The 72,089-nt window shown below is 38.0% G+C and overlaps 2 protein-coding genes across 2 annotated transcripts in view; one reads left to right on the forward strand and one right to left on the reverse strand.

Moving 5' to 3' along the window:
- The first annotated feature begins 11,430 nt into the window (after positions 1–11,430).
- dnajb14 (DnaJ heat shock protein family (Hsp40) member B14) lies at positions 11,431–53,708 on the forward strand. The gene is given in 9 exon segments (XM_051115897.1): positions 11,431–11,634; positions 29,446–29,626; positions 43,378–43,444; positions 43,446–43,524; positions 43,621–43,809; positions 45,842–45,927; positions 47,602–47,711; positions 49,651–49,823; positions 50,185–53,708. Coding segments are annotated over 9 exon segments (1,146 nt in total). The 5' UTR covers positions 11,431–11,498; the 3' UTR covers positions 50,310–53,708.
- An 18,102-nt stretch (positions 53,709–71,810) lies between these two features.
- pspc1 (paraspeckle component 1) overlaps positions 71,811–72,089 on the reverse strand; it is an 84,183-nt gene continuing 83,904 nt past the window's right edge. Inside the window, exon 11 of the mRNA XM_051115867.1 lies at positions 71,811–72,089. This exon is cut by the window's right edge and continues 464 nt beyond it. The gene's annotated coding sequence lies outside the window, so the exon portion shown is untranslated.

Consider the following 72,089-nt stretch of genomic DNA (forward strand, 5'->3'; position numbering starts at 1 on the left):
AGTCTGCTCCAGAGGCCTCGTCTGTCCACAAGTCTGCTCCAGAGGCCTCATCCGCCCACAAGTATGCTCCAGAGGCCTCGTCTGTCCACGAATCTGCTCCAGAGGCCTCGTCTATCCACGAGTCTGCTCCAAAGGCCTCGCCTGACTGCGAGTCTGCCCCAGAGGCCTCATCTGACCACAAGTCTGCTCCTGAGGCTTCATCTGTCCACGAGTTCGCGCCCATACCTCCTGAGGTGTCAGCTCACGCTGTAGAACCTCCTAAGGAGGTGGCGTCCATTTATGAACTCACTGCCACATCTGCCCAAGAATCTGTGCCCATGCCTCCAGAGGTGTCAACATATGCTGTGGATCCTCCAATGGGGGCGGCGTCCTCCCATGAACACTCTGCCTGTCATGTCACAGCCACGAAGGCCTCCCATGAACTCTCTGCCCGCCATGTCACGATCAAGAAGGTCTATCATGAACTCTCTGCCTGTCATACCACGGCCAAGGAAATTTTCCGTGAACACACTGCTCTGCTATGGATGTCACTAGCTCCACTGTGGATATCTCTGCTCCTGTCTGTTCTGCCTGCTCTGCCTGCCTCGCCATGGCTTCCTGTTCTGCCTGCTCTGCCTGCCTCGCCATGGCTCCCTGCTCTACCAGCTCTGCCTACTCCACCATGGCTTCCTGCTCTGCCATTGCTCCACGGCCCAGGCCCTCCAGTGTTTCACGGTCTGCTACTGCTCCATGGCCCAGGTCCTCCAAGGTTCCACTGTCTGCCATTGCTCCACAGCCCAGGTCTTCCAAGATCTCACTGTCTGCCACAGCTCCACGGTCCAGGTCCTCCAGTGCTTCACGGTCTGCCACTGCTCCATGGTCCAGGTCCTCCAGTGCTTCACTGTCTGCCACTGCTCCATGGTCCAGGTCCTCCAGTGCTTCACTGTCTGTCCCTGCTCCACGATCCAGGCCCACCTCCTCTACATGGACCTGGCCCTCCGTCCCACCCCCTGTTTTGCCTCTGTTCCCCCACCCTCCTGGACTGTTGTTGTTTGAGCGCCAGGAGTCGCTCCTGGGGGGGGGGATTCTGTAACACCACGCCAGCAGAGGGAGCCCTCACCCACTGACTGACTGTTGCTGCTCCCTCTGCTGCTTCGTTTGTTACTTCCTGTTTGGTGGCCATAAAAGGAGGCCATTTTCAAACAGGAAGCTGCAAAGTATTGTTTTGCTCTTGCGGACTCTACCAAGTGTTTTTCCCTGTTTTCATTGCCCTGTTTTTGTCATTGCCACGGTTTTGTTTTATTGTTATAGTTTTGCTTTTTTTTTTTTCGCCATAGTTCTGTCTAGTTTTTGCCATCGTTCCTTGCCTTGTTTGTTTGTTTCTTTTGGACTGCTATCTCTGGTTTTTGGACTGTGCCTGTTTTGTGGACTACGATATTGTTTTGTCTTCGACACCACTGTCTGTTTGGATATCGACCCTGCCTGTATTGACCACGATCTGTTTGAATAAAGCCTGCACTTGGATCTTACACGCTTCCTACGAGTCCCGCCTGATTACACACGATTATGACAATCTCAGATCGTGTTCAATTTTTCCCCACCCCAAACAACTCTATAATATAAAAATTATTATTTAAAAAAAAAAAAAAAAAAAAAGAATTAAACATACCTATTCATCTTTTTCTTTCTGTAAGAGTGGGCACGGCCATTTGTACATTTTAAGGATCTGGCTTCCGGTCTCATCAGTGTCCAGCTATTTTTAGCTGTACAGAACAGCTTGTTTTGCTGCTTGATATTGCAAATTGGAGTGTCCTACCATATTACTGTAATGTATTATCTTAATTATGAGCACACTGGTTTGTAGTGCCAACAGTTTTACCGTTTACTGCACGTTGTTATTCTTCTCGTTATTTCCCTTTAGCGGTTTATGAACTTGAAGCCTCACCCATAGGATTACTTCCGCACTGAAGAAAAAGGTGGATATACATATAGAATGTTGTGTCAAACAAATTTGTAAAGGAAAATATGTAAACAATAAACCAACTCCATAATGGATTCTAAATAGAGGTCTGCTACCCGAGCCCAATGGGTCCCGAAATATGGTTTGGGTTAATGCTTAATGAATAGGTCTGGGTTCATGCCAGGCTTGGGTTTGTAGCTAAAGTAAAAACTACATGCAGTAGGCTTACTGCTTTCATTGACGCACACACTCTCGCACACAGAGATCAGAGACATTACACTGCAAACACAGAAACACTGGCGCACAAACATTTTTACTAATAAAATAGCTTCAATACTGACTCGTTACATTATATTTCTCAGCAACGAGGAGGCAAAATTGCTTTTTTTGAAGTAACTAAGCTTTATTGCTTGTAGAGAGAGATGAGCCAATGAAGGTAATTCACACACTCTTTAAAATAAAGGTGCTTTAAAAGGTTCTTCACAGCGATGCCATAGAAAAACCATTTTTGGTTCCACAAGGAAACATTCAGTCAAAGGTTCTTTAAAAAAACATCTCTTTCTTACCTTTTTATAATCTGAAGAACCTTCTTTTGCCACAAAGAACCTTTTGTGAAAGAGAAAGGTTCTTCAGATGTTAAAGGTTCTTAATGGAACCATTTAGACAAGAAAGGTTCTTTTATGGCATCGTGTAGCACCTTTATTTTTAAGAGTGTATGCTTTCACTCCTCTCTCTCTCACACACACACACACACACACACACACACACTCACTTACCCTCTTGCTAATTAATTCAAATATAAGATACAATTTATTTATTCAAATAAATGTGATCTTACCACACTTCTTCATCTCTTTGCCTGATTTAAAGCAGACAGAATGCTAACGAGCCATAACTGATGAAAATGACAGTAATTTTTAACCCTTGCTTAAGTCCTACAACATTAAAATCTTTTAAGGCACATCCCTGATAGGACACATACATCACAGAGACGCCTATTTGACGTCTGCATTAACATCTGGAAGACATATTTTTTTAGAGTGTTTGCTTATCTGCAATTAAAAATAGGAGCTTTTCTATGAGATGTCAAATAGGCATCTATTATATGTCTTTAAGATGTTTATGATTTAGAATGTATGTAAAACTGACATCTTACAGATGTCTATCAGATATTTGTACACAGTAGATGCTTTCCAGATTAAGTTATCTTTAACAGACATCTTGCAGATGTACATGTGCTATCTGGGATGCTAGCTGTGGATTATCTATCGCAAAACTTGTGCGTGGCAATATAACATTGTTTCAATATTTAAAACAAAACTTGTTTTGCTTATTTGCCTGCTGTAGCAGTCTCTTCACAAAATGGCACGCGCACAAGGAAAACTGCACAGTGGAAGAATTATGATTTTGTCATTACAACCATTAAAAAAACTTATGTGACCTGTTGTTTATAAAGTTTCATAACTGGAAAGGGTCTTTTTTTTTTTTTGACCTTGTGTGCTGAACTGGCCATGAGCCTTGATGATTCTTTTCTTTACATGTTTTTGTTTACTGACTGTTGCATGCAATTGTAAAATACAGCATATTTAAAAAGTTTGGCTATTTGTTGTGAAAAAAAAAAAACTTTGGGTTTGGGTCGGGTTCAGGCTCTAAATTTAACAGTGCCACTCGGGTCGGGTTGGACTTCCGTTTAAAGCCTGTGCAGACCTCTAATTCTAAGTGATCAATGGCTTATAGTTTCCAGTTCAGCCCATTGCAAGGGTTCCCCCAGTAGTGGGCCCTTATGCAAAGGGAAATTAGCGAGTAAAGGGCATAAAAAAGGGTAAGTGTATTCCATCATGCATGATGTTCTGGAAATAAATCATGAGACTTTTTGCCAAGATCTTGCTATATGTCACAGAAACCTTTCCAAAAGTACTGGTAAGTTATTACCAGTGTGCTGCACAAGTCTTGAAAAGTGAACCCAAAATGTTTTGATCACCCCCAGATGGCTGGTCCCAAACCCCGCCCTCTCCATGTAATCTAATGGGATGTGAGACAAACTAAATACTCAAGTGTTCGTTTTTTAAATAAGCTTGGTTTTAGTTGGTTATGTGATGCTACTTGACAGCTTCTCTGAGCAAACTGAGGCACCAGACTTTTTCGGGATCTTCGCTCACTACTGCACAGACTCAGGTCCCAAGTTCCTCCCTTCCGCGGTGTTGTGTGCTTTGTGTCTGTCCTTAGACTCTTATGTTGAAGTGTTTTTCTGCCCTGTTGTTTCTGTCTTCACTTCCTGAGTTTAGTCTCTGTTTCCTTAGTCTGCTTGTTTGTTTCTATAGTTACGCCTGTAGGTGTTTCCATGACAATTGCCCACGCCCCCGTGTTATCTCGTTTAGCTTGTCTGTGTGTGTATTTAAACAGCATGGTTTTCACTTGTGTTTGCTGGTTGTTGTTTCATTGTATTGCTCTCTGGATGTTCCTGCCTTTTATGTGCAGTTTATGAGAGTCTTTTTGAGTTTTTGTTATTTCTGAATTAAAGTTGTGCATGCAAGTGGATTCTCTTTCTGCCTCATCCCTACGTCACCCGCGGCTTATTGGGACATTGGCGGCTTCGCTTATCTTCAGTGGAAAAGGGTGAAGGTGCATCGTCCATCTCATTTTATGGTCTATGTTTGTTATGTTCAAGTAGTTGTGCCTCCATGTTTTCTCTTTTTCCTCCTTCTCACTTTACCACTCTCTTAGGCATGTAATAATTAATCCAACTGTAGGCGAGCGTAGTGAACCCAAGCGCAGTTTATTAAAATCCAACATAAACACATACAAAGCAAATACTTGACTTAACTTGACTTGAACACTCACCAACAGCAGGGTTACATACATTCAATACACGACAAGAGACAATAGGTGTATTCGACGTCATCTTCGGCTACAGATGGCAGTCAAAAGGTGTGTTCGACTTTATCTACGGCTACAGACGGCGGTCAGCGAAAGTAGCCAAGAGCAGTCGGGGGCGGAGTTGGAGCTGCCAAGTCGGATACTTTCTGCTCCCATTAGAGACGCTTTCGTGGTGTTTGCTTACTCTATCACAGATGAAGTGAATTAAATGCAATATTTGTCAAATACACAGATATTTCAAAAACATTTCTTGAGCAACAGAAACGCACTTCATATACTACTTAATACAGCAACATCTGAACAAGAATAAAGTTCAACATAAACATATACTGTTTAAATACTAAAAAAGTGGGGTTATATATGCTTTTATCAGTGTTTTATGACAAACGTAACTTAACATAACATTGCGACTACATTAAAAAAAACTTTTACTGTTCTAAAAATATAGATTTGTGAGCAGCCGGCGCTGGCTGACTCTCAAATTGCTATTGCGGTACTTTGATGCCACACGTCACGAGGCATCTGCGCCGTTTTAAGTCAAACAAAATTTCTAACCGGCTTGCACTGCTTCAGGTCAGAATTTGACTGAGCTGCTCAGTCGAACACACCTATTGAAAACATGACACGTGATCTATGGAACCAATAGCAGGAATACATGTGTCACGGGCAAAAAGGAGGTCTGGGTCCAAATGCAGGGAAGGGATTTTAATTAAACAAAACACAAATGAACATAAACCAAAGGCCAACACGGCACAACACAACTGGAATCTAAGATCAAAAAATAAACAGAACAGAAACACACTCGAAGACAATGCAGCCAGAATGAGTAGTGGGAAATGAGAGTTCTTATAGACCAGGTAATTGTGAACAGGTGAGAGCTTAGATGAGTGCTAATGACAAGACAGGTGTACAATCAGGGAAGTGCAGTGCAGGGAAACCAGCGACCTCAGGTGGCTGAGGGAAGCCCCACAGCCCAGATCATGACAGTACCCCCTCTCAAGGGAACGGCTTCCAGACGTTCCCAAAAAAAAAAGTCTGGAGGGAGGAGGAACGGTGGAAGGTGCATCAGGGGAGGGATGGCGGGCCAGGCCCGTGCAGCGGAGGAACGTCAGTGGACACTGCCGCCAGGGGAACGTGAGCTGGCCTCGCCACCAGTGGAACGTCCGCGGTCACCGTCGCGTCAGGAACAGAGAGCGCGGTCACCGCCGCTTCCAGAACAACAAGCGCGGTCGCCGCCGCGTCAGGAACAGAGATAGCGGTCACCGCCGCGTCCGGAACGGGGATAGCGGTCACCGCCGCGTCCGGAACGGGATAGCGGTCACCGCCGCGTCCGGAACGGAGAGGGATCGCCGCCGCATCAGGAACAGCGGTCGCCGCGTCCGGAACAGAGATAGCGGTCACCGCCGCGTCAGGAACAGAGAGCGGTCGCCGCCGCGTCCGGACAGGAGATAGCGGTCGCCGCCGCGTCAGGAACAGAGAGAGCGGTCGCCGCCGCGTCCGGACAGGAGATAGCGGTCGCCGCCGCGTCAGGAACAGAGAGAGCGGTCACCGCCGCGTCAGGAACGGAGAGAGCGGTCGCCGCCGCATCAGGAACAGAGAGAGCGGTCACCGCCGTCCGGAACGGGATAGCGGTCACCGCCGCGTCCGGAACAGGGATAGCGGTCACCGCCGCGTCCGGAACGGGATAGCGGTCACCGCCGCGTCCGGAACGGGATAGCGGTCACCGCCGCGTCCGGACAGGAGATAGCGGTCGCCGCCGCGTCAGGAACAGAGAGCGCGGTCACCGCCGCTTCCAGAACAACAAGCGCGGTCACCGGCGCGTCCGGACAGGAGATAGCGGTCGCCGCCGCGTCAGGAACAGAGAGAGCGGTCGCCGCCGCGTCCGGACAGGAGATAGCGGTCGCCGCCGCGTCAGGAACAGAGAGAGCGGTCGCCGCCGCGTCAGGAACGGAGATAGCGGTCGCCGCCGCATCAGGAACAGAGAGAGCGGTCGCCGCCGCGTCAGGAACGGAGATAGCGGTCGCCGCCGCATCAGGAACGGAGATAGCGGTCGCCGCCGCGTCAGGACGGAGATAGCGGCCGCCGCCGCCTGCCCGCGGAAGAGCGCCCCCGCCAGAAAGCAGGGCCGCATCTGCGCAGCCTCTGCCCTACAGGTGTCCATCCCCGCCAGACAGGCATAGATGAACTCGAAACGAGCGGCCGACGCCGCCTCGAAGGACATCCCCGCCGTTTCGGGAACAGAGCGGGTGGTCGCCGCCTCCCTAAAAAAAAAATTCCTCCCCGCTGGGCCCATCGGTGCTGGCTGCATTCTGTCACGGGCAAAAAGGAGGTCTGGGTCCAAATGCAGGGAAGGGATTTTAATTAAACAAAACACAAATGAACATAAACCAAAGGCCAACACGGCACAACACAACTGGAATCTAAGATCAAAAAATAAACAGAACAGAAACACACTCGAAGACAATGCAGCCAGAATGAGTAGTGGGAAATGAGAGTTCTTATAGACCAGGTAATTGTGAACAGGTGAGAGCTTAGATGAGTGCTAATGACAAGACAGGTGTACAATCAGGGAAGTGCAGTGCAGGGAAACCAGCGACCTCAGGTGGCTGAGGGAAGCCCCACAGCCCAGATCATGACAACATGAGGGTCAAAGGAATCACATGACTAAACAGGGACCATGACTAAACTCCAAAATAGAAGACATGAAACATGAACATGAAACAAAACCCACGTTACACATCCCCCCATCCTTGTGGGGGAATGTGTAACAAAACCCAAAACCAGGAAAAACAAGTCCAGGAGGGTCGTGGATCAGAGGCGGAAAAGGGGAGGGATGGAGGGCCAGACCCGTGAAGAGGAACAGGACCTGGATCATGGCATGGAGTGTGGAACACTAGGCATGGATCATGGAACAGTGGTGGACCTGTACCCTGGGGCAAGGGCAGGTCTAAACCATTGAACAGAGTAGGGCCTGGATAATGGAACAATAGTGACCAACCATGAAACCCTGAAAACCTGGGCCGTGGGGCAGTGGCAGACAGTAAAATACTGGAGAACCTGGGCTGGGGAGCAGTGGCAGACAGTGGAACAGTGGAGGTCCTGAGCCATGGATCAGAGGCAGACTGTGGAACAGTGAAGCAAAAGTCCACAAGGTCAGATCCATAGGAGCATGAAGCCTGGGTGGAGCCGGCAGAGCAGGAAGCCCTTGGGGAGCAGGAAGCCATGGCATAGCCAGCAGAGCAGGATGGCAGGGTGGTGCTGGCAGAGCAGGAATCCATAGCAGAGATATGGACAGACCACTTGACTATGACAGAACAGGCAGAGAGTTTATGAACAGCCTCCATAGTTGCAACATGACAGGCAGAATGTTCATAAACAGCCTCTTTGGTCGTGACAGGGCAGGCTATGAGTTCATGATTGGCCTCCTTGGCAGTGAAAGGACAGTCTGTGAGTTTGTGAATGGTTTCCATGGCTGTGACAGCGCAGACAAAGAGTTCATGCATAGCCTCCTTGGCTGTGACAAAACAGTCTGTGAGTTCGTGAATGGCCTCCATGGCTGTGAGAGGGCCGACAGTGAGTTCATGAACGACTTCCATGGCCGTGACAGGACAGGATGTGAGTTCAGAAGAGGGTGCCACCACCTCATTAGAGGCCCCTGGGGCAGACCCTGGGACTGGAGAGACTTCTGCGACGGGCTCATGGATAGGAGAGGCCTCAGGGGTGCAGTGTGCAGCCCACACACTCAAAATGGCTACCACCATCACGCGCAGCACAGTAGACAGTGGGATGCCTACTGGGCTTGAGTGTGTTAAGGGTTTGAGGCTTGAGAGCATTGAGACAGCATGGCTTGAGAGCACAGAATCTGCGTAGCTTGAGAGCCATTTCGTCCGGGGGCCCAGGCGTGGTGGCCATTTGGCCGGGCACTTGCGCGTAGCCAGCATGACGTGAACAGGCCCTGGCTTGGCAGGCGTGGCGGTAACAGGCTCTAGCTTGGCAGACGTGACGTGTGCACAACAAGAGACAATGGCGACAAGAGGGCTACTTATAGCAAACAATAGGGAACGCATGACATAAACCAACAAATGAGCAAACAGAACTGAGAACCACATGACAAGACATTAGGTGTGTTCAACTTGAAGCACGGCCACAGACGGCAGTCAACATAATTAGTCGAGAGCAGTCAGGAGCAGAGTTGAAAATACACCCGTCAAGTCGGACACTTTCTGTTCTCGTTAATTATGCTCTCGCTGTGTTTGCGTACTCTATCAAAGATTAAGTGAATTAAATGCAATATTTGTCAAATACACAGATGTTTCAAAAGCATTTTCATGAGCAACAGAAACACTTTTCATATACTGCTTAATACTGTGCCATCTGAACAAGAATAATATTCATCATAAACCTATACTATTCAAATGCTAATAATGGAGTTATATATGCTTTTTTCAGTGTTTTATGATAAAAGTGACTTAACATAATATTGCAACTACAGTAAAAAAGCTTTTACTGTTCTAAAAACACAGATTTGTGAGCATTATTGGACTTAAGGATGTTAGAATAAACCCTAAACACATGCGATCGTTGTCATGCAGTGAATTTGGCCAATCGTGAAACAGCTGTGTCGTCAACAGAGCTCTTGCAGCCGCTCTGGAGAAACTGCGGTGGCTGAGTTATTCCAGCTGGTCTCGAATCAGTATCGTGGTATTTTGATTCCACACGTGACAGTCATGTGGAACCAAAATTTCTAACCAGCATGTACTGCTTCAAGTCAGAATTTGATCGAGCACACAAAGTCAAACACACCTAATGAACCAATGAAAACATGACACATTAACTAAGGAACCAAAAGCAGGAATACATGAGGATCAAGGGAATCACATGACTAAACAGGGACCATGACTAAACTCCAAAAAACAAAACAAAACAAAAAAAAAAATCAATAAAAATAAATAAATAAAAAAAAGACATGAAAACATGAACATGAAACAAAACCCAAAACCCTTGCCAAAGCTCAACCCCTTGGAACTGCTATTTATTTGGGAAGCTGTCTGTCAGTGTTAACTTGAATGACGTCACTACCTCCACAGCAAATCCGTTTCCTGCCAGCGTTTAAAAGGAGAACAGGATGAATTTGAAGCATACTTGGCTTTCCTGCTCTTGTATAAAAAAAACAAGTTGTATGCTAATCTGCCCTTTTGCTATGTGTCATTCTAGCGATGGCGAAGTAAGGCGCTCTGAACAAGCAAAGCTTTCAACACAGCTGTATCAGAAAATTGTTCATTACTCAAAGCTTTTCAAAACGGTTTATGATGTGGCCATCTAGTGGTCATAAAAACGAGTAACACCTTCCAAAGTGCAATGTTCTATTACAGCCACTGGTTCACACCTGGTTCTACAACTGATTCTTTGGTTTAGAATCAGAATCAGAATCAGAATTAGCTTTATTCGTCAGACTGAGAAAAATTACAGAAATGAATTGCAGAACACAGGTAATGATTCATGTTTTAGATGTTTAAGCTGGAGATGGCATAGGGGAAAAACTGTTTTTATGCCTAGATGTTCTAGTGCTCAGAGATCTGTTTATTATATTTTGTATAAATAATGGTCATTGTCATTCATTCATTTGTGTCAGTGTACTGGCACTAAAATAAGTAAAATAAATAAATGACAAAAACATAAATTCATTTAAAAAAAACAACAACTAATTCATAAATTACCATATGGACAAAGAAATGCAGAAATAAATAAATGTGAAAATAAAGTAGAAATACAAAAATGCAGAAATATACAAATGTATAAATAAATGTTGGTGACATAAATGCATAAAGAAACGTAAATAGAGAAATGACAAAAAGAAAAAAAAATGTAAATAAATACTAATTTATTTTATTATCATTATTATTTTTACATTTAATTGTAGATTTATTTGTGCGTTTATTTATTTACTTTTACTATTTTATATATTTTTTATATATTTATTTATAGTATATGTTTATGTATTTATTATTTCGACAGCTTTGGCACTACATATAGCCTATTATATTGTACAGGCAATACTTCACATGCAAAATAATTAATAAAAACTTTGAATAAAGTGTAAAGGAGCCAGTTTTCAGTCACTACTGTATTAAAAAAGAACAACAGCCGTCTGAGCCAGTTTACCTCATTTATGCATTCTGGGGTTATGCATTCAGGTCTACATTCAAAATTTTATGTTGAATATTGAATACTCTTGTGATTTTTGTAACAAATCATTCAGTTAACTTGTTAGTGTATTTATGGCTTTTTTGGCTTACTTGTAGTTGTACAGTTGTACTTGTACAGTTGGGATGAAATGACATATTCATATATTTTGTTTTAATGGAGTAATAAAATTGAATGGAGTATTTTTTTTTTATTCTTTTGACTTATATAACCTATTGAGTGTAATATTAATAAATAAAAGGCAACTTTAAAAAATGACATTTTGATTTGTACTCTTATGCTAATATAGTCACAACAACCTGCACACAACAACAGCAACAACAACAACAACAACAACAACAATAATATAAAGCAAGAGGCAACCCGTGTTTACCTTATACTTCGAAACATTATAAGCCAAAGAATCATATTTTATTTATTTCTTGGAAAGCGAAAGTGTTGGTCTGAATCGGCAATTTGGTGTTAGTCAGCTGGTAAAATGATGGAAGGAAACAGAGACGAAGCTGAAAAATGTTTGAATATCGCTACCAAAGCCCTCAAGGATGGCAATAAAGACAAGGCTTTGAAATTCCTCAACAAAGCAGAAAAACTCTATCCAACCGAAAAAGCAAAAGGTATGTTTCTCATTTCTTATTTACAAATGGCACACGGGCTAACACAGAAGCTAGCTGAAGATGTGTTTATCTGTTTTAATGGTTATTTTAAAAAGCAGGAAAAATATTTAAACGCTATTTAGCATACAAAAGCCAATAAACACATACGTTATAAACAGACTAGTAATTAACGCACTAATATACTATAACGGACTAATAAACGGACATAGGCTAGCAGAGAGTATGAACATTAATACCTCTTTCATCAAAGTGGTATTCAACAATAACATGTTTAAATGATTAAATACATATGTTTGCAAAAAGGTATATTGTGTTGATCTGGTGTGCGTTTCCCGAAAGCATCTTTAGCATTATTAGCCTGTGCGGTGAAGTTGGCTTTATGCTGGACATTTCTTTAGACATTCGCAAATTAAGTGACTGTCTCAAAAGTGCATAAAAACAATAAAAAAAGACATTTCAAGATTCGAAAACATGCAAAGCATCATACAAATAAAATGTAAAAATGTGAAAAGTGGAACACCATTAATACATAATTTTAATCTGTAAATGGGATAGTCACTACGAATTTATACATTGTTACATTTTACTCCAACGTTTTCTTTTAACTGATAGAAACAGGTGTTATTATGGCACCTGCAATATATTTAGTATCACATCATACACGACTTGGATTTTGGAAATGTATTTTTAATGAATTTTTTAAATATATACAGTATACTTCCTTGTCACATGACCTGCTGATGTCACACCAGTTGTGATGTTGGAAATGTCATTTCCTGCATCCAAATTCGCCTACTTATACTCTGCCCTAAAAGTACTTTTTTTTTTTTTTTTTAAGAAAAAGTACATATTTTGAGTATGTAGCAGATCAGCAGGCAAGCTTTGGACATACTACTTTGTTATAACTGTGTCTTTAACAGAAGCTCTGTAGCTTAGTTATGTGCGTTCTGTCACTGTTTAAACTGCCCTGTCAATCATCTTGTCACAGTTAACATCATCCACATTTAGTTTAATTTGATTTCCTACCGTATTGGAGAGAAATGAAAAAGCAAGTTGATTGCCAGTTGCGGGTCTTTCATGCCGATAACTCTGCTCAAATGTATTATTATAAAAGTTCACAATGACACTGCAAATGAAAAATAACACAGATAATACTAGAGTCATTCAATGTCAACTCAACCAGAGGTCCCTGGCTCAAATTTTTGGTTTTGCTAATATATTTATTAAATGTATAGTGATATAATGTATATGTATAGTGTATAGTGTATAGTGAATGTTGTGGATGACTATTTACTATTTACTGAGTAATCCACTATTTCGTAGAGGGGGGACAAAATGGAATTTTTCACCCGAGATTCACAGTCAAATTACAGGGGGGTTAAAATAACTTCAGAAAGATGGCATCATCATAATGTTATTTTTACACAGAGATTGGTATGTCTGTCAAGTTTGCATGCCTGTAACTCAAGAAGTATTAAAGATATTTTAATGCTTTTTTAGATTTTGCCTCTTAACAAACTTTCTTTTTGGCATCTTTATTTTTAAGGTCCTATATGGATCAGTTCCAGAGATATTGGAATTTTATTATGGTTCCAAGAGTAAATCATTAAAATGTACACATTTTCAGCAGTCAAAAACCAAATGTGGGTCAATTTGAAAAAATATGATACTACTTTTCTTTGTAAAGAGGAATGTCTGAAGAACAAATAATTTTGAAACTAGAGATGTATTTTGTTACCTTCTGTCAAGTAAACTGCATTGAACATACCTGTCTGAGTGCCATAAATATTATTTTTCCAAAGTTTGCGTGCCTATAACTCAAGAAGTATTAAAGATATCCATTGTGCAACCGATTCTTCAATTGTCAAATTTTAGACCTATATATAAACTCCCCTTTTGTATTGAAAGTCTTGGAGAGAGTTTTTTTTTAACCAACTTTAATCATTATAGATTAATGTAGTATTTTTTTAAGAAATTCAGTCTTGTTTTTAAGCCCTGTCACATTACGGAAACTGCTCTTTTAAAAGTTTCTAATGATCTTCTTCTAGCTGTGGGCTCTGGTAACTCTGCTGTTTTAGTCCTTTTATATTTGACTGCAGCCTTTGATATGGTCAACCACTTAATTCTTTTATCTAGACTTGAATAGTGTGTTGTTGGCATAGCCCTCAAATGGTTTTAATCGTATTTGACACAAGTTTTTCTTTTCACCTTGGTGAATTTTCTTCATCTGCTGCCCCTCTTTCTTGTGCTGTCTGTCAGTGGGGTCCTTCATATTAGGACCTATGTTGTTTTCTTTTTATATGTTGCCCTTTTGGTATATTTGTATAAAACACAATATCTCTTTCCACTATTATGTGGATGACAAAACAAATGACAAAGCTTCATTTCTTTCATTACTTAATTAAAGAGATTTAAAAATATGGCTGGATCAGAACTTGACTTGAACTGGATCAGTCTTAATGAAAATAAGACTTAGATTGTTGTGTTTGGTTGTCCTGGGGATTTAAGTGCTTGTGTGGATGCACTTGGTAATTTAGGATTGTATGTTCGTCCTTTTACTATGAATCTTGGTGTGATTTTTTTTTTTGGATGGTGCTTTTAAATTTGAAAAACAGATTAGTTCTGTTGTAAAAGCCATTTTTTTTTTCAACTGAGACTTTTGGCTAAAGTCAAGCCCTACCTACCGCGTTAGGAGTTTAAAAAGTGTAATTCATGCTTTTCTAACCTTTAGGTTGGACTTGTCGCACCCCTTTGGACTGCTTATGTTGGTTTCTCCCTCTTGTGCCCGTATTTGATTCTTCCTGCCCTCATTGTGTCCTGATTAGTTAACTCGTTTCACCTGTGTCCTAATGAGTTCTTTGTAATCACCTGTCTTTATAAGTTGGTCTCAGTTCAGTGTTTGTCATCCGGTCTAGTCTATGTGCACGTCTTTCGCTGCCTTCCTGTGATTTCATTGTGGATAAGTCTTTGGATTTCACCTTCATCCTTGTGCGAGTACGTTCTTCCTACACGTTTGTGAAGAAGACCGGACCTTTAAAAAAGTAAGCGGCGTACTCTCCTGTTTTTGTTTTGCATTTTTTGTCAGTTTTTGTTTTATTTGTTTTGTCATGGATGACCCGGCCATCCTCATCCTCCTGCTGGAGCAGGGGGACCGCTCTCTTGAGGACCACACCACAGACTTTGTGTTTCTAGCCAACCTAACACACTATCCGGACAGCTGCCTCTACACGTTCTATCACGCTGGACTTAACACCTCCACATGAGCGCAGCTGTCTGGAGAGGGTCCTCGAGAGAGCCTCGCTGCCTTCATCGAGTGGGTGCTGGTTTTGCAAGTCAGATCTAGCTGTGGACATCAGGGACGACACCAGCCCCACTCGGGATCCAGTGCCCAGCCCACCATCACCCCGTGTCGCGGAGCATGAGGCAAAGCTCAGCGCGACCGACGAGCCATCGCGGAGTGGAGCGACAGAGCTGAGGATCGCCCTGGAGCCAGAGCCCATCACGTCCGACCAGGTGCAAGAGCTGGCCACAACCTACTCGACAGTGGATGTTACAGTGGAGCATGAGGGGGCCAAGGATAGCCCCACCCACTGCACCTCCACTGAGGGAGAGCTGAAACCAGAACTGGGACTGCAAGAAGGTGAACTGGACTTAATAGACTTCCATACTGAGATGTATGCTGACATGCCCCTCTTCTAGTGCCATCACCTGAACTCTCGATCTGCCCTGAGCCCTCAACCTGGGGACTTTTCCCACCCACCCCCACTCTCCTGCCTTCTCCTGTCTTCCATGCCTCAGCACTGCCACCGCTGTCTCATGGCAGCCCTTTGCTCACCCTCAGCCCACCATCAGTGCTGTGGGCTCGCTGCGGGTCTGCCATTCTCCCTTGGCATTGTGGCTGGAGGATCCCTCGTCTCTGTCTCCAGCCTCCGAGGCCTGGACTCTGGCTTGGCCCTCCGACCCAGTGGCTCCACCACCCAGCTCCTGGCTCCCTCGTCTCCACCGTCTCGTGTTGGCCCACCAGCTCCGTTGGGCTCCTCCCTCCAGCTCCGCCTCAGTCCTCTGTCGCTCTGGCACGGACCTCCGGATCTCCGTCTCCGCCTCGGTCGCCTGAGCCTTGGACTCCACCTTGGCCCTCTGGATCCTCTGTGTCGCCTGGACTTGTCAGCTCTCCGTCTCTGCCTCAGGCTTCACCTCCAATTGCTCCGCTGCCGTCGGTCGCCCCTCCTGGAGTCATCAGCCCATTCTCCACCATGGTTTCTCCCTCATTCTCGCCATCATGGTTGCGGATTATGGATTATATTAAAGACTTTGGGTTTCACCTTCATCCTTGTGCGAGTATGTTCTTCCTACATGTTTGTGACAGGACTACTGTAACTCTTTATATATTGGTTTGGATCAGTCGTCGCTTACAGTTAGTCCAGAATTCAGCAGCTTGTCTTCTAAATGGGACTAAAAATTATGAGCATATTTCCCTAGTCTTAGCTTCACTTCACTGGCTTCCTGTCCGCTTCAGGATTGATTTTATTGTTTGTTTTTAAGATTTTAAATGGGTTGGCGCCTGCTTATTTATCAAAGCTTTTACTTGTCCAAACTCCTGTTAAAGCACTGAGGTCATCCAGTCAGGTGCTCCTCGATGTTCCGGGAGCCAGGTTAAAAAAATAAAGATAACCGGTACACATAAGAACTGCTTAGACTCTTGAAATATTGAAGTCGTTGCTTAAGACACACCTGTATTCCTTAGCTTTTATTTTGAGTTGAGCTGAGACATTGTGACTTTTCTACTATATTTATCTTGTTTGTGGACATTGTTAGACACTTTGGTCAACCATTGTTGTTTTTAAATGTGCTGTATAAAATTGAACTAAACTGCATTATAGCCTATTGATCTATCCGGCGTGACATAAGCTAACATAAACTTGCTGCACGTAGGGCTGGGCAATATGGGCAAAAAAATTATCATGATAAATCATGATAAACACAGTTAAAACCCACTGATCTAGTTTTAGGATATGTGCATATAAATGAATTTTTATTTAAGATGTTATCTGGGATGTTTATGGTCTTTCGGGCAGGATAAGCGATATATTGAAATCGTTTAGGTGGGTGTGTCAGCTGCGCACTTACAGACACAGGTAACTGATCCAACACAAAATATATTTCTTTATGTACCTAATTATGCAGGCAGTGCCGGTCCAACAGGCGATACAGGTGGTCATCTAGGGCCCCGCCATAAGGGGAGCTTGTGAATTGGATTTTTAGGTGCGTTCGACTTGAAGTGGCTCTGCGCAGAAAGATCCGTTTTTAAAATCAAAGTACCGCAAAAGCTATAGAGTGCAGACAGCTCTGCATGCTTTAAAATCACTCTTGCGGTACTTGAATGTCATACACCGGTCGGTGTGCACAGCGCAACTTCAAACCGCACACAACTTCTGACTACATAGCTAGGGTGACACACCAGGGCTTGTTCAGTGCGGCATATGTGTCAAATGTATGAGAAAAAATTCTCAGTCTGTAAGTTCAAATTTACTTCAGTAAATTGTTAGGCCTCCTGTATGTTAACAGTTCATGCTGCAGTTTTCTGTAAAATATATTGATAATATTGATCAAAATAACATTTTGGCCAAATTATGCAGCCCTTTTGTTACACATTAATGCTATTTTTAAATTATTTGAAATGAAAGAATGATAGAGAGATTAAAGAGAAGTTGTGGTAGAAATGGAATCCAAACAATATCTTTCCGGAGCTGGAAAAAAGGATGTTTTGCTATATACATAATATTTATTGTTGTAGTACTTGTTTTATACATACAATGATGGCAATGATCACAGACAGACTTGTCATATAAGGAAAAATCTTTTCATTAAATAATTACAGACCCGGATCTAATGTCTAATGCAATAAAGTTTTTTTTCCCTTGAGATCATCCATCAATCAATCAATCCTTAAAAACAAGTAGAGTATCCTGCATTTCTTATCATTTATGAATATTAGTAGGCCTATGTTTATTTTGTTTATGCTCTGTTTATTTTTAGTTTTTGTGTATACTTCATTTAGATTTTATTTGTTGCACTCCTATTTTTTTATTTGATTAATTTTTTTTTTTTAACATATGTTTGTTGATTGTGTTACAATTATTACACAGTTACGCTTAAATATCGAAATAGTTATTGGGTCATTCCAGCTGGAATCATCAAATGGTCCCCACCTGACCCCCTCAGATTTGTCTGAAAAAAATCTATGTGATGGGTAATATCCCCAATAGATTATATACAAAATTTCAGATCTCTTTTGTGCATACTTTTTTTACCAAAAATCTGTAAAAAGAGTTTGTTTTTCACCCCGTTTTGGCATCACTGTCTGAGTGACCATGTTCAGACTGAAATATCTCCAGAACTAGTTGTGCCAGGTCCATGAAATTTTCTGGGCTAAGAGTCTTAGTCCAGAACTGCATGAATTACAACTCACAGCATTGTTACTGAATTTACACCTGAATGCTGGCCCTCTACTTTTCTTTGAAACTATTACTTTAAGGGTTTTCAGATGTCCATAGAAACCTCAATTTTCAATGTATAAGCATCAAACTTGGTAAATGGTCTGATATGTACCATGTCTTTCACATCCTTTGACATCAGACAATAGAGTCTTATGGATGTTGAGTTATTAAGGTCCAAAAATGGAAAAAACTCATTTACACCAATGTTCAGAGCAATATTTCCCATGAATGACACCAGGTGTGAACATGAAACTTTTTTTTTTGAAAGAGCATGTTCTTGTTAATAAAATATAAAAAAATTGGGATGGGGTTTTGCCTCATTTTTCTGTAATAATTTTTAAAAAAAATCATTGTTGTGTGACATTCACAACTACTGTAGTACCAGCTATTTTGAACTCATATGCCTAAATTAATGCTATAATGCAGCATTCCATTGTGCTCGGGACTCGGGGAAGTCCGACCTCCACCTCGGGAAAGTGCAATGGAACGGCCACTTAAGTTGGGCCAGTTCAGTGCAGACCGAGTCCGTTGGAATTATCCATAGGCATCCATATTTTTGCCAACTGTTACAATGGAACGCATTTACGATGGACATCGGGAGAACTAACTCGGATTCACCGACTACCGACATTCAATGGAATGCAACATAAGTACCTAATCTTGATGTTCCACCCAATCCAGTGAATAATACATCCATTTTCATTGAGAAAGCAGGGCAATATTGATGAGAAATAATAATATTTAGGTGGTATGAGATCTAGCATCAATCAATCAATCAGTCAATCAGTCAACAATGATAAATTTTGAGGTCAGTCAAGTATCAGGAACACCAGGATTCCATGTCAACTTTGAGATTGACCCAGTTGAACAAGGCCTTCACATCACAGATATGGCCCCAGGACAATATGTTACTTGTGTGTATGACCGACAATGGTGGGTTGGTATCATCAGAGACGTCTCTGACACAGAGCAAGACATTCAAGTGCTTTTTTTTTGCGTCCCCATGGCCCAGCTAGAGGCTACTTTTGGCCAAAAAGGGAAGATGTCTGTTGTGTGCCTCTCCTGCACATCATAATGAAAATTGATGTGAAGGTTACTTTCACTGGACGCTGCTATGTCATAAAAGAAAATGAAACTGTGGATTCAGACACTTTCATGAACAACTTTCAGTAACTGTTATGTCACACATTTGTTGTGTTGGTGGTATACATTATTAAAGTGACTCATGTCTGGAAGTATGTTTTTTGTATTTTTTGTATAAGTGGAACATTAATAAATTCTGTTGAAATGCCCATACCAAGTTGAATAGCAAAAGTGAACAATAGGATCAGTGATGAAACTCATTACAGAAAAATCATTACAGAAAAATGAGGCAAAACCCATCCTATTTTTTTTTATATTTTATCAATAACAATATGCTCTTTCAAAAAAACAAGTTTCATGTTCACACCTGGTGTCATTCATGGGAAATATTGCTCTGAACATTGGTGTAAATGAGTTTTTTTCCATTTTTGGACCTTAATATCTCAACATCCATCAGACTCTGTTGTCTGATATCAAAGGATGTGAAAGACATGGTACATATCAGACCATTTACCAAGTTTGATGCTTATACATTGAAAATTGAGGTTTCTATGGACATCTGAAAACCCTTAAAGTAATAGTTTCAAAGAAAAGTAGAGGGCCAGCATTCAGGTGTAAATTCAGTAACAATGCTGTGAGTTGTATATGTATATGTACATTTTTAATGAGCAGAGGGAATTCCCAACATTAAACACATAACCATTTGCATTCTTAGGATGTTTGCATTGTGAAAATGTACAGTGAGACTTAGGATATAAAAACGCTGACTTGTTTTGTGAAGCTTTCTCATTAAAATCATATAATTTCCTATTCATTCAATAGAATGTATGTGCATACTAGGGAATACTAATATGGCGGCACAGTGGTTTCACTTTTATGACGTCATGAGCAATCCAGTTCTCTATTATAGATCAGTGTTAAACCACACATAATGGTACCATGGTAAAAATATAACTACATGGTTTTATAGCCTATTTGTAAAAACAAATTGTATTTCTAAAAACATTCAGTATAAATGCACACATGCTATAGCTTAATCCCAAATACATACATACTATAATTATATACCATTACTCCTGTAATAAAATTCAATGTGAATATCCCACATTGCTGCCACAATACCATGGTGCAGTGAGTGTTACTACAGTAAATCCATTGTAAATGATGGCGATGTGTAGATCGAAAAGCCTTCTAACTTTCTTGTTGCACACAGCTTTAAACTAGTTTGAATTACAGAGTCATCTGTGTTAATCACTGAATTCAACTGATTCATACTGGATCTCACAGCGCTGTTTAGTGCTCGCGTGATGGAGCAGTTCGCATATCACGTCTTTGTGTGCTCAAGTTTATTATTTCAAATGTAGGCGCGCGGCAGCTGCGCTCATAACGGAAGTGTTCGGACGCGCTCCAGGCGCCACATACTTTAGTGAGCTTGCACAGCGCCGCAGTTTGAACTTTGGTCTGAGCAGAAAAATGGTCCGTGTGGCGCGATTCAAATGAGTTGCGCTGTTTCGTTCAGCTTTTGGCACATAAAAAGTATATCGAACATGTATCGTTTTATCGAGGAAAATTATATTGCGATAATTATCGTTATCGAATTATGCCCAGCCCTAGGTGCATGTCTCATAAAACATTCAAAAATGTAAATATCTGGGAGTAAGAGAAAAGCAGACATATGGATAAATTTGGCGACGGAAAAGAGAACTCAATTCAGTCTGGTTTTCTGAGCACGCACAACGAAGCAGCGCCTCTTACACAGCACATGCCTCTTTCTCATGACTTCTTCGTGATCTCATGTAAATGATGTCAAATTGTCAGTTTTGACAAGTATTCACGTAACGACACTCATTTACGCCTTAAGTGAACGTAAACGGAACGTAAACAGAGAATATCGGACGTGCATCTGTACATTGCATCCATGCATTCGGTTTTACAGGGACAGCAGCCTAATTTAGTTGCTTTTGTCTATTGCATTGACGTAATGAAGCTACAAATGAAAGACAGAAAATCTCTCACTGCTCTTGACCGAATCACTTTAGTAGCCCTAATAAAGATTAATCTAAATTTATTTATATAAATAAATATGTCTGCTTAAAAGAATGAAGAATGTGGTAAACCACTTGTTATAACGAAATGCATAATTGGCATATAATATATAAACATTGAAAAAGAAAGACTTGTTTCTTTATGAGAAGTGTTTTTTTTTTTTATTTAATTTTAATTTGTTTGGTAATTTTAGAGAAATGCTTAACACTCTAACTAAAACCCATTAGATTTTAACCGACTAAATCTAGACTAAAACTAAAACAAATCAGATGACTAAAATATGACTAAAACTAAATGCCATTTTAGTCAAAAGACTGTGACTAAGACTAAATCAAAATTTCTTGTCCAAATTAACACTGGCTTAGGGCTGGGTGATAAACCATTAAGGATAATTATTGCGCGACATAAATTTCCTCTGGAAATGATAACAAGAGTTCAAGAGTTGAAAGAGCATGTTCTTGTTAATAAAATATAAAAAAATTGGGATGGGGTTTTGCCTCATTTTTCTGTAATAATTTTTAAAAAAAATCATTGTTGTGTGACATTCACAACTACTGTAGTACCAGCTATTTTGAACTCATATGCCTAAATTAATGCTATAATGCAGCATTCCATTGTGCTCGGGACTCGGGGAAGTCCGACCTCCACCTCGGGAAAGTGCAATGGAACGGCCACTTAAGTTGGGCCAGTTCAGTGCAGACCGAGTCCGTTGGAATTATCCATAGGCATCCATATTTTTGCCAACTGTTACAATGGAACGCATTTACGATGGACATCGGGAGAACTAACTCGGATTCACCGACTACCGACATTCAATGGAATGCAACATAAGTACCTAATCTTGATGTTCCACCCAATCCAGTGAATAATACATCCATTTTCATTGAGAAAGCAGGGCAATATTGATGAGAAATAATAATATTTAGGTGGTATGAGATCTAGCATCAATCAATCAATCAGTCAATCAGTCAACAATGATAAATTTTGAGGTCAGTCAAGTATCAGGAACACCAGGATTCCATGTCAACTTTGAGATTGACCCAGTTGAACAAGGCCTTCACATCACAGATATGGCCCCAGGACAATATGTTACTTGTGTGTATGACCGACAATGGTGGGTTGGTATCATCAGAGACGTCTCTGACACAGAGCAAGACATTCAAGTGCTTTTTTTGCGTCCCCATGGCCCAGCTAGAGGCTACTTTTGGCCAAAAAGGGAAGATGTCTGTTGTGTGCCTCTCCTGCACATCATAATGAAAATTGATGTGAAGGTTACTTTCACTGGACGCTGCTATGTCATAAAAGAAAATGAAACTGTGGATTCAGACACTTTCATGAACAACTTTCAGTAACTGTTATGTCACACATTTGTTGTGTTGGTGGTATACATTATTAAAGTGACTCATGTCTGGAAGTATGTTTTTTGTATTTTTTGTATAAGTGGAACATTAATAAATTCTGTTGAAATGCCCATACCAAGTTGAATAGCAAAAGTGAACAATAGGATCAGTGATGAAACTCATTACAGAAAAATCATTACAGAAAAATGAGGCAAAACCCATCCTATTTTTTTTTATATTTTATCAATAACAATATGCTCTTTCAAAAAAACAAGTTTCATGTTCACACCTGGTGTCATTCATGGGAAATATTGCTCTGAACATTGGTGTAAATGAGTTTTTTTTCCATTTTTGGACCTTAATATCTCAACATCCATCAGACTCTGTTGTCTGATATCAAAGGATGTGAAAGACATGGTACATATCAGACCATTTACCAAGTTTGATGCTTATACATTGAAAATTGAGGTTTCTATGGACATCTGAAAACCCTTAAAGTAATAGTTTCAAAGAAAAGTAGAGGGCCAGCATTCAGGTGTAAATTCAGTAACAATGCTGTGAGTTGTATATGTATATGTACATTTTTAATGAGCAGAGGGAATTCCCAACATTAAACACATAACCATTTGCATTCTTAGGATGTTTGCATTGTGAAAATGTACAGTGAGACTTAGGATATAAAAACGCTGACTTGTTTTGTGAAGCTTTCTCATTAAAATCATATAATTTCCTATTCATTCAATAGAATGTATGTGCATACTAGGGAATACTAATATGGCGGCACAGTGGTTTCACTTTTATGACGTCATGAGCAATCCAGTTCTCTATTATAGATCAGTGTTAAACCACACATAATGGTACCATGGTAAAAATATAACTACATGGTTTTATAGCCTATTTGTAAAAACAAATTGTATTTCTAAAAACATTCAGTATAAATGCACACATGCTATAGCTTAATCCCAAATACATACATACTATAATTATATACCATTACTCCTGTAATAAAATTCAATGTGAATATCCCACATTGCTGCCACAATACCATGGTGCAGTGAGTGTTACTACAGTAAATCCATTGTAAATGATGGCGATGTGTAGATCGAAAAGCCTTCTAACTTTCTTGTTGCACACAGCTTTAAACTAGTTTGAATTACAGAGTCATCTGTGTTAATCACTGAATTCAACTGATTCATACTGGATCTCACAGCGCTGTTTAGTGCTCGCGTGATGGAGCAGTTCGCATATCACGTCTTTGTGTGCTCAAGTTTATTATTTCAAATGTAGGCGCGCGGCAGCTGCGCTCATAACGGAAGTGTTCGGACGCGCTCCAGGCGCCACATACTTTAGTGAGCTTGCACAGCGCCGCAGTTTGAACTTTGGTCTGAGCAGAAAAATGGTCCGTGTGGCGCGATTCAAATGAGTTGCGCTGTTTCGTTCAGCTTTTGGCACATAAAAAGTATATCGAACATGTATCGTTTTATCGAGGAAAATTATATTGCGATAATTATCGTTATCGAATTATGCCCAGCCCTAGGTGCATGTCTCATAAAACATTCAAAAATGTAAATATCTGGGAGTAAGAGAAAAGCAGACATATGGATAAATTTGGCGACGGAAAAGAGAACTCAATTCAGTCTGGTTTTCTGAGCACGCACAACGAAGCAGCGCCTCTTACACAGCACATGCCTCTTTCTCATGACTTCTTCGTGATCTCATGTAAATGATGTCAAATTGTCAGTTTTGACAAGTATTCACGTAACGACACTCATTTACGCCTTAAGTGAACGTAAACGGAACGTAAACAGAGAATATCGGACGTGCATCTGTACATTGCATCCATGCATTCGGTTTTACAGGGACAGCAGCCTAATTTAGTTGCTTTTGTCTATTGCATTGACGTAATGAAGCTACAAATGAAAGACAGAAAATCTCTCACTGCTCTTGACCGAATCACTTTAGTAGCCCTAATAAAGATTAATCTAAATTTATTTATATAAATAAATATGTCTGCTTAAAAGAATGAAGAATGTGGTAAACCACTTGTTATAACGAAATGCATAATTGGCATATAATATATAAACATTGAAAAAGAAAGACTTGTTTCTTTATGAGAAGTGTTTTTTTTTTTTATTTAATTTTAATTTGTTTGGTAATTTTAGAGAAATGCTTAACACTCTAACTAAAACCCATTAGATTTTAACCGACTAAATCTAGACTAAAACTAAAACAAATCAGATGACTAAAATATGACTAAAACTAAATGCCATTTTAGTCAAAAGACTGTGACTAAGACTAAATCAAAATTTCTTGTCCAAATTAACACTGGCTTAGGGCTGGGTGATAAACCATTAAGGATAATTATTGCGCGACATAAATTTCCTCTGGAAATGATAACAAGAGTTCAATAAATGCGGCAAAGGCGGAGCAAAAGAGCGCTAGTCATTTAAAGCGTGCAACTCCGCTCTGCTCAAAGTTCAAACGGCGACGCTGAGCGAACTTACTAGAGCAGATGTTTTCACTCGCTGATGAGTCTTGGTCATGCTATGAGATCCAGTGTGAAGCACCAGAATTCAGTGAAGAACACAAATTACTCTGTTTATAGCCAGATGAAACAGCACTGACAAACAGGAGAAACGGTGTGCGCAACGATACTGTCAGAAGGCTTTTTAATGTATGAATCGCCATCATTTACCATGGATTTACTGTAGTAGCACTAACTGCAGAGTGGTGTTATGTCAAATGTGGGTATATTTGTGTCAAATTTTATTATATTATTAATGTAGATATGTATTAAATTTATTGAAGGAGGAGTTATCGACTGTGTTTAGGCTACTGTTTTTCATACAAATACATAGAAGCCATATTACATTTTTACCATGGTATTGAGGTGCTATATTTTAACTGTTATTATCCTCATTATCTAAATGTATGCTACTATGGAAGAGCAATGGCTAATTTAAAAGAAAAAAAAAAGCCTTCAAACAGTCAGAATAATTAAATTTCACCATATAAAAATAGTTTTTTTTTTATATGCTACAATTATTACAGATATTATTGAATTTGATAATGAACATAAATCTACATCTACATCCTAATTCAAGCTACTATCAAATGTAAGAAGAGACAAATAAGAGACAAATACATACATACATACACACACACATACATACATACATGCATATATATATATATATATATATATATATATTAATTTATTTATTAATATTATCAGGCATCACAAACCTGTTTCTTGATTTGAAACAATATGTGTGTCATGTTCTGAACATAAAGTAAAGTTTAAATCCACAATTAACCATCTGGCTTTTACAACTTTTCACACTGTAGCAAAAATCTGCCTTTAAACTTGAAAGAAATAAAAATGTGCCATTTATTGTGATAATTCTCAATATCAACTGATATGAAAAAACATATTGTATTAATTATCGTGAAAAAAATTATTGTGATAATTTTTTGGCCATATCACCCAGACTACACTGGCTGTAAACAAAGTGACCAACATTTGGTTTTTGACCACTGAAAATATGTATTAACCAACAATCTGGACATGGAGATTCAGTGAGATCCCTGATCTCTGGGACTGAATGAAGCAGGGCCTTGAAAATTAAGATTCCAGAAATCTAGAACTAGAATCAAAATCATTTTTACCCCCCTGTAATTTGACTGTGAAGGTGAACATTTTCTTTTTGCCCCCCCCTCTACAAAATAGTGGATTACTCAGTAAATATTTGTCCGTGACATTTAATATTTTGGCTTTCATCACTATACATGTCAATCTTTCTTCATAAAAACTGTAAGCAAAATTTGGACCAAGGAAGTTTTTGATATTTGGTTGATTTGACAAGGAATGACCCATTAAATAAACATTTTTTCATCAGGTAAGACATTGATTATTTGATTTAACACCTTTCTCTGCCTGTCTGGCATATCCGCCATGTTTGTAGTTTTTTAACACTTGTTATGCATGTTTGTAGTTCTAATCAAATCCTTGTCCACCAATATTAGCCTTTAGAGAGTTTTTTTTTTTTTCGGTTTCCAAATACATATAACTTTCTGCTCATGTTACCAGATGATGTCACACCACCTGTAATATATTCACTAGCACTTGTAACACATCATACATGACACGTCATACACATCATTGGATTTTGGAAATGTCATTTTGTCTATTTTTAATGAATTTTTCGAATATACAAATCTACATAACTTCCTGGTTATGTGACCCGATGATGTTGCACCAGTTGTAATATCTTCACACACACCTGTCACAGATCACACATGACTTGGATTTTGGAAATGTCATTTTGTCTATTTTAATGAATTTTTCGAATGTACAATTATATATAACTTCCTGGTCATGTGACCCGATGATGTCACATCAGTTGTAATATCTTCACACAAACCTGACACACATCATACACAACTTGGATTTTGGAACTATAGCTTCACACAAAAATAACACACATACACAACGTGGATTTTGGATATATAATTTTGTGTATTTCTGATTAATTTTTGATTTATTAAATTTTATGTAACTTCCTGTTCATGTGACCCAATGATGTCACACTAGTTGTAATATCTTCACACAATCCTGTGACACATCATACATGACATGGATTTTGGAAATATGATTTTGTGTATTTTTAGTGAATTTTGGAAATATTCAAGTCTATCTGACTTCCTGATCATGTGACCTCATGTTGCCACACCCACTGTATTATTTTCATAGACACAAACCTTTCATGCAGTTGTTTGTGGATGTCTTTGGTTATTATTATTAAAATTGTAATTTAAAGTAATTTAAATTTAAATTTAATTGCATTTAATTTCTAGGTGACACTGTGCCAAAACTGTGCAGGTAACCTCAGGACATGGTAGTCATAAATTCCAAGTTTGGTCCAAATACAATAAAGCATTTAGGAGATATAGCCTCATGTCAACTTTGGCAAAATCGTCATCAAATTCATTCGAGAATGACTGGGTCTATCAAAAAGCTTTTAATAACTGTTAGAACTGTCTGAAGATGGTCTATATCAATTTTGGTGAAAATTGGACACACCGTCTAAGACAGGTTCGAAAAAGTAACTATTTTTACATAATGACAAATATTTTAACGAATTGTTTGATTGACAGCAGTGGTTTTAGAGGAAGTTGTTCAAAATGAGTAAATCTAACATGATATGAATATTATGTGTATGCATGAAACATTGCATAATATACAAGGTATAAAACATTATAGTGATTTCTTCAGATTTCACAGACATCTAGGGCCATGAGTCAAATAGATCCATCAAGTTTAGTTAAGATCAGCCTCCTCTAATTTGTACTCAAAGATGTATGTAGTTTTTTTGATGTCTGTAGTGCCCTCTATTGGCCTGTTAGGGCTATACCCTGTCAATGTCTCCCCAAATTGAGATCTACAACCTGGCCAGGTTTCATGTCTCTAGGACTTATAGTTTGGTCTGCGTGATCAGTTTTATGGCAGAGTAATAATAATAATAAAATAATAATTACAATAGGGTTTCAGCACTTTTGAACCACTGAAAAATCCTAATAATTACAATAGCAACAACCCCTATATAGATGTATTTCATTAAGACATTCAGTTTACTTACATATTTATAACAGATATAGTAATATAAAAGGTAAAAATCGTCTAACGAAAATATCATGATATAGGTGATATATATATATATATATATATATAATATATATATAATATCACCTATATCATGATATGTATCGTAATCGTGATATGAGACGACTTATCGTGATGTGAGATTTTTGTCATATCGCCCAGCCATATTGAGAAAAATTATTTGTCAAAAAAGTTAACACTGCTTCTAGCAGAGTTAGGATTGAGGGAACAAAAGATTCAGGGAACATAAGGCTGAGGAAACACAAAACACTGGATAAAACATATCTATACATAATACAGTTTGTATTCTGATCATATGTGTTCTGATCATTTTTTGATCATTTGTTTGGATGTTTAAAAGTGAATATTAAGATACTGGTGAATGTAAATGGATAGAGGTAACAACTAATTGTTTTATTTGTTCATAACTGTTTTTAAAAGTTACCTTGTTATCAGCAGATAACAGCAGAGATACTGTTCTGAGATGAGAGAAAAAAAGATCATCCAATGATATATCAAAAAGTATCATAAACAAGAACATAGTTTGTTTTAATACAGTACTTGATTGATTCAATGTATTTAATAGATAATATGAGGTTCAGGTTTTCGTCACCACCATCAGATGTGTCAGCTCTGTCAGGTCATCTCCATCAGATTATTATTTTGATAATATTTGATTAGGATTTTTTTTATATTTGTTGAGGAATTGTTGGTTGGAAAATGCAATCTGTTAACATGTGAATGTGTTTTGAAATGTTAAAAACATCTTGATTGCTTGGTTGCAAAATAAGTGATGGCAAGGTAAAAAGCACATTTTTATTAAAAAAGAGAAAAGTTGGGAGGTTGAATCAAAGCATAGCTCAGTAGCTTAGTACACGTAAGATACAAAAATGTTGTTTCATTTGTTTGAGTACAAGGTTTTATTTTTTCAATATTTCACCCTGTTTTGTCCCACTTCTCAAGAATCAGTGACATGTTAAGAAATCTGCTAAAAGCAGTAGAAATTGAGAGGATGATTCTTTAGTTTATAATCCTAGGCGCATTTAATAATTGATTTAAGACCGACCATTGCCAAGAACATTCTGATCTTTTCTGTGAAACATAAATTTGTTTCTTTTCTAAGTGGAAAACTGTTCATTTAAATCTGATATTTGGCATTTAGCTAGTTGTGTTTTGTTGACAGTATTGTTGGAAGCCTTGCTGAGGAATGGTACCTCGACAGGGAACAGCACCGCATTTAGCAGAAAGGCATCAAATGGAACAGACCCCGGATACCAAACCCGACATGAGACACAGAAACAGGACTCAGCACCTGCAGACTTAACAAAAGGATTTACCAAGGAGCAAGCTGAAGGGGTACAAAGGCAAGTGATCTTTTGTAAATTATTAGGGTCCAAGCACTGAATGTGTAATGGTGCCTAATATTTTCCCAAGGATTATTATGTAACAATATTTATGTTTTCAAGGTTTTGAGGCATTAGGGAGCTTTAACACGCTTAAAAACTTGTCCTGGGTGACCAGACATGCCACTTCCTGGGGACATGTTCAGCACAGGATTTCTAAATTGCCTAAAATAACCAGGTGTTGGCTGTTTGCGCTGCGCTGATTGATTGTTGTATGACATCAAAGCACTACGAGAGCTATGGAGAGCGGAGCAGATGGGTCCTTATGTTTTCAAATCACTCTTGCGGTGCTATGATGTCATACAACAATCAATTGTCTCAGTGCAAACAGCCAACACCTTGGTATTTTAGGCAATTTAGAAATTCTGTGGTGAACATGTCCCTGGGAAGTGGCATGTCTGGTCACCCTAATTAAATTTACGAAAGTGTTAATATGTATCAAATGCATAGTAAATGCAAGTGTGTACTTTAAAGTTTCAAAAAACTTTTGTAAAAATAAAAGGTCAAAATAAGGGTGAAATACAGAGTTCTAGCATGAAACTCTTAAATGGCACAGTCCGATAGTTCTAGCTCATCTGACCAGGCGACAAGATTAGCTGTGTCCCAATTCAAAGACTGCAGCCTTCGGAGGATGGATCCTTCGAAGGATGTGGTCGACTTGGCCTACGAAGGACGCTCCCAGTCTAGCCTTCACAGGATTTCCTAATTGCGCCACCAGGTGTTCCCGATTGCAGCTCCTGTCGCTTAGCAACGGTGGGAGAAGAGAGTTGCAATAGATGATATTTGTTTATGAAAATAAAAATAACTAGAGCCTGAATTGTTAGTTTTTGACTTTTAATTACCAAATTGTACTTTAGAAGTAAGTATTAGGTTTAGACTTTTGTAATGACATGAAAAATGCAAAATATAAAGTGGTTTATTGTTGACTTATATCTTACTAAAATGTGATTTTATGCTGTTTATTGCATTATTGATTATTATGGACCATGGTGAACAGACAAGTTTAATGCAGTTGAATATAAAAGTTCACTTACAAACGTTAATGCCGCTCATCAATGGTAGCTGTCACAGTTGCTAGGCAACAAGAACAGTGCTGAGTTACAAGTACTTTTTTTTTTTTCCGTTTCCTCACAGGAGAGCAACACTAAAACATGGCCTTTTACTTCCAACATTAAATCAAGTATTTTAAATGTAACAACCATGGACATATTCAGAAGTAAAAAAATAAATAAATAAACAATTTCCAGAACTAATTCTTTAATTCTAATTATTTTATTTCAAGTTTCAACTTATAATGCAAAAATAAAACAATGCACAGAAATTACTTTGCTTCATTTACAAATAACTTGTCAATGTCAAAAGTGATGTATAGAACAATTTCATTAATTTCATGTTGAAGTTTCCCAGCAGCTCTATTTTCTCCAGAACTGTTCTAAAAGAAGAGAAAAATAAAGACTTACAAAAACTATTAAGATAGGGCTGCAATCTTGGTTAGAAAACATGACACAGCAAGACTCCAGAAATCATATTTCTAGATCATCAAGTTTGCCTAGAACAATTGTGGACTATTTTGCATGTTAGCACTACAAAATAAATCGGAGGGTGCATTTGAAGTTGCGTTGCAGCAGTGGCAGCATGCCGTGGTGACACAATTGGCCTTTGAATGCAGCCTTCGGAGGATGTATCGTGAATTGGAATGGTCTTCATCGCGCTGCCGTGACGCAATCAGCCTTCAAATGCAACCTTTGTAAGACCCGCCCTCTAAATTGGAACAGCCTTTGTCGCGTCGCAGTGACGCAACAGGCCTTCAAATACACACTTCGAAGGATGTATCCTATTAATTGGTACGCAGCTATTGTCTCATGGCAGCTTGATTGGTTCTCTCCTGTATCGGTAGCCAATGAGCTTACTGCTCAATATTCAAATACCTGGCTTTTGTTTGCTGTAGCAGTTTGCAGCGCACTTCAGAAACCCTCCACCTTCCCCAGCTCCACCTGTATAGATCTGCTACGGGTGATTCATGTATGCTATATGGGGGTTATTCATATGTGTTATATGTGCAGCAGCAGTATTTCTTACATGCTTACAGCAGCAGCATAGCAGATCTATTCCGCCAAGACCAAATACATTAACATTGTCATGTACATTACCTTGCCAATGTCATGATAGAAATACTAATAATTCCTATCATCATTATGTAAAACATATTTATTCTGACCTTTATTTTTAAAACATAGAAAAGAAAAATTGGTAATACTAAATGTATTAACAATTTAAATGGTTAAAAACAACCTAGGCCATGTCCACACTAATACATTTTTGTTTGAAAACGCATATACACTGACCAAAATTATAAACGCAACACTTTTGTTTTTGCCCCCATTTTTCATGAGCTGAACTCAAAGATCGAAGACTTTTTTGATGTACACAAAAGGCCTATTTCTCTCAAATATTGTTGACAAATCTGTCTAAATCTGTGTTAGTGAGCACTTCTCCTTTGCCGAGATAATCCATCCACCTGTGGTGGAGTGTGGCATATCAATATGCTGATTAGATTATTGCACAGGTGTGCCTAAGGCTGGCCACAATAAAAGACCACTCTAAAATGTGCAGTTTTATCCACCGGCCTCACAACCGCAGACCACGTGTAACCACACCAGCCCAGGACCCCCACATCCAGCATCTTCACCTCCAAGATTGACTCCAAGACAGCTGCTGCAGCAATTGGTTTGCATAACCAAAGAATTTCTGCACAAACTGTCAGAAACTGTCTCAGGGAAGCTAATCTGCATGCTCGTCGTCCTCATCGGGGTCTCGAACCTGACTGCAGTTCGTCATCGTAACCGACTTGAGTGGGCAAATGCTCAAATTCGATGGCATCTGGCACTTTGGAGAGGTGTTCTCTTCACGGATGAATCCCGGTTTTCACTGTACAGAGCAGATGGTGTTGAGTGGGTGAGTGGTTTGCTGATGTCAACGTTGTGGATCGAGTGGCCCATGGTATGGGCAGGCGTATGTTATGGACAACGAACACAGGTGCATTTTATTGATTTCATTTTGAATGCACAGAGATACCGTGACGAGATCCTGAGGCCCATTGTTGTGCCATTCATCCACGACCATCACCTCATGTTGCAGCATGATAATGCATGGCCCCATTTTGCAAGGATCTGTACACAATTCCTGGAAGCTGAAAACATCCCAGTTCTTGCATGGCCAGCATACTCACCAGACATGTCACCCATTGAGCATGTTTGGGATGCTTTGTATCGGCGTATACGACAGCATGTTAAAGGTCCTGCCAATATCCAGAAACTTCGCACAGCCATTGAAGAGGAGTGGACCAACATTCCACAGTCCACAATCAACAACCTGATCAACTCTATACGAAGGAGATGTGTTGCACTGCGTGAGGCAAATGGTGGTCACACCAGATACTGACTGGTTTTCTGTCCACAGTGAGACAATGTTTTTAAGGAAAATGGAGCTTTTTGAAAACACTCTCCAAAGTGAATACATTTGAAAATGGCGTTTTCACGTTGTAGTGCGGACTATGAAAACAGAGGCTTTTGAAAACTATGACACATGTTTAGTCATGTGACGCATATTGTACCATTAGACATCTATGTTTATACCGGTAGTTGTGCCTGTTATGTGCTATTCACTTTTGCTAAAGATATTTACTTTGTAAACTTTTCATATTACAGTCCTGAAGAGACAGAAAATTTACTCACAATTGCTGTCCTGTGACAAAACATGAGGGCAGCTGCTTTATATGCCAAAACATATAAAAGAGCTCCAGGTGGCCATTTTAAGGGGAGAGTAGTGTGAGTAGTGTGGATGTTGGCTTGTGTTCATTTTTTGGGCCTGTTTATAGGCATAGCCAAACTAAATGGTCGCTGGCACATCCTAACATCCACAAATACACAGAAAGCCATTCACAAATGTGAGCGATTCACAAGTGCGTGCAGTGATCTACAAATGCACAGGACATGATTTACAATTGAATGCCAGGCAAAGTTGTGTTTGTGACAGATATTTTGGTGAAGATGTTTTTTATTTGCAAATCTCATTTTATTTATTTGTGAATTTAATTCATGTCTGTGAAAGTCTTTTATTTGTGGATCGTAATCTTTTTATTTGGAATCATGCAACAATTTTATCTCCAAACAAACACCACTGATACTTCTGAAAGTTCCAGTGAGAATTGGCTAATTGCACAAGATGATGTCGGTGAGTTAGACAACGCGTATGTGGGTATACTTATTTCTGGTCTTTGCAAAGTTCGCATTTACTGTAAGAGGAAACTCATATGAAACTTGGCTAGATGTAATTAATGTTTTTCAAATTAAACGGGATAGTATTATATCAAAGACAAGAGAAAACCTCTTCATTATGTTGTTGTATACTTCTGGTGTGGTAATTCATCAACAAACTTCGTTCATTTACGGTTGATGGAGACCACTGTTTTTCTGTACCCCTCCCCAGATCTGTGCCTTGATACAATCCTGTCTTAAAGGTCTACAGATAATTTCTTGGACTTCATGCCTTGTTTATTCTGAGGCTGGAAATATGTATATTAAATAATATATGGACAAAGGTATACAGCTATGCTGTAGCTGAATAAAATGCACATAGAAATGTTTTGAAGGATGACACATGGAGGCACTAAACACACAATTGCGACAATGCATGGTCCATCTGTGTTCTTTAAGCCATCTCAGGTATTTTCTTAAGAATAAAGTATATTTATAGTGCAATGTTAATCGACGTAGCTTTTTGTCACTGGGTAGAATGCTGTGTAAAATATATTGTCTGCCTCATTATGTGATAAGAAGCCACAAAAATATTTAATAAAACTCAGAGTTTTAGAGATCATCTTCAGATTTAAAAATATAACTTGGTAAGACGTGTTTTTTTGCAGTTGCAAACGCATTTCTAATAACTCAAATTCTAATAACTTAATATTTAAGCTCTTTATAGCTATTCTCTTTATGACAGTATTTATTTTTTAATTAAAGAAAAAGTTCACTTCCACAACAAAAAATTATAGATAATTTCTTTCTAAATATTTTTCTTTCTTCAGTCATAAAAAAAATATGTTTTTTGAAGTAAAAATTTCAGGAATGTTTTCCATATAGTTCTCCATATAGACTTCTATGGTGCCCACGAGTTTGAAAATGTAGTTAAATGAAGCTTCAAAGCATGGTGAACTGGCTAGTTCAGCCTCCTACACAGAATGCCTCTTTATGAGAATCTGATGATCTATGCTGTTCTTTTATTTATGCTACTTTCAGAGTAAGCTGGATGCTTTATGTGGGACATTTGGTGCAGAACTGACCACTTCTACTTGTGAACTAGCTTAGCCTATTCAAACACTCGATAGACATTTGACAATCTTTTGACACTGTCTCTCATAAGCTACTACTCATGTGCCTCTCAGAGATTGGCATCTCAGGAGCTGCGTTAGCCTGGTTTTCATCCTATTTGACGGACAGACAATATTACATCACCATGCATAACTACAAATCTCCCACTGTTCCTCTTAAACAGGGTGTGCCACAGGGCTCAGTTCTAGGGCCATTATTATTTATCATTTACATTATGCCCCTCTGACAAATTATTCGCAACTATGGGTTTCAGTATCACTGTTATGCCGATGATATTCTGATATATACTTCTTGCTGACCTGATTCTATTCACCAGACTGCTACTCTATTTTCTTGTGTCAGTGAGTTAAAATACCTGGCTTAGCTCCAACTCTCTCAGCTTGAATTTGACAAAACAGAAATTTTAATTGTCAGTCCCCCAACTGCAACAAAAAACATAACTAATCCCCCCTAGAATTGACCTCGAAGCTACATCAATTCTTCCAACTACCACCGTCAAAAACGTAGGTATCATCCTTGACTCTTCACTAAATCTAGACGATTTTATTAGCAAACTCTCCAAAGCTGCATTTTTTCAACTACAGTGTATTGCCAAACTCCTCTTCCATTCCTTCATGAGTCCAATGCAGATGCTGAATCAAAGTACATGCATTTATCACATCTCGCCTTGTCTACTGTAATGTTCTTTTTTCTGGATTACTAGTACACTCTATCTCCCGTTTGCAACGCATTCAAAATTCTGCTGCAAGAACGTTAATGTACACCAAATGGTTTGACTGTTTGCTGTATTTGATTGTCTGTATTATTACTATGGTTTGCAACTGCAATCATGTTGTGGACTTGGCAAATGTCTACTGTCCATCTATGTATGTATTGATTGCTTATGTCGCTTTGTTATTGTGACGCGTTCTTGAGCTTGGGAAAGGCTCTATACAAATTAAAATTATTTTTATTATTATTATTATTATTATATTATTATTATTATTATTGATCCCAGCTGAAGAAGAAGAGTCTTATCTAGCTAAACGATCAGTTAATTTCTAAAAAAAAAAAAAAAATTACAATTGATATACTTTTTAACCTCAAATGCTCGTCTTGCCTAGCTCTGCATGAACTCTGTGTATTCCGGTTCATGACAGTTAGGGTATGTTGAACAACTCCCATCTCAACTTCAAAATTGTCCTACATCACTATTTTACCTTTTTTTGTAAAGAGTGTTTGACCCTCCTTGCGCATTCACTGGGTCGGTGCAGCGATGTAGGATGATTTTGAAGTTGAAGGAGAAAATGAGATAGGATGTTTTTTGATGTACCTTAACTGTATTGAACCGGAATGCACAGAGTTCACGCAAGCTAGACAAGAAGACCATTTGAGGTTTAAAAGTATATAAACTGTAATTTTTTGTAGAAAATAGCAGATCGTTTCGCTAGATAAGACCCTTCTTCCTCAGCTGGGATCATTTAAAGCAGTTTGAATCTGGATTTAAACTGCATTTTGGAAGTTCAAACTCAACTTGGAGTTTTAATGTCTTGTCCAACTTGTATGTGAAAATAAGGACATAATTAAAAGGGTCATCGGATGCCCATTTTCCACAAGTTGATATGATTCTTTAGGGTCTTAATGAAAAGTCTCTAATATACTTTGATTAAAAATTCTCAATGGTTTTGTAAAACAACACCCTTTTTACCTTGTCGAAATGAGCTCAGTAAAAATGATCTCATTCTAAGGGGCTGTTCCTTTAAATGCAAATGAGCTGTGCTCACCCCGCCCCTCTCTTCTCGCTGTGGAAAGACGATCTTGTTTACTTTAGCCACATTTAGCCGCGTTTAGCTGCTAAACTTCCTAACTACCACGTTATAAGGAAAGACGATCGCAAAGATTCATAAAAAAAACACTTATACACACTTCTGCTGTAAGTGAAGCTGGATCATGAATGATTTGTGCGAACATAGATGGAGATATGTAGATCAGGAGGCGCATTCCATTCACAAACAAATGTAATCCACTGCATCTTCAGCTGCTCAGATGTCGGGAGTAAATGATGACCACTATGTTCATTATTACATCCAGCAACACAACACCTCAATCATCCCTGCTTCGGCATCGAAACAAGGAAAGTTACTGGACTGTGACAGCTGGTCTGAGGTAAGAGCTCATGTCAATCAACTATCGTGGGAGCGGCCTCTGTCGGTGTGACGGCACACCGACATCTGAGAACGGCTCGATTTGAAAAAGGGGATATTATTTTTACAGATTAATTAAAAACCACTGCATGGATTTTTATCATTATAGGGTAGATTTGTACATACACTGCGAACACACATTAATGTTCAAACAACATGAAAAAGTAAACTTAGCATCCGATGACCCCTTTAAAGGGAAGTTAACGTGAAATATTTCTAAAATCTTTACATTCTGAGGCATATTACTGCGAATGGCCATTTTAGGAATGTTTGTGATTTGATCTTACTTGGAAGTCCTCTTGACTACCCGTACCTTTTCAAAGATTTAGGAGCTGGTTTTAGCGTGTAAAAAAGCACAAATTTAGGAGTCCCAGACTTAGAAGTGTAAGGCCACTAAGACAGCTTGTTGTTGTTGTTGCACATAAAATATGAATTTTTAGAACAGTGCAAAGAATAAACCTGCTTGGAGTGAACCGATTTCTTTTTTTTTTCATTTTTCATTTTTAAGCAGACGCTTTTATCCAAAGTGACAAGTGGGGAATACGTCAAGCAATTTGTCCTAAAGAGGCAAAACGACTTAGGAAGTGCTCATAGTACCATAAAACAGGCATTGTTCAGATAAGTACAAGCTAGAAAGGGAAAAGAGTAGAATAAAGGGTTTTTTTTTATTTATTTTTTTTATGTCAAATAGTTTCGAAAGAGGTGAGTTTTCAGCAGTTGCTTGAAAGTTGTTAGGGAGTTGGCATTCTGGATAGCGGTGGGAAGATCATTCCACCAGCCAGGAACGGTGTAAAAGAATGTTTTGGAAAGTGATTTTGTGCCTCTTTGTGATGGTACAATGAGGCGTCGCTCACTGGCGGATCTCAGAGTTCTGGAGGGAATGTAGCTTGGTAGCAGTGAGTGGAGGTAGGCGGGCACCGAGCCTGTGGCTGTTCTATATGCAAGCATCAGTGTCTTGAATTTGATGCGAGCCGCAATTGGGAGCTAGTGCAGGGTGATAAAGAGAGGTGTGACATGGGCCCTTTTTGGCTCGTTGAAGACCGGTCGTGCTGCTGCATTCTGAATCATTTGTAGAGGTTTGATTGTGCATAAAGGAAGACCGGCTGGAAGAGCATTGCAGTAGTCCAGCCTAGAGATGACTCGGGCCTGGACAAGAAGTTGTGTGGCCTGCTCTGTTAGAAAGGGCAGGGCTCAACGCTAAGGATTTTTTCTGCTGGCCCGGTCGGGCAAGTGGTTCAAATTTTTACTTGCCCAGTCAAAATTTTCACTGGCCCTGCCACACAAAAAAAAAAAACAACAACAACAACAAAAAGTTGCTGTTATCTTTTTTTTTTTTTTTTGACCCATGTTATCTTTTATTTTAATAAACACGCTTATATCAAAATTTTACATATCAATTAAATTGTACAATTCTCGGTTCTAATTTTGATATTACAGCAAAAAGTACTAGCCTAACAAATATAAGATTCAAACATTATGTGTTTGTTCAAAAATTATTTTATTACAAATGAAAAGATGCTTTAGGGGAAAACAGAAGACGGACTGAATGGACGCAAATTCAGTCTGTGCCAGCAGGTGTCGCTTATGGATTAATGATACAGCGTTTCCCTGGTTACCGCTGAAAACAAAGCAGCGCTGTGCTTATGAACGCAACTTTAAATGCATTATACAGAGGCAAATGAAAAGAAAACGCCATGTAAACATTTCTTAAAACAGCCATTTCCCCTCAGAGATACATTCATATAAACCCTGTTTCAATATTTAGATAATGTTTACAATATTTTGCGCATTGTGAGACGTGATCTTGCTTTGCCTGCTACAGTATTTTTTCCTCTTTGCGTTCATCTTCAGCGTCTCTGGCCTCTGTTAATGGATGTTAAAAGAGTTCGTAAACTTTTTGAAAAATTCATTTCAGTTCATGTGCAAGCCCAGAACAGAGATCGGTCGGTGCATCTGTACTCCACTGTATAAATTATAGGTTAATCATTGTTAAAGCTACAGAGTTACTCGTCAAGACGGGTATTTTGACATACTTTTGTAGGATATCTGTCTGTCAGAGAGGCGTCTCTTTGTGATCGATTGAAATTTTAAATGAATAAGGCTTAAAAACACCAAATTACAAACTTTCGTGACGATGCAGCAGTGGCCCGATCGGGCAAGTGACAGATTCGTCAACTGTCCCGAGCGTCTTTTATGCTGGCCCCGGGCCATCGGGCACTCCTTATTGTCAAGCCCTGAAGGGCCTGATCTTTCTGATGTTGTGTAAGGCAAACCTGCAAGATCGAGCAGTTGTAGCTATATGGTCTTTGAAAGTCAGCTGGTCATCAAAGATTACACCAAGATTTCTGGCAGAACTTGATGGGGTAATTGTTGATGAACCTAAATGGATGGTGAAATCATGCTGTAGAGTCAGAGTAGCAGGGAAGACAAGGAGCTCAGTCTTTGCCAGGGTGAGCTGTAGGTGATGTTCTTTCATCCACTCCGAGATGTCCGCAGTTTTAGTTGAGTGGCCACTCCTGAAACCTGACTGGTTAGCATCCAATGAACTGTTCTGCGAGATAAATGGTGATACCTGGTTAAAAACGACTTGTTCAAGTGTTTTTGCTATGAATGGAAGGAGAGAGATCGGTCTATAGTTATCTATAAGTGAACTGTTCAGTGTAGGTTTTTTGAACTGTGGGGTTACCCGAGCCTGGTTGAATGCAGTGGGGAAAGTGCCTGTGAGGAGAGATGTGTTGATGATGTGTGTGAGTGCTGGTAAGAGTGCAGGAGAGATTGCTTGAAGAAGGTGAGAGGGGATAGGATCTAGTGGGCGTGTTGTAGGATGGCTGGAGAGGAGAAGTTTGGATACTTCTGCCTCAGAGAGGGGACAGAAGGAGAAGAGTGGGGTGTTAGCTGTGGATGTTGTTGGTATTAGTTCCTGTACGTGTGGAGCCGAGAACTGGCTGCTGATAGTTGTAGTTTTGTTGGTAAAGAATGTGGCGAAATCATCGGATTTCGCCAAGGGAGCATAGGTTTCATCTGAAAGTAACAGGTAGAGGGGTTGGAGGTGTACCGCATTGCTTCTGTTATGAGCGCGGCTGCCGCGCGTCTACATTTGAAATAACGAACTTGAGCGCGCAAAAGACGCGATATGTGAACGGCCCCTAAATGCAACTTTTGTAGTGAGCTCGCGCAGCGCAGCTGTTTGCACTTTGGTCCTAGCGGATAAACGGTCCGTGTGGCGCGATTCAAATTTGTTGCGCTGTTTCGTTCCACTTTTGGCGCATAAAAATTACATCAAACATTTATAGAACTCTTCATATCGCTTTATTGAGGAAAATTATATTGCGATAATTATCGTTACCGAATTATTGCCCACCCCTAATTTGTATTTTGAATAAATGCTTTTCTTTAAAACTTTATAACTCTATTTTCATCAAGCCTAATATGTACTGTATTTCATGGCCTAAAAGTTTGTGTAATAAATTCTGTTGTATTATATAAATATTTCTTTCTAAATCTATATTTTGTAATGTGTATTTGATGCTTTTCTCTTTTAACACATGGTGTATTTATTTAGATTAAAAAATGTACATGCTTGACAGCCCTAAAATGTGTGTGTGTGTGGTGTGTGTCTGTGTGTGTGTGTGTGTGTGTGTGTGTCAGAGCTTCAGGGGAAATAAAGTGCCCTTACATAATGTACTTAAAGTACTAATTTTGTATTTAATATACTAAATATGCAGTGTTGGGGAGTAACTAGTTACATGTAACGGAATTACGTAATTTAATTACAAAATAAATGTAATTGTAATTAGTTACAGTTACTGAGAAAAAATATGTAATTAAATTACAGTTACTTTTGAAAAATGCCAGTGATTACAAAGGGGATTACATCTGAATTTTTTCACACACCCACCCCCACTTACAGATTTAAATATACTTCTTTTAAATTGCAGTGACTGCTCTAAAATGAGACACCAATGTTTCAGGAGTTTAGGACACAGAACAGGACACATGCTTATTCGATAACTGTTTTAGTTCCTATTTGGGTTTATGCAGAAACTTTATTTTTTAAGATTGTTTTTTCCAAGGCATTGTTAGATGCTAGTGTTTTCTGTCATAACTATGCAAACATTTGATTTCAAACCCAGTATCATAGCTATTAAACTATTTCTTGTTATGATGTTATTTATGTTACGACATATAACGCAACTGTGTTCACGGTGACCGGAGTTTGATTCCGTTCTCGAGGTCCTTTGCCGATCCTGCTCCCAGCTCTTTCCTGTCATCTCTCTACTGTCCTATCACAATAAAAGGCATAAAAAGCCCAAAAATATAAGTAAAAAAAAAAAAAAAGTCTGAATTTGTGGTGGCTGTGCTTTAAATTAAATTATTACACAGCTCAGACTCATTCGGGGTGACTTAATTCTGTGCTATATGCTTGATATTTTTTCTTGGCGGAAGCTTTGCGTTTGGTTAGCTAATAAAATACTAAAGCTTAATTCAATATTATGTGTATGATTTCTTAATTCTGTCATCCTGGTATTGTGGACTTGCTCTATTGTTCCTGCCATTTTTGTACATTGTAATGGATTATAAAATAACTAACAAACTAGTACTACTACTTAATTATTTATGTGGTGAAATGTTGTGTAAGAAAACTGGTATGACTGCACTGTATCCCTAAAATGTCTAGTTTGAACTTGCCGTTTGCTAGCAACTGATTTCTTCATGAAAGCTTTGCGTTCAAATATTTCAACTCAGATCAGTGTTTCGTGTCTAAGTATTTTGACACAAAACATCTAAATAATCTATCAAGCAGCTATGTAATAAGTTAGATAATGTACATTCAGCCAGTTGTTATCGCAAAATAAAGATGTATGTTACTTATTATAATCTTAATTCAAGTGATAAAGGATTTTCAAAGTCTGACAGTAATCAGTGTTGAGTGCTACTGTAAGGTTCACTCTGCCTGGTTTAAATGTTTCAAAATGATTAACAGTTGAAAATATTAGAAATGTAGAAAAGTAATCAAAAAGTAATTAAAAGTAATAAGTTACATTACTTTAATAAAGTAATTAAAAAGTTACACTACTTATTACATTTTAAATCAAGTAACTTGTAATCTGTAACCTATTACATTTCCAAAGTAACCTTCGCAACACTGTAAATATGATTATTTAAAATGATTTTTTAGTACTTGTAGTACACTTAAGTGTACTAGTGTATGAAGGAAGAGATCTGTACTACAAGTGGTAACTAAATACATTTTTTGTTAAAGTGATACTATGTTAAAAGCACATTTTAGTTCATATTCATGGTGTCCCAAAGTAGCACAGTTGAGTACACTTTAGATCAGGGGTGGGAAACGTTAATCCTGGAGGGCTGGTGTCCCTGCAGAGTTTAGCTCCAACCCTAATAAAACACACCTGAACAAGCTAATTAAGGTCTTTAGGATACAGGTTGGTATTTTTTTTATTTTTCATTTTTTTCAGGGCTGATCCCTCCAGGATCAGCGTTTCCCACCCCTGTCTTAGAACAGCATTTCCCAACGTCAGTCCTCGCACCCTCCCACTCTGCATATATGATGTCACATTTCACACTTCTGTAGTAAGTTTCGTGTGTCTGTGTGTGAAGACGCTGCAGGCAGCGGCGCAGCACAAAATTCCATGAAGGAACATTCCGAAGTGAAGTACACTTCAACGGATTTCCCCTGCTCAGGGAGCAGGAAGCAATGAACACTGTGTAGGGATCATGTCAGTTGGAACACAGTTCATGCACGTAGCTCTCTTCTAACAAGCTGGTTAACTGAATCAGGTGTGTTAACTAAGAGAGACAAGCAAAATATGCAGAGCCGGGGGGTCCAAGGACTGGAGCTGGGAAACGCTGACTTATAAGATTGTAAGTCTATCTTAAGAAGTACTAAAGAATAATTTTAGTATATTTATACACACATATGTATATGTTTAGTACATTATTAGTACGTGAAAATAGAGCACTTTAAGTACATTATGGAAGTGCACTTTTTTTTTTTTACCTGGGTTGGCAAAGCTGCATTTGATAGATTGTTACAGCCACAGTAAAATAAGTTTAAGATAAAATAGATTGCCACTATTAGATTAACCTTTTAAACACTGTTGGTTTTTGTTGTCTTTAGGATAAAGAAGTGTAAAAACTACTATGAGGTACTGGGTATCAGAAAAGATGCCAACGATGAGGAACTGAAAAAAGGCCTACAGAAAGCTTGCTTTGAAATTCCACCCTGACAAAAACCATGCGCCAGGAGCAACAGAGGCTTTTAAAAGTAATGCTGTCCCTGAAACATCATATCCAATCCATTTTTAAAAAGTTGACATACATAAAAACTAAAACAATAAATGCTGTTTTTGTTCTTCACCAGAGATTGGAAATGCATATGCAGTGCTCAGTAACCCAGACAAGAAGAGGCAATATGATCTAAGTGGAGAAGAGGATCTCAGCAGCCCAAATTACAACACTCATGGAGGATTTGATTTCCACAGAGGGTTTGAGTCTGATATTACGCCTGAAGACCTCTTTAACATGTTCTTTGGAGGTGGCTTCTCCTCATGTAAGCCCTTTGCTACAGATCATAATCAGATATGCATACATAGCACATAAATATTTTCTCCACATAGACAGAGATAGATATGCACAACATTCACTTTAAAAATTTTGGTTGGTAGGAGGGACTGTGCATGGTTTAACGAGGGCTGCATGATATATATTGGTGCACACAATAAACCTGTAGAGATTTGACAACCAGTATAAATTTTTGATTATTACCTTTTCCAGGCAGATGTAATCATATATAAATATGATTTTTATCCTATCAAAATTTTTCATGCACTGAAATTTACAATTCTTATCAATTTCAGTATAAAAAAATATATAATACTAGCCTAAGTAAAAACAACCTTACAGTTTGAAGACAAGCAAACAGTCACAAATTACAACAGAATGGAGTTACATAAGAAATTGAACTACCTGAAAAAGCACTGAATAATATTATATTATATAAAGTAAATGTACAAATAGAATGAATATTCTGTATAAGTTCAATATATATTAATTCTTATTTATTTTACAAAAGTGATTTAGTCAAGGACCGTTAGTCTTTCTGCCTCACCTAGCCCTTGCTCGCCTAGCCCTAGCCTTGCTCACAGGTCCATACTGAATTTCATTGTGGATGTTTAAAGGTCCCTCCTCCCAGTTTATTTCCAAGAATATAATATCTTCAGTCAGTGGTGAAAACTCCATGGTTGCACAATTCCTCCATCCAGCTTCAGCACCACTGGAAGACCCTGGCTAGTCAGTAAAAAAAGGAGGAACTGGGGGCTGGGGGCCATTAAGCTGCTTTTATTAGTAATTTTAGAAAACAAACAGAAAGCCAATTTTCAGCATCGCAAAACTCTTGGTGCAGACATCAGCAGCAGTCCCATAGCATGTTTCTTTCTTATTTGCCTAGACAAAATGTTCGGTGCAATAAACACCTTAATTTGATTAAATGGCAATTAATGTGTCTATTCTAACTGACATGAACTTTCACATTCTATCAATGCAAGGCTTTCCATCATACTGCGTATAAAACGTTTTGACCAATAAGATGCGCTTTTAGTCATGGTCCCAGAGATGCTGTGATTTGGTGGCACTCATAGACTGTTCTGCCATTGACAGTGAATAGCAGAAAAAGAATCCAGACCCGGCTCTCTTTTTCTATAGTCTTGTAATGGGTGTTGTTTGAAAACTATCATAGAAAATTATTTGGCTTCATTTACTTTGTGACAATGTCTGTCAGAAATCATATTTAGGACCATTTATGACAACTATAAGTAAGGTGCAAATCAAATACTGAGACAAATATGAGAATATTAATTAAAAAAAACAAAAAAACAAAAACAAATTGGGAGTATCAGCATTTTGATTAAGCAAATAGCATATTATGCAACTGTCATTGTAGGCTGCAGTATTTCTGCTGTTTTTATAAGCACCACCTACTGTCATAAAGTGAAACTGCGTTTTAATGTACTGTCTGTGTGTGTCTGTATGTGCATACTGTGTTTATTATGGTATGGTGACCAAATGTCCCCACAAATATAGTAATACCCGTAAATTTTGACATGTAGGGACATTTTTTAGGTCCCCATGAGGAAACAAGCATATAAATCATATAGAATAAAATGTTTTGAAAATGTAAAATAGCAGAACGTTTTCTGTGACGGGCAGGTTTAGGGGTAGGGTAAGGGGATAGAAAATACAGTTTGTACAGCAGAAAAAAATATGTCTATAGAATGTATCCACAAAAAAAGGAAAGCAGAATGTGTGTGTCATTAACTTTTCTACCACATTTTTAGTTTCTTGCAATATGTGAGTATGAACTTTAAAAAAGGTTTGTTTCAGGTGTAAATTCCACATGGAATTAGTTTGTGTGGTGGAAGACCAATAGGGACTCTAGTTCTAGAAACTTGGAAAATTGCCAGTGGTTGAAGAGGACAAACACTCTGATTAACATGAAAAAGATGTTTCTTATCACTTGTTACGTTAATGTGTCATGTCTGGATAGGTGGGTGGGGAACTGAAAATGTGATTTTGTGTTTCTTCAGCGAACACGCATGAATTCACTAATGGCCGAACACACAGTCACCATACAGATGAAACCAGAAGAGAGAGAGCGGAGGAGAGGGGAGATGTATGAACATCTCTTATTTTTATTTTTTATTTTTGGCTCAATCTTAATTAAAAAGTGGTCCTCAAATTTTGGCTGAACGCTATTGCCAAGAGTGCTGATATTATTTGTATTAGCATGAGTGTCTGTGTTCACAGAAATCAAAGCTATTTGTTTATTTCCGAATAGAGCCTGGTGCATAGGGTTTTCTCTGTTTTCTCACACTCCACAGACTGGTATTTCTCACTAGTGAGGAAATGGGAATACCTACGAACGCTCTCAGTCTGTGTCTGTGACACGCAAACCTAATAAAAGCAATATTTTTGTTGCTGTAAAAGAAAAATATGAATTGGCCAATTCATGTAATTTTACTGGCACTATTCAAGTCAGATGAATGTTTTTAATGACTTAACGACATAACAACAATCACTTACCTACAGAAAGGGCTACAAAAAAATGCACAATGTCTGTCTGGAACGCACAAATACAGACCAGCAGAGTGATAAAAAACAAAGTTCCAGTGCTGTTGGACTCTCAGCACTCTCATATCAGCACTCTTGGAATGCTGCTTAACAAATCAGATTTGAGGACTGTGACTAACTCTAATTACAGTATAGGTGCTTTTCACACTTGAAATAGTAAACCCTGGGTCATTCTAAACCCTGAGTAAAAAGAATCCTGGGTTATCTTACTTCACGTTTCAAACTGCTCATAAATTACTTGGTGTTAAACATTAATCCTGGATATTTATAAGATGATGTTTTACACTGTACATTTCTAAACCCTGGGTTAACATTTTGTATATATAAATATTTGTGGTGTCAGTATCACTGATTGGACAAATGCAGCACTCAACCTGTTTACTTCGCATGGCACATCATAATTTATACAGGCTGTATTATCACATATTTTTCTGAAAGGTATTTTGACATATTTCCCCTCAAACGTTTCACAATGTACATGGCACCTCAATGCAGGGTTAACACAGCAAAAGCGGTGCTAACGGTGCTCCAGAGCAGGGTTTTTAAAACCGGTGTGAAAAGGGGTGCTAACCACACTTCTAAATTACAAGTTTAAAACTTACCTTTACTCAAGGTTAAAAGCAGGGTTTAGAACAACAATAACTTGGGGTTAAGGGCAGTGTGAAAAGCCGTATTTAGAATAATTTCATTATTCTTACTGAAAGCTATTTATCACACTATGCTTTGTTTGACTTGTTTGAATGAAGGGCTGGGTATGAATACACATTTCCCAATTCAAAACAATTCCATTCAAAGGTTTTTGTATATATTTCAATGTCCAATTTGATAACATATGAAGAAATTCTCTTTCTGCTTGCACTGTAAATATCACAGTGCAGTGTTTAAAAGTAACTAATCTTAAGAGTCATTTGTTCAGGAAGTTGAACTACACGGTTAGAGTGTATGTTTAGTTTTGTGTAGAAAATAAAAAGTTTTTTTCATGCCACTGAAGATTCAGTGATACTCAGAAACAGTGATGAAAAATAATGAAAAGAACCTTCTAACATTATGAAAAATAATGAAAAGTTAAAAAAAAATTAACAGCAGGGCCTATGGACCTATATCACAATTAATTTGAAAAACTGTATTTTTACCCATTCCTATTTGGATGTTTCATTCTTTTATTTTTGTTTTGAAGTGAGACACATAATGACTGATGCTGATGTCTGTTCTTCAGGGTGGGTTCTCCATGTTTATTCAGCTGATGCCGATCGTTGTGCTGGTCTTGGTCTCAATCCTCAGCCAGCTGCTGGTGTCCACACCACCTTATAGCCTGTACTCCAGACCGTATGTCATAACCCTTCATAATACTTGCCTCACATTACCATACAGTCTACACTTTAGATCAGGGGTGCCCAACCCTGTTCCTGGAGATCGACCTTACCTTCCTACAGAGTTTAGTTCCAAAACTCTGTAGTCCTAATCAAACACACCTGTCTGTAATTATCAAGTGCTCCTTCAGATCCTTCAGATTAGCTGGTTCAGGTGTGTTTGGTCAGGGTTGGAGCTGAACTCCGCAGGAAAGTCGATCTCCAGGACCAGGGTTAAGCACCCCTGCTTTAGATCATGTGTAATAATGCCTTTTGTTATATACCTAACAACTTGCATTAATTTTTTATCACAATATCTTATAATATAAATCAGTACTGTTTATGGCCTCCACCTGCCTGTGTGCATCCCTGACAACGTCTAGACATGCTCCTGATAAGATTGCAGATGGTGTCCTGGGGATCTCCTGCCAGACCTGGATCAGGGCATCAGTGAGACCCTAGACAGTCTGTGGTGCTACTTGTTGGCTTCAGATGCTCTGGTACATAACGCCTTAAAAGTTCTCAGTTGGATTCAGGTTTGGGGAATGTGATGGCCAGTCAATGGCATCAGTGCATTTATCATCCTGAATCTCAGGCCAGGCGTTGTCGTGCACAAGGAGGAACCCAGGGCCCGCTGCAACAGCATAAGATCTGACAGTGGCTCTGAGGATTTTATCCCGGTCCCTAACAGCAGTAAGGGTACTGTTGGATAGCATGTGGAAGTGCGTGACCCTCCAAAGATATTCCTCTCCAGACCATCTGTAATCCACTGCCAAACCCCTCATGCTGGTTGATGTTGCAGGCAACTAAACGATACCCCATGGTATCTCCAGACTGTTTCACATCTGTCACATACTCAGTGTGAACCTGAAGAGAATGGGGCACCAATAGCAAACCTACTAGTTCAGATGTTCACTGGCAACTAGACAGGTCCCACTAGAGCAGACACTAGAATGGGGTTTTTTCATGAGGAAATTTCAGGGGGTTTGATACTGTGCTCCTGTAAAGGGGGTACTCAGTAAAGGGGGTCATGAACCGAGAAACTAAAACTGCCTTGATATTTTGACATAAAAGAGATCATTGAACTATAAAACATCCTGTAAGTTTTAGAACTCAGAACTTTCTCATTAGTCTAAAAATAGCTTATATTGAAGCCAATCTTTCCAGTTCCAGACCACGTCAGTAAGGTCCTTTGTTCATTTCATTTTACAGTAGATTCGTTTACAAACAAGGAACAATTCAATACAGGATTTTCAGAAAGATTGAAACTAAAAGACGATACTGTGTCAGCTATATTAAATCCGACAGTAATGTCGCACAACGCAAGTGTGAGTAACTGTTTTTATTATGTGGAGACTATTGCTTTGCCTGTTATTACATATCGTTTTATAAATACTAAGTAATTATGTGTTTTTGACCTAAATCACAGCAGTGTCCATCTGTGAGGAATATAGGCTGTCAAACACATACAACTGTTAGCCAATCATAGCAGTGGGTGGTTACTTCCGAGTCTACAATCCGCCACATCTATTCAGAGCATTCTAAGACTAATTGTCAGACTATTGTCTGTTGCCTGCAAAACCATTTCCTTTTTGGGGTTTTCTGGCTGTTGCCTTTCCAGTGCACCTGTTGTCACTTTTAGTTTGTACCAAGCAGGATATATAATTTTTCATATTATTATCTTTTGGCCCCTGGTAATAATAATCCTTACAAATACAAAAGGGACCCCTTGGACCCCTAATAATACTAAAGAAGAAAATCTGAACCATGCTTGTGGGGCTTGGGCCACAAATAATAATACTAAAAAAGAAAATCTGACTAATATAATAAGTTTCTAGAGCTGGAGTGTTTTGTTTTTTTTTATACTATGCCTCAAAACTGTGTAATAAATGTCATCTCTGCTCCTTCACACACAGGTCCACAGGACAAACTGTTAAAAGACAAACAGAGAACCTGCATGTGGACTATTTTGTCACCAGAGATTTCAAATCAGAATATAAGGGCTCAGCTTTGCTGAAGATAGAGAAGAGCGTAGAAGAGGATTATGTTTCTAATGTGCGAAACAACTGCTGGAAGGAAAGACAGACAAGTATGTGCCATTATTTTATCTTTATCTTAACTATCTTATTGTTTCATTAGGGGTTTATTTACACACGTTAACAGGTGTATATGCTTGAGTATACTCTGAGGTCCTAAAACTTTTTTGTTTAAAACCATATTTCATATAAACTCTTTAGGATTGGATACTGTAATTTAAAGATCATTTTGTAAAAACTGAATTAGCTTTACTGATCTGTATTGGAATGTGTTTAAACAATAATTTTCATATAAGAAAAGATGCCCATGGTCCCTGATCACCTGTGTGAATATGCCATAGTCCTGCTGCATTTATAAAGTACATCTTTGTACACGTAAAAGTAAAGTTTTGTGCATCATGTCATTCCCTGCAGAAACGGACCTACTGTATGCTGCTAAGGTCTACCGAGACGAAAGACTACAGCGGAAAGCTGAGCTCATGACTATGGAGAACTGCAAAGAGCTGGATAGATTAAATGACCTGTTCCGTGGAGGATAAACCTGAAACTGAAACTAATGGACTTTTCTGAAAATAAGACACCATAGGTATAAATGTAAATATTTATTGTTTGATTTTTTTTTTTTTTTTTTACATTTAACTGAAGAGAGAATACATTACAAGTCTCCCATCGTACACTGGAATAGACTTCATAGTCTAGCAAGTCAACTGAGAAAAGTTCATTTGCCTTTTTTTTGTTTTTTTTTTAATGTTTCTCTTTTATGCCTGACTTAACTAAACAGTAAGAAATGGGCTTAGATGTTCTGTACTTCACAACATTTTTCCTTCTTTTTGACTTTTGGTTTTATTGAATAAATTGTCGCTCTCTTTAACTTGAAGACACCACTATTTTAAATCTTAATGAAACTTAAATTGTACAAATAAAATAAAAAAATTTAAACAGATGACTACTCTTTTGTTTGTCTTTAGAACACAAATAAATGTATTTTTAATATTATCTCCTTGTTTTTGTCCATCCACTGCAAGTTCACACAACCAAAACTTTCACACATCAAAAAGTGTAAAAATATATTATAAAAATATCCATTTGAATAGCGTTGGTTGATAAACATTGATTAACGATTGATTCCTGATGTGCGAGAACAAAACACTTTCTAATTCTCTTGCATCAAGCGAACACAGCTGAGCTTGAATTAATCCGCTCGATTTAAATGAATTTGTTTTATGATCTCTTTTTGTATCAGTGTAAAGTTTTGGTTGTGTGGACTTTCAGTAGATGGACAAAAAAGAAAAGAAAACTTTACTTGTGTTCTGAAGAAGAACATAAGTCTTACAGGTTTAAAATGATATTAGGGTGAGTAAATAATGACAAAAGTTTAATTTTTGGTAAACTATCCTTTTGAAGAACCAGAACAGTTCTTCTTTGTTAAATCATTTATACAAAATGATTATACTCTCTGAAATACTATTAATTAATGCTAATGTTTTCTAACCTGTAATTTTTGAGATATAACATCCATCCTGGTGAAGTACAAAAGATAAGCAGAACATGCCACTAAATTGGCATTTTAAATTTGGCATCTACACTCTTAAAAATACAGGTTCCAAAAGTTGTTTTTACAGCAATGTCATAGAAGAACCAGTTATGGTTCCCCAAAGAACCTTTCAGTGAACAGAGAACCATCTTTTTTCATAGTGTGAAGAAAATTTTGATAATCTAAAGACCAGTTTTCCACTGTAAAGAACCTTTTGTGGAGTGAAAAGGTTTCATGGATGGTAAAGGTTCTTTGTGGAACCATTGATGCCAATAATGAACCGTTATTTTTAAGAGTATAATGAAACAGTATTGATAGTTTTTGAGAAAAAACAAAAGTCAGACTAGAAATTATTGTACAGTAACCCACCTCGTCAAAACTTTTTTCAGATTATTTATTTTATATCACAATCAGGGCCATTGCTAGTGGGGAGAAAGCTGGTGACAATTCTAGGGGTCCATGGCTGTCCCATGGCCCCGATGATTTCAACCTTTTTTTGGATGGTTTAGCCATTGAAGCGCAAGATGATGTGAACAACCTTAATTCAGTGTCCTGCACAGCATGCACACAAAGATCTGTGACGCACAGCCTATGAACACTGTTATGAGTTCTCTTTTGCATTTTATTGCGCTTGAATGGACAAATTCATACAAAATTATGCACAAATCTTGGTGAGTATATTCGAAAACTGTCAGTGACCGTTCCTAATTTAACTTCTGTCAGTGTCCTATATGTAAATCCAAGAAAAAAAGACTAAATCACTCACTGCTCTATAACTTAGATTTAACAAGGATTATTTAATTTATTCAGTTAAGACTATGCAAGGCTATTTTACATTTGTCAGTTCAATTTCTGTACCTGAACACCAACAAACCTAAAATAATAATAATAATAATAATAATAATAATAATAATAAATCACTATTTAATTTGTATATTTGTTATATTTGTACCATTTAAATGCACAATTTCAAATAGAGCTCACAGGTACTACCTGCACCAGGGCCCCACATACCCCAGCTATGGCCCTAATCACAATTTAAGCATTTTTTTTAAACCATAAAATGCATACAGGGGTTAAAAATGAACAGTATCCACCCTATTCATTAATTTGTTCATTCATTCTCCCATGACTTTCTTCTCATTTACTTTACATTTTTTAAATTAAACAAAGGAATTAGTTTTTAATCACTCCTAGAATGTACATTATGGTCAAAGCTGTATGTGTTTATTTGCTGTTAATACCATAATAAAGTGGTATTACACTAATTATATTTTTCAATTCTCTAACTATTGTGTAATTAAGTGGTATTATGTAATTAAGTGGATCAAAATTATTTTGGTTACAGTAAACAAATGACCAATACACAGCAACCACAATAGTCTTAGCAATCACACCCCATTTAGGCCACTTGAAGGGCAGGAGTAAAACTGCCCCGTAACTCCAGTAAATCTTTGTAACAGGAAATGTGATGTTTTACAAAGTGTATCTTCAAGAGAATTCTGATAACATATATGTTTTCTTGCAAAGAACATATTATATTTTTTATAGTTATATGAAATTAAGGTCAAGAATTGCAAATAAACATGTACTGGATATTTTGGTGGGAAATGATAATGAGATAATGAGTGATAATGGAAGTTTGATAAACAATAGGAAAATTAATAACCGTTTCCCATTTCCTCTGTAATGATTTCACCCATAAATCTGTCAGCTCCCTTGCGAAAATTAACCATGGTTTTATTTTAGTAAAAGTGTAGTAACCATGTTTTTTTGGCATATTGATTACCATATAACCACAGTTTTACTACAAATACCATGGTTATTTATTATAGATTTATTACTAGATTATATTTTTATTTAACCTGTGTATTTAACCTGTAATTATGTCTTATTAGGCTATTTAAGATATGTTTAGATTAAGTCAAGTCACCTTTATTTATATAGGGCTTTATTCATACGGACCATGTGACGTCACTGTGCTTAATCGTCGCCATTTTTCTGTCTGCGCTACCTGTTTTAGTCTATGGTCACAGCAGCCACAACTACCAGAAGAAGATCAACGAAACACTCCCAGAAGGTTCACAGCAAGTTTACAATATGCCCAGATATGTTTTTCTGTTAGCTATAACAACAGTCATCAGAAAAAAAAACCCAACTACAATTTTATTCGATCACAACAGTGCTTGAAGTGGGCCGGTGTGCATATAGTCTTTAGCATATCGGCACTTCTGACATGTTGCCGGGACTCAGAGTCACAGCGTCAGTATCTGGGTGATTAGAAATGACACTATATAAATCACACTACCAGGAGCAGTCACCTCTCATCTCGACAGTTAACATGAATGAATGCAACCGGAGTCGGTCTGGGGTGCGAGAGCATGTCAGTGGAGGCAGAGTAGTGGAATAATAATTAATTATTGGCTACTAATGTGAATCAGTACGTTATAATGAGAACAATATCTTAAAAATTAAAAGAAGCTGTTTTTTTGCAATCACATCATTTTAAACTGGTCAACTCCTAAGTCCAAGGATCCAGTAAAAGAGAAAGCATTCAAACAGTAAGTTCAAAACAGTGCTAATGCAGAGAATAGTGACTTACAGTACATCCAAACTTATTTGTTTTTGTGTGTATTTGGCTTAAGAGCAAGAGTGTTGTATAATGAATGCTGGCTGAGGGTGTTTTAGCGTGTTTTCTTTTTTTCTTTTTTTTTTAGATTATGCGGTGGTCAGAGGTTTAGTGAATTATGGAAATTAAATAATAAATGCTAAAATATTTACTACATAGTGTTTGTCATTGCCAAGTCTGCAGTAAGGATGCATGTTAAAAGGTTCTCAAAAATAATTGTGTGTTTTGCTAAAACTATTTATGTACAGTCACTCTAAAAATGATTTGTCATACAAACAAATTGCACACAAATTACACACAAACCATCGTCCTGAGTAAACTGTACCATTGTGAATTATGACTGGCTGCACAAGTGGTGTAATAATTTAGGAGGATATACTGTGAAATTACACAGCCTACATACATATTTATGGCATAAAATTTGAAAGCATATTAACTTTCAGTCTGAAACATCAGTAAAGCCTTTTTTTAAACAATGGCAAAATTTTAAACTAAAATGTCTTTGGTACCCATGAATACAATACAAATTGTGTCAAAGCAGCTTTACAGTGTTAAACAGGAAAAATAAGTGCTGATAATGCAAAAGGACAATAGTAAACAGTTTTTCAGCTGAAATTAGTTCATCATTGATTCAGTGATGTAATCTTCCAGCTTCTCTTCAAATAGCGTCTGTACAATCAAGCAAACAATATTGCCAGAAATTAAGTGTCCCCAACTAAGCAACCCAAAGGCGAGAGTGGCAAGGAACTAAAACTTCATGTGTGACAGAAATGGAGTAAAAAAAACAGCCCAGGCTCAGCCAGGGGGCCAAGTTCACCTCTGTCCAGACGAAACCAGCATGGTGTGGTTTATTTCCAGGTTGCAACAAAAGTCAGACTGTCAGGACTCGTCTGGTTCCTGGGGTCTTGTGCCAAAGGTAAACAAGTTATTTGCAAGAGATCTGTCTCTAGGGCTCATCTAGTTGACATGGTGCTGATCCCCCATCTGGACTGGATACGGACTGGATCCAGGTGACCATCTTATTTGGATACAGACTGGATGTGGGTGGCTACGGTGACCTCGAAATAAGAATGAAGCAGACTAATATTATAATAGTCCTTTAATGGATTTAAATGACAGAAATGTGATAGTGTGTTATATGTAAGACAGATTAAAGAGATGGGCCTTTAATTTACATTTAAACTGACAGAGTGTGTCTGCCTCCCAAGCAACGCTGGGTAGATAGTTCCAGAGTCCATAGGTAACATGTAAAGCATGAAAAACAACAGGTCCTAGTACTGAGCCTTGTGGTACTACATACTTGTGATTGATATAATACCACTTAATTTACTGCTACAAATTGATGATGGTAAATATGATTTGAACCATGCCAATGCAGTTCTACTAACACCAACATAATTTTCTAGTCTATTCAAAAGAATGCTGTGGTCAATAGTGTCAAATGCAGGGCTAAGATCCAGTAGCACTAATAGAGAGATACAACCATGATCAGATGATAAGAGCAGATAATTTGTACCTGATGAGAGCAGAAGAGGATCTATTACTTCTGGAAGCACCTCCTTTAATAGCTTGGATGGTATAGGATCTAACGTACATGTTGTTGGTTCAGATGATTTAATAAGTTTATACAATTCTTCCTCTTCTGCAGCAGAAGTGGGAATTGCAAAAGAGTGGAATTGTTCCCCAGGGGATCTATAATGAACTATCTGATGTGATGCTGTAGCTGACGGCTATATGATTATAATTTTATCTCTAAAAGAATCGATCTTGGAAGTAAAGAAGTTCAGAAAGTCATTGCTGTTGTGCTGTTGAGAAATGTCTGTGCTTGCTGATGCTTTATTTTTCATTAATTTAGCCACTGTATTGAAGAAATACCTGGGGTTTTGTTTGTTTTCTTCAAAAAGATGAAAAGTAAGGAGATCTAGTAGTTTTCAAGGCTTTTCTGTAGGTAGAAGTACTTTCCCTTGATGCAATACAAAATACCTCTAGTTTTGTTTTCTTTGAGCTGTGCTCCATTTTCCAGGCTGTTCTCTTTAGGGTTTGAGTGTGCTCTTTATACCAAGGTGTCGAACTGTTTTTCTTAATCTTCTTCAAGCGTAAAAGGAGCAACAGCGTCTAAAGTACTAGAAAAGAGAGTCCATATTTCTAATAATTTTTTTTTTAACAATTGAGACAAATCAGGAAGATTATTTACAAAACAGTCTTTTGTTGCAGAAGTGATGAGTCTACCATATTTGTAATAAGGAGTTGAGTTTGTAGCTTTAGCTATGTGAAGTACACACAAGCTTAGATAATGATCTGAGATATTGTCCCTCTGCAGAATTTCATTGCCATCAACATCAATTCCATATTAAATTTAAAGGGGTCATCGGATGCCCATTTTCCACAAGTTGATATTTTTTTATTTAGGGTCTTAATGAAAAGTCTATAATATACTTCGGTTAAAAATTCTCAATGGTAGTGTAAAACAACACCATTTTTACCTTGTCAAAATGAGCTCTGCAAAAATCCTCCCATTCTGAGGGATTGTTCCTTTAAATGCAAAAGAGCTCTGCTCGCCCCACCCCTCTCTTCTCTCTGTGGAGCCTGTTTACTTTAGCCGTATTTAATGCGTTTAGCCGCTAAACTAGCTAACTAGCACGTTATTAGGAAAGGTGATTGCAGAGATTAATAATAAACCCCTTATACTCACTTCTGCTGTAGGTGAAGCTGGATCACGAATGATTTGCGTGAACATAGACACTTTTATGTAGATCAGGAGGTGCATTCCCTTCACAAACAAATGTAATCCACTGCATCTTCAGCGGCTCAGATGTCGGGAGTGAATGACAACCACTATGTTCATTATTATATCCAGCAACACAACACCTCAGTCAATCAATCAATCAGAGATATTCTTGTCTAACTTACATCCCTGTTCCAGCATCGAAACAATGGTGATCGAACTATTACAGCTGATGTAAGGCGGGTCTGAGGTAAGACGTTCATGTCAATCAACTATCGTGGGAGCGGCCTCTGTCGGTGTCATGTCACAATGACAGGCATCTGAGAATGGCTCGATTTGAAAAAGGGGATATTATTTTTACAGATGGGTAGATATAGGGTAGATGTGTACATACACTGCCAAGACACATTAATGTTCAAACAACATGTAAAAGTAAACTTTGCATCCGATGACCCCTTTAAAGTATAATTACAGCATATGATTACAACAGTGAGTAGGTCCTGACACATGTTCTCTAACCCCAATTAGAGTTTAGAAGATCTATAAATGCTAATCCCAGTGCATATTTTACATTATGTACATGAATATTAAAATCTTCAACAATTAAGACTGTATCTGCAGCCAGCACTAACTCAGAAAATCAGTGATACAGTGAACTCTTTGATAAAGTCTGTATGGTGCCCTGGTGGCCTGTATACAGTAGCCAGTACAAACGTCACAAGGAATTTATTATTATAACTTATTACACTAAATAAAGTTACATGAAGTACCATTACTTTAACCAAAGAAACCAGACCTCTAAGAAATACTGAAAATATTGCTATAAATTGTAGCAAGACCTCCCCTTTATCATTTGGACACGGCAATGACAGTTAGGGTATGTTGAAAAACTCCCATCTCATTTTCTCCTCCAACTTCAAAATTATCCTACATCACTGCAAAAATACCGACCCAGTGTTTTACAAAGTAAACATGCAAGGATGGGAGTTTTTCAACATACTCTAACTGTCAAAAACCGGAATACACCGAGTTCACACAGAGCTAGAAAGAATGAGCGTTTAAGGTTAAAAGTATATAAATTGTTTTTTTTGTTTTTTTTCAGGAATTAGGCGATCATTTCACTAGATAGAACCCTTCTTCCTTGGCTGGGATTGTTCAGAGCTCTTTGAAGCTTCATTTAACTGCATTTTGGAAGTTTAAACTCGTGGGCACCATAGAGGTCCATTATATGGTGAACATTCCTGATTTTTTCCTCAAAAAAACATTTATTTATGACTAAAGAAAGAAAGAGACATGAACATTTTGGATGACAAGGGGGTGAGTAAATTATCTGTACATTTTTGTTCTTGAAATGAGCTTCTTTAAGCCAAGCTTTAGTATTTGTTTATTTGTATTATATCTATTTTGTATTAAATACAAATTCTAAAGCTTTTCAAATTTATGTAACTGCCCTAATGTATGGAATATTTATTTATTTATTTATATTACATTTTGTGTGTGTGTATTTTTGTGGATGTTGTTGTAGCTCTGCTTTGCATACTTTCAGATGTGCAGCATTCTCCTATGTTTGCCTTGTGCTTTTGTGTGATGGAACTGAATTAAAAAAAAAAACGTTTGGTTTGTTTCTGTGATTCGCTTACAGAGTTAAAAAAGAATAAATACCGCTAAAAGGCATCCTGTTTTTCTTGATGATATAAATTAAAGCACAGTATTTTATCTAATTGTGAGTGTACACAAATAAAACTGTTTACAGTTTCGCTTTTTTCTCATGTGTACATTATTTCTCAGCTTCGGCCTCACCAAAGTTCTTTTTCTTGCCACTCACCATTCTCAAACAATTAACGGTTTTCGACATTGATGCTCTTTTATATGCTAATGATATTAATTAGGGAGTGTTTAGAGATCTGACACCAGTCAGCTGTGCACAATTTCAAGATCATTTGCGATTCATAAATGTCACATCTGGAAGAGAGGCGTACGCATGTGTTTTTGTGCACATGTTCGTTTACTTGGAATCGCACTTACGCACTTTTGAGAAATCATCTTAGAACAAATTTATGATGGTTTATATGCAACTTTTTATAAATGAGGCCCACAGCCTCTATAGTATGAGGTATATCTTATATAGGTGTAAGAGTTTCTGTGTGTTGAGAATTAACTGACTTTTGTGACGCGCGGCGGCCAGCAGATGGTCGGTTTAGCCAGTCTGTTTGCTTCCTGACCTGGGCCCCAGTTAGTCAAGTATCAGCTCTAAGACTTCTCTAGAGAGAAGAGTGGCACCACCTCCAAAGCCATAAGCCATATTTAGGGCCTCATATACTTACTATCCTCAATTAAAGTGTGGATGTACGTTTCTAGTTCTGAAATAATCTCTTTCAGCTATTTCCCTACATTTATCACATATAAATCTCCCACTGTGGACAAATAACAGACAGAAAGCAGTGCAAGTGATAATAACAGAAGAAGCAATGATTCACTGTGTTTGTGGAATGATTCTAACTTACCACAGCTGTTTGATGAATTCATTAAAAACAGAGCGATACAGAGCAATAAATAAATTCAAATAACTCTGTCGTGAAAACAAGTTATTACAACCATCCTTTAAATGTTTATATTTCACCAACAAATTGCAGTACATAACAGGTACATTGCTAAAATGATGGAGTTTTTCAAGTTAAATACAAATGATTGCAAATGATTGCACCGGCACCTCCAAGTTAACTGTCATGCAGTGAGCGTGCTACTATTCAGTTTCCACACTCCGCACAAACACAATTGTGCACATTTTTCTAGGATAATGTTAGAGCAAGCAGCCATGTAATGTTACTGCCACATTTGAGGTCAATGATCGAAATGAACATTTGGATGTCCTGACCGATGTGCTGTATTTACCACATTGACCAGCTGTTAATGTTCCTTCCTATGGATTTTTTTCGGTGAATAAGCAACTAATGAAATTTTGATGAACCAAGTTTTAGCCTTACAATCCTCTGCGCACTCTAGACTATTCAAACAGACTGCAAGACCACACACTTGCTGTATATAAGAATGATTTCTTGAGATCTTGTGGAGACTCGCAAGATCAAATGTGACTAGGGAAGAAAAACAAATTGAGAACAATTGAAATTGTCAGCTGGCTCTCCTGGTGAGTGTTCTGTTTCACAGTGAAAACAAAGCAGAAAAAAATAATATGGCTGATGTTCTTTCTTAGTACTCTGCGTTCGTGGCATTTTTTGTGGCTGCTAAGTTTTTGCTATAGAAGCATGCAACATCTGGTAGGTGACATTTGCTCGCTCTCATTGGCTATTGCCGGTATCACATCAGAGTCTGATCAAGAGTCTGATTTGAGTTTGGGGATGCTCCATCTCAATAGGGGGCAGTTAAATAATCATAATAACACCGCACAAAGGATTTTTATGGAAAAAGGTTAGTGTGCGGCCTGCCTAACACAATGGTTTACTAACAGAAAATGCTTACAGGTCACCAACCGTCTTGACTGAAGTGAGTGTGGTCATGAGGGCCATCTTCAATGAGAGAGCGCTAAGCTCAGCTGACTCCGTTTTAGCCTGACAAAGGCTAAAACAGAGATCTCTGTTGGCCAAGCTATAGCAGCCACGTACACTGTTAAGGTGGAGGGGCATAATCGCCTCTACAATCCTTTCCTGCAGAAATGCTGACCTGACTGCACATGTCTGTGGGTCTTCACCTCAGGTAGAACACCAGTCACCAAAATGATGCCACTTCAAACCATACAGCCGCTTTATAGAGGGCCTCTGACTTGAGGGATGGCGTATATCACTGCTAGTGATAGCCCACTCAGACCTTTCATGTTCCATCCAGTTGATGTGCCAGCACAACCAGGGCCCTGTCATCCCCCTTGGCAGTTGACACCCCCATGCTTCCCACCCCCTTGGCCTAGCTGAAGGTTTCATATGTAAATTACTATCCTGTGAAAAAAAAAAAAAACAACAAAAAAAAAAAAACTTTTGAAATGTTTTACTTGACATGTAATGAATCTAGAATATATGAAAGTTTAAGTTTTTGAAATAAGTAAAAAAAAAAAATAACTTTTTCAAGATATTCTTTTTTCATATGTAAATTACTATCCTGTGATCTATACAAATGTAAACCAGGGTAGTGGGGGAAACAACTCACTGAATGAGCTATCATCAGATGAGTGAGTTTGCTGCCAGTGTCTCCCAAGAGTTTAGAGAAATCAACAAGAGCAAGAGGCGATTTTATAATCCCCAAATTGAGGTAAGAATAAATTCCCCTAATGAAATTACCAGTAGGGTTTCCTACCCAATTTCTTCCTTCCAGTCAACTTTGCATTTAATATGCTTTGATACAGCACTCTATAAACAGCCACCCCTTTCAGTAATGATCTTCTGTAACTTACTCTCTTTGTGGAGGGTGTCAGTGATTGTCTTCTGGACCACTGCCAAGTCAGCAGTCTTGCCCATTATTGTGGTTTCAAAGAACAAGAGATACCAGGAATTTAAATTGTAGGGATGGACATTTAATGAAACTCAAATGTAAATATTCTAATATTTTGAGATACTGGATTTTTGACTTTTATGAGCTATACGGTCTAATCATCAAAATTAAAACAAAAAAAAAACTTTTGAAATGTTTTACTTGACATGTAATGAATCTAGAATATATGAAAGTTTAAGTTTTTGAAATAAGTTAAAAAAAAAATTAACTTTTTCAAGATATTCTTTTTTTTTTTTTTGAAAATGCACCTGTAGATGGTGTCACTTTTTCTATTCTATGGGCTAGTGTTTTAGCAATGATTTTAATGTCTACATTGATTAGGGAAATTGGACGATAGCTTGACAGTACTGTTGGGTCTTTATTGGGTTTGAGAAGGATTGAAATTGTAGCTGTATTCATGTTATCTGGGAGTTTTGATTTTTGTTTTGATTCATTTATCATTCGGACAAAGAGTGGTAAGATAAGATGGACCAAAAGTGTTTGTAGAACTCAGCAGGGAATCCATCTGGACCTGGTGCTTTATTGTTCGGCATAAGATTAAGGGCATTAAAAATTTCATGTTCTTCTAAAGGGGCTTCAAGAGTATTTATTTGATGATTACTAAGTTGAGGTAGGTTGATATTGTTAAGAAATTAATTGATGTCTTCCTGACTTAGATCTTTTTCAGCGGAATATAATTTACTGTAAAAGTTTTGAAAGATTTGATCTATTTCTTCTGGTGAGTTGGTGGATTTCCCTACTATGTCTGTAATAAATGGTATTGCTGTTTTTTTCCTTATTTTGTTTCATTTGATTTTCCAAAGAATGGCCCGAAACGCGAGAACCAAACGAGATCTGGTGCACAATCTAAGATGGCGGCAGCCTGCTGCAAGACAGGCTTAGTACATTTTTTTTTCTCCCCCCAACCCTTTTCCTAATTTAATGAGGACAACTCTGTAAACATAAAATTAACATATTTTTTCAATGTCCTCTACCCATTTTGTCACATTGGTGGTTATCCCTGGGGTCAGTTTGACCCCAGGCTCGTTTTTCTGTATAAAAAGAAATCTCAAAATTGTACACACATTTTTTGGGTGATGTTGAGGTCACTATAAAATGCTATAATTTTATAACATTTACTATAATTTTATATATTCAGTTTAATATTCAAAACATAATTTTTGTGGTTTACTGGGGAGGAGCAAACATATAAATGCTCACACAGAAGCCTTCTGGACCATTTTTCTTTGTGTTTTGTGGGCTCTCCCTTTATGCTTTCTCTCTATTGAAAATGGCCTCAAAGCAAAGGTTTTCTGTCCATAAGATTTTGTCACATTTTTTTTTTTTTTTTTGACAGTGAAAGTGACACATGTCTGAGATAGATGATAATGCAGAGGAGGACCCTGATTATGAGGCATCCTCCTCACATGAGAATGAGACTCCTAGTGTTGACCCTTCTGTTGTCTCTCAACCACCAGCAGACACATTACCTTACACAAATGGAAAGTTATTATGGTCCCACTCCCCACTTGAATGACTGAGAAGACTTAGTGCTACTAATGTCATCAAAATGGTTCCAGGGCCCACCAGATATGCTGTCAGCCTTGTCCAATATCAGCCTTTGAGTTTTTCATTACACCATCAATTGAAAAGAATATACTTGAAATGTCAAACTCAGAGGGAAAGGTGTATGGCCGGGGGTTTCAAATCTGTCCTGGAGGCCCCAACCCTGCACATTTTGTATGTCTCTCTCATGTAACCTGATTCAACTCATCAGCTTATTAGTAGAGACTGCCTTAGTAGAGAAGACCTGAACTCTCACATAAGGGAAACATACAAAACATGCAGTGCTGGGGGCCTTTGATGTCATATAACAACACCTGGTTATTTTAGGCAAATTAGAAATCCTCTGCTGAACATGTCCCCAGGAAGTGGTACATCTGGACACCTTACTTTACAATCCACCTCTCCCATCATTGTGGATGAATGTCTGGTTCCATTTCATGGCCCTTCAGACAATACATGCCAAATAAACCAGGCAAATATGGCATACCAATATGGGCCACATGTGAAGCAGAGTCTATGCCTGAAATATGAACTTATATACTGGTAAATCCCCTGGAGAAGCATCTGAAAAAAAAAAAAAAAATCAGGGCATGAGGGTTGTACTAGAAATGGCTGAGGGACTAAACGGCCATAACATTACATGTGATTTTTTTTTTTTCCCACATCATACGCCCTGCAAAGTAGTGCAGATAAAAGGCTGGAATGAACCTTCTGGTGGGCTGTAAGAAAAACAAATGCTGTTCATATTCTGTCTTTGCAGTTTGTTTTATGTCAAACTTATATATTTGCATAAAAAGCACTTACAGTTGCATAAAACAAGCCCTGATACAATGCTCACATTACTTTTCATAGGTGTCTTTAGCTGAATTCCTTTTACTATCCTTGACATAGGAAATTGTTATTCTTTCCAAATGTTATAAATTACAAAAATATATACTTATAAATAGTATGCAACAAATATAATACCAAATATATATATACTTTTAAAATTTTAGGTTAATCAGTGAGTTTCTACGGTGATTTGCGAATTTGTCGATAGTCATGCAATAGGTATTGTGGATGTCTAAGGGGCGGGGAGTGGGGGGTGGGGGTTTATTTAAAAGGCCTATTTAACTAGTCAACAAAGGTATAAATGACCTGACACAAAAACTTTAGTTAAAAAAGGTTTCACTTCACTTCAATGGAAAAAAGGTGTTAGTGGATTTTAGGGTAACCGAAGGGTTAAATCACTATGCTGCACTGAGGTAAGCGACATCCTACTCTCCATTGAAAATAAACTTTCCGGACCTGATGCAAGGATCACGCTAATAGAAGTTATACATAAGAATTTTCAAGAACTACAACACAGCTTAGAATTTAGCCAGGAACAGACAGACACTCTCATCAAGGAAAATAACTTTTTAAAGCACTCCGTTCATACCTCCGTTGTCGCACAAAACAAAGCCATGAAAGAGAGCATCCTGGACTTACAATTGCGTAGCATGAGGGACAATTTAGTTTTCACAGGAACAAACCCCAGATGATCCCGAAAAATCAGTTAAGGACTTCATGATTAAGCAACTCAAATTACCAGCCGAAACTGTACAGAACATCACCTTTTACCGCGTACATCGGATCAGATCTCAAAACAATAACAATCGCCCACGTCCAATCATCGAAAAATTTGAACATTATAAACAAAAATAACTGGTTCAGAGGCAAGGCAGACAACTAAAAGGCACAAACTACGGACTCAGTGATCAATACCCAAAGGACATTCTGGAGCATTGAAAACACCTCTTCCCAATCCGAAAGCAATTGATGAATGAAGGAAAAAAGGCAACCATCTCTGTGGACAAACTTTACATAAATGGACAGTTATATCATGATAGAGACATTACACCCTGGCTTTTCTGATCTTTTCACCCCCATTCTCGAATCAGTACATTTATAAAAGTGAATCTTATAAAAAGACCATCCTTATCTCGCTCCCCAATACCCCTCTCTCTCCATCTTTCTCTATCTTTCTATATTTTCAAGTCATGAAATAGGCTCTTATGTTGCACCTAGATCTTACGCCCCCCCAACCTATTAACCTTGTTCACAATATGTCCAGATTTTAATGGTCCTTGTATTGTTGTTGTTGTTATTGTTGTTTTTCTACGTACACACTGTCATTTGGGTTTCTTCAGTTATGTTAGTCTGCCAACAACATCAAAATGTTATGCACACACATGTACACATGGTTAATACTCCACAGTTATATACACACACACCTATACACAGCACTCATAAATTTTTACAGTAATATACATTTCACTTTCATAACATGTCTTCTATCAATTTTCTAACCTGGAATGTTCGTGGAATTGGTTCGCGTGCAAAGAAGGTCAAAGTCTTGAATCATTTAAATAAACTACAAGCTGACATATGCCTTTTGCAAGAAACACATCTATCAGACTCAGATAAATAGATAAATTTAAATCATCAGAGTACAAGCATTTATTCTCAGCTCAATACAATACAAAACAAAGAGGAGTATTCAATACAGTTCTCAACCTAGCAATAGATAGATCTAATAGTTCAAGTAATAGATGCATTTGGCAATCTGCAGAAACCATAAAACAGTTCGTAAGTGAGTTTGGTCTTGGTGATAGCTGGCGATTAGAACATCCAAATGCTAAAGAATACTCGTTTTTCTCACCAGTCCATCACTCATATTCCAGCATTGATTTCTTTCTCACTAGTAAGTCTATCATATCAGATATTTCAGCAATCCTTGTTTAAGCTTCAGTCAGCTTTTAATATTATTCAGTCAAGGCTTCACAGTTTAAAACTTGTTCTGAATACTGACAAAACCAAGTATATGTTATTTTCTAACTCAAAAAAAATCCCTGAAAATAATTTAGTACCTCTTCAGACTCTGCAAGGTACAGTAATTGAATTAGTAAAAGAATACAAATATCTTGGCATCATAGTTGATGATGCCCTATCTTTTAGTTCTCATATCACTCAACTGAAGAATAAATTGAAAATTAAGCTTGGGTTTTATTTCAGGAACAAGTTTTGCTTCTCATTCAATGTAAAAAAGAAATTAGTCTCTGCTACTTTTCTCTCCGTTCTCGATTATGGTGATGTTGTATATCAGTTTGCACCTTCTTATCTTCTTTCTTCCTTAGATGCCATTTATCACGGTGCTCTAAGGTTCATATCAGATTGTAAATCTTCAACTCATCATTGCACTTTGTATCATAGAGTAGGTTGGCCTTCTCTGTCTACTAGAAGAAAAATGCATTGGTACTTAATTATTTATAAAGCCTTCTTGGGGTTGTTGCCTTCTTATCTCTGCTGTTTTATGCAACCGAAAATTACCAAGAAATATTATCTTCGTTCGCAAAATTGTTATACTCTTTCTGTTCCTTTTACTCGAACTGAGCTAGGTAAGAAGTCTTTTAGGTATGCAGCGCCGTTTGATTGGAATTTCCTCCAATCTAAATTAAAATTAGAAAATCTGCTGACTTTAGATCATTTTAAATCAGTTATCCGGCAAATGGAAGTTGATCTAACAATATGCAATTGTTTTTAGGTGTCTTTAGTCTGTTTGTGTGATGTTTATTTGTGATGTAATTGATTGTACTGCTGCACATTTTGGCCAGGACACTCCTGTGAAAGAGATTTTTAATCTCAGAGAGTTTTTTTCTGGTTAAATAAAGGTTAAATAAAATAAATAAAAAAATTTCAGAATCAAAGGTCCATCCTATTGTCATTAGCAACCATGCTACAGTAACATTAAAATGGAATGTAACTGAACCTCATAAACCTACTACCAGATGGCTTTCTAACATTTTTCTTTTGAAAGATCCAGACTTAGACAGCTATTTTAAAAGAGTGGGCATTCTTTCCAGAAATGAATGACACCAACGAATCATCCCCCTCTCTTCTGTGGGAAACAGGACAAGCAGTACTTAGAGGAAAAATAATCTCATATTCCATTTACAAAAAAAAAAAAGGAGGAGGAAAAAGAACAAAATGCAGAATTGGAACCAAAAAAAAACTTCAAGACATCAATATAAATAATCCAACAGAAGAAACACAAAACAAATTAAGAGAATACAAATTATAACTAAATGCAATAATTAACAAACACACTCAATTCCTGATTCATAGGCTCAGACAAGAAGAATTTCATCATAGTATCAAATCTGGTAAATATTTGGCAAATCAAATTAAACAAAACAAGGAAAAAGCAACAATTTCAGTTAACAGATTCAGCGGGAAAATCCACCAACTCACCGGAAAAAATTAACCAAATCTTTTAAAATTTCTACATTATATATGTAGGGTATTAGAGCGAATCAGACAAATGGAAGATTCAATCAGAACATTTGGTTGAAACCAAAGAGCCAAATTCCACAAAGAGGCCCAGGACCACGTCATAAATCTGTCCAGGATACCCTGGCACCAGCCAGCCTGAAGTAAGCCTAACCAACCAACTTTCACAGCTTTGAACAACTTGCAACATTAAAACAAAAGAACACAATTATTGATAATCCCAACTCAGGAAGGAGATTGTCAATTTTGGGGCAAGAAACCCAAGATTAATGGTCAAAGATACAGCACATCAGGACCATCACATGAGGAAACTTTGTTGGGTGGTGCTCCCCCACCCTAGACAAGAACCAGACCAAGTTCCATCTAAATTCCTTTGTTCCTTGGAACATGCCCTTAGTTCACAGAATGGCAGAGAGACTGTCCCTTTTACCTAAATATGCTTAAAAGGACTTATGAATGAACATCAGACCATTGCATAACTCCCTACTATGTATGTTACCCACACATTTGTCTGTTATGTTCTAATCACTCATTGTGTATGTCCTTTTTAATAACTATTGAATAGCTTAAGGGTTTATATTCATGTTTGGTATGTATGAGTTTGAAAATTCATGCTTTGAATGTTTCCACCGATCAATTCATTGTCAAATGCGTTGTATTCATGTTATAGGAATCACGGCCAAATTATACTCTGCAAGAGCGGGAAAATTCTGACCATGTGACTGATAACATGCTGATTTATGTTTTGGGAGGAGAAACATAGCAATATCCCGAGTTAAGACAACATCTAATTGGTCAAGACACCATTTTGGGATGTGTCCAAAACTGAGTTTAAAACCACAGGACACCATCAAATTTTGCTTTTAGCTATTTCCATCGTTCCTAGCCATGCTTTTAGCCGTTGCTTTTTGCTTTTAGCTATTGGTTTTAACCATTGCTTTTAGTTTGTGCTTCGTGCCATCTCTTTTAGCCACGTTTTTTTGCCATCATTTTTGCCGCTGCTTTTTGCGTTCTTTGAACGTTTCCTGGCTTGCACGCCAGCCACTCCTCTAAACGAAAACATGAGGAGATCGTCACATTTCTTTCTTTTACTTTATTCTTTTCTTTCCGTCGAGAGTTCGTGTTCTAAGTTACGTTTTGCCGCTAAGCCGTGTCTCAGACTTCGTGCCTGCCTCAAAACTTCAACCAGCGTACACGACTCCATCCTCCAGCCAGCGCCCAAGACATCACTTCCAACGACCACGGACTTCCAACCAATCAGCAACCTTGGGGAACCCCTTTCTGCAACGACGTCATCAAAGGAAACCCCTTAACACAAAAGCAACGCAAGTACAAACTCCAGATTCAGCTGAACTGGTGCATTTAATATAAAGTTTAATAACCTCATTGAGAAACTCAACGCGAGGGTTAATTAAATGATTGATGGTTGTTCAGGTCTAAGCAATTTCATATACTTATGCTATAAACTTGGGATTTCACATTTTCACTCTTCTAAACTCATTCTTTCCTCATCTCTCTCTCTTTCTGCAACTTGTATGAATGTGTGAATGCTCGTCTATGTGTTAGATTAGTTTATATGTCTTAGGTTTTTCCAATAAATTCCTATTCATATTGAAAAGAGAAGTATCTTGTGTTTTGTGCTTATAAATTAATGTCTTAAACTGCCGACCTTGTTACCGTGCTAATAAATAGTGTTTTCACTATATTTTGGATACTAGTATCCAGTACAGAATTGATGTTATACGGCTCGCTCAATGAATAACTGGCCGATTCCTTGATCCGCTGTAAAATGGAGATTCTGTTCAATCTTAAATGATTCCCTTTGAGCTAAATTGACTTCTGTAGATCCCCTACATATACAGCAGAAAAAGATCCGAATCAGAATGACGTCAACTCAATGAACAATGAACACCAAAGAAACAGCCTAGAATCACCCATAACACAACTTCATACAGCACTACAACTCATGCCAAATAATAAAGCACCAGGTCCTGATGGATTCCCCGCTGAGTTTTACAAACACTTTTGGTCCACTTTATCACCACTCTTCATCAGAATGTTAAGTGAATCACAACAAAAATTTAAACTCCCAACTAGCATGAACACAGCTACAATTTCACTTCTCCTCAAACCCAATAAAGATCCCAAATTACCATCAAGCTATTGTCCCATTTCTCTGATCAATGCTGAGATTAAAATCATCGCCAAAGTATTAGCCCACAGAATAGAAAAGGTCACAAAATCATTCTTTATGCAGATGACATACTACTGTATTTATAAGATCCTCCATAATCATTACAGGAAACAATTAAACTTGATTCATTCTCTCATATTTCTGAATATTCAGTCAACTGGAGTAAATCATCTATTTCATTAAATCATAATAGCTTGGATGTGACAGCCCAGACATCACCTTTATGCGCCAATCACGTCACATATTTAGGCATTAATGTTTCCCCCAGGCTGTCAGAGCTAGTTAGTCTTAATTTCACTCCATTACTCAAAAAATAAATAAATAAATAAAAAAGTGACGATCTTCAGCGTTGGATGAACTTACCACTATCCATTATGGGCAGAATATCAGTAATTAAAATGACTATCCTCCCTAAACTAAACTACTTATTCTCAATGATTCCAACACAACCCACCCTCACCTGGTTTAAATCTGTAGACTCAATCATTATAAAATTTTACTGGAAAAATAAGACCCCAAGGAATAAATTGACTACCCTACAGAAACAAAAAACACATGGAGGATTGGAAGCACCACACTTCTACCACTACTTTCTGGCTAATCATCTTCAATATATATACAATTTGATTCACCCAAACCCATCAGTGAACATATGACTAGACACTGAACAAACAATTTGTAAGTACATTCGAACTTCAGATCTACCGTTTTGCAGTCAGACAGTCAAAAAAACACTCCTTTTAAAGCACTAAACCAGGGGTGGCGAACTCCAGTCCTGGAGACCCACAGCCCTGCAGAGTTCAGCTCCAACCCTAATTAAAACTCACCTGCCTGTAGCTTTCTAGTAACCCTTCAGACCTTGATTAGCTTGTTCAGGTGCGTTTGATTAGGGTTGTAGCAAAACTATGCAGGGCTGCGGCTCTCCAGGACCGACGTTCGCCATCCCTGCACTAAACTATAGCAGCAGCTCTGACAGCCTGGTGGAAATTTCACCATATCACAAACACTCCTCTTGCACCATCTAAATACACCCCCATTTGGAATAACCCAGATTATACAATTAATAAGAAGCCACTTAACTTACATACATGCGCTGAAAAGGGCATCACACAACTTCAACACATCTTTCATAGTAATAATCTGGCCTTATTTTCATACTTGGTCCAGAGATACGACATCAGGAGTAATAGTTTTCTGGAATATCTACAACTCAAATCATCTATCCAATCAAAAATCAACATTCGGACCTTTAATCTTGACCTTTCACCACGATTTCAAAGCTTATTTATATATCATCTTCAAAAAAAAACTACTCTCCAAAATATACAAAATAATAATAAAATAAGACAACACAACAACTTTACCATATGCTAAAAGGGAATCAGACCTATCTGTTCACATTGCACCCAAAATAACCCAGACAGATATGTTCACGCCCTTCGGTATTGCACTCCAATTAAAAAATTTTGGGAAAATGTCACTGAATCACTATCTGTCACTATGGGATGTCACATCACAATTTCTCCATCACTTTGTTTGCTAGGCAACATATCCATAATCTTACAATATAAACACAGTTACTCCTAGTGGCGCTAGCTATCGCCAAGAAAACTATCCCCATGAACTGGAAATCAAGAAATTTCATACATATTGCATCCTGGAAGAATCTACTAATTGATTATATTACAATGGAAAGTCTATCCAGTTAATTGAATAGTACAGTAGAATTGCACCCCTTGGTCATCTCTAATAACCCTCCAACAGTCATAATCTATTGACCTTCTTTGTCTGAGACCAACCACAACAACGCATCTGCACCTAAACTACTGTTGGATTATTTTTTAGATATAACAAATAATAATGTGTCTGATCTGTCCAACCATTACAGCGAGCAATTCAACACCCAAAGATCTATGGTTGGTTGCAACCCCCACCTTTCTTTGCCACAATAAAATAAGAGCTGTAAAACCCTTTCTTTATCTTGGTTCTATCCAGAAGGACAGGTGTCACTACATTGACACAACGCTGAGTGGGAACCTTGACTAAACCTTAACAATCTAAAACAAATTAATAAAAGAAACGTAAGCTAACCCCCTACCTGGCCACTAAACAGGAGAAAACAGGGATACAACAAAAATGGCACTCATCTCCCTACAGCTTTACCATCTTCTGAAATTCCCTTCTTGCAGATCTTCCTTTAATGAATGAAAGGTTTTACTGTAACATAATTCCAGATTTACCCAGGCATTGTGCTAAACACAGGGTCCATATATGATTCTGTAACTTTCACTGATGCATTAATATGTACCTTAATGGGTAAAGCTGGGTACACACTAAAAGATTTTTAAAATCTGTTAAGATCTTCAAAATGCACTGTAAAAAAAATTCCGTAAAAAAACGGAAAAAGTACTGGCAGCTCATTACCTGGACTTTGTACCATAAATTTACAGTCTGTTAATTTACAGTCTGCCACCGGTAAAAAAAACAGGACTTTTTCTGTTTTAATGGTGTATTTATATATATATAAAGCAAATAAATCCAGCACAATATACAAATTGAACATGGTTTATTTTTACTTCATGTAAACATTTTTAAAAGTGCATTCAATGGCTTTTGTTTGCCTTAAGTGGGTTAGGACTAAACAATATCAAATACTCAATTCATTTAACAATGTGTCAAACAGTGAAAAATGCCTGTATTGTAAAAGACAGTTTCGCTTTGAACAGTAATAATTTAAACAGACAGAATTAAAAAAAAAAAAAAAAAAAAAAAAAAACCATGAGCATTTTTACAATACAGGTGTTGTACTAAAAGTGGTCACAAAATTTAAACTTCAAACTGTAAAACAGTCAAGATTCGAAACTTTTTTTCTTATAAGAGAAAA

The sequence above is a fragment of the Labeo rohita genome, chromosome 1 (assembly GCF_022985175.1).
Source record: "Labeo rohita strain BAU-BD-2019 chromosome 1, IGBB_LRoh.1.0, whole genome shotgun sequence".
Classification (NCBI taxonomy): domain Eukaryota; kingdom Metazoa; phylum Chordata; class Actinopteri; order Cypriniformes; family Cyprinidae; genus Labeo; species Labeo rohita.